Genomic DNA, 72,089 nt, shown 5'->3' on the forward strand with positions numbered 1-72,089 from the left:
GTGAAGAAACTTCAAGAAAGACTCAGTTCAGGATCAGGACACATAAATGGAAGGGCCTACATGTAGGAGTAAACAGGTAAGCTAGACATGTATACACTTGCATACCTGAGTTACCACTAAGCTAAGTGTCTAAACACAGTGGAGATCGATGTATGGCTCAATATAACTACACACACAGAGGCACTGAGCACTACTTGAGATGCCTTGGAGTTTCTCACTTGGCATCCAGCTGCTACTCCAGAAAGGCATGAGTTCTGTAGACATCTCCTGTCATATTTCCTAACTCTGTGGATTTTTCAAACACCCTGAAAAGTCTAAAATTACACTAGACACCCATGTTAAGGCTCCAGCTGCCTAGGTTAGGATAAGCTGAATTCTTCCTGAGTTGCATTGCCTTCACTGACCACAGGCTCAATTAAGTTGTTTGAACTTAGGCTTCTACTGCTACTTCAGATGCCATAGGGTATTTCTCAAGTGTTCTCAGCAGGCTGTCAGATATGTCGCAGGATTACAGGTATTTATAATAGACCTGTGCTTTATAGCAGAAGTTTAGATATTTAGCTTAGAAGTAGACACTTATGTAGAGACATCTAAATATAAGTCTTAATCTTGAACTGTGTTATTCCCATAAAATATTTAATCACTCCTAATAAGAACTACTCTCTCTTCAGTGAAACACAAGGACAGATCTTGACATTACAGTCAGGGACATCAAACCAGACTTTATTTCCCTGTATGTCAACTAAGCAACTGATTACAGAAGTATTTACTAAACAGTGGTCAGTTACTCAGGGTTTTCTGCTTGGTTGACTAAGAAATAAACCCAAGAAGCAAAAATATTGTAAATGTTTTCAGATAACTCAACTCTTAAATCTGGATTTAGTGTCACTGCAATGTTTTATGTCTATTGCATACATTCTGGAGCCAAAAATCAAACATTTAATTTCGGCTGAGACAAAAATGTAAAAGTTACTTCAGCAAGTTGTCAACATATTGAATATATTTTCAAAGCTACTAACATTTGAGTTGAACACAAAGTGTTTAGATATGTATTATACATTTAATGAATCACTAAATAAGTCTAATAAAATAATAAATACAATTAAACCTAGAATTAGGATGCCTAAATTCATAGCTGTCAGTTTAATTATTTTAAACGCCAAACTCCCTCAGTTTAAAAAACTTTTTTCTTCTGTTCTTCTCATTTTCAGTGTAAATTACTTCATTTTCTGGAACCACTTACATCACAATATTAATTCATCCTGAGTGTTATAAATAGTGTAAAACACAGGGAAATAATGATAAATGTTAACTTATTGTTTATCTTAACTGTAGAATAAGCATCCTTCAGTGTCTCACTATGGATAATAGCTAATGAGATTTTTATCATATGCTGCAACTTAATTGCATAAAGTTGTTCTCTTTGAAAGCTCATTATTTAATGCATTTACATGGAAAAATGATTGTATGTCTCAACATTAAAGTTTTCTGTAATAGTTATAATCATAATATTAAAAAAAATGACCAGACAAAAAAAAAGAAAAACAACCACCTAAACAAACTAATATTTTGCTATATTTTCTGTAGAGTTCACTTCTAATATAAAGGTATCTTACCCATTCAGATGTGGTAATATTTTGAGGATGCAACAGTATTCAAGCAACAAATTCTGGTTTGAATTCAAACAACCTTGGTTTGAATTCAGAAGGCTATGTATACAATATGTATATGTATACAGGTTTATGTAAGAAATTTAACATTATTTCCATATAATTTAATTCAATTCACTTGCTTGAGTCTCAATTCTGCACTCACATACTATGTACGAGGTTCATTTAGAGGTCATAACAGTTAATATTTCATTGTTTGTATGATAGTTGTGCATAATAAAAAAAATTTTAAAAAAAAAGAAAAGATGAGTGCTAGGATGTCTTCAGCGGTCTTCAGCTAATCTTAAACAGTAATCTCCCTACATAGTGTACACTGAAACAAAGTTAATCACCACATGCCGATATATGTGAAAAAAATCCTGGATTATTTTTTCTCCTCAAGAAGAAACACTCCAGTAATCTCCCTGAAGTTATCTGCAGTATCAACAGCCTATTTCTGATTATCAGTGTTCGTTCATACACAGCAAGTGTTCCATATTCTGTACTAATAGTTCAAAAGTGTCTAAGAAAATAAGAAGTCTCCCCCCAAATTCCAAATGTGGCCCAGAGGAGGGCCACAAACATGATCAGGGGGATGGAACACCTCTCCTGTGAAGAAAGGCTGAGACAGTTGGGGTTGTGCAACCTGGAGAAGAGAAGACTACAGGGAGACCTTATTGAGGCCTTTCAGTCCTTAAAGGGGGCTTATAAGAAAGAATGAGACCTTTTACCAGGGCCTGTAGTGACATGACAAGGGGTAATGGTTTGAAACTGAAAGAGGGTAGATTTAGCTTAGATATAAGAAAAAAAATGTTTATGATGAGAGTGGTGAGACACTGGAACAGGTTGTCCAGAGAAGTTGTGGATCAGTGGAGGTGTTCAAGGTCAGGTTGGTTGGAGCTTTGAGCCACCTTACCTAGTAAAAGATGTCCCTGCTCATTGCAGCAGGGTTAGAACTAGATGAACTTTAAAGGTTCCTTCCAAACTAAAACATTCTATGATTTTATATGCTCATGACCTGGGTACTTTAAAGGGGCGGGGGGGAGGTGTATGCCACTCAGTCACCAAGGTGAGCAGCAGCGGAGTGCTCTAACACAGTGCACAGGGAGGGATTCTTGAACTGGGGAAACTTGGGGAAGCCAAGAGAGCCACCAAGAGCCTGCAGCTCACATGACAATGGTTAAGGAGGGCTGGGTGGGCCCAGGAGCAATGGTGGCCAAGCCCCCCACACATGTATAAAAGAAACCCTTAGGGAGCAGTAGCAACCATGAACACTGCGAACAGGGGAGGCAAACAGGACGCACTGTGTAAGCAAGGGTGTGATGCAGCAGTTTGTGCAGCAGTTCATGTGGAAGAGTGCACAGGAAGGCTGCTGAAACTCAGCCATGGTATCAAACCAGCAGAAAGCCATCTTCTCTGTAAACTCTGCACCGGCCACAACTGCCACAGCACCCGAGACAGAGCTCCAATGGCAACATGTTGCCACCCAGGTGTCAGGCTGCAGGGTGTGCCCCACTCATACACAGTATCAGAGGGCAGCAGTGAGCGCACCTGTGGGAGCTGCACCCAGGTAGGGGAGCTATTCCGCTTACTGACAGAGCCCTGGGAGGAGGTGAGTAGGTGGAGGAGTATCAGGGACTCTGAGAGAGAGAGATATTACTGGAACTGAACCATACCTTCCCTGGGACAGACCCAACAGGCAGACAGGACACATGATACAGAGGGTCCCCTATCCTCTCTTCACCCAAGAGAATGCAGTGACTCAAGGGATAGGGGGCAATGGTGACATGTTCCTGCCTGGCACAGCAGGTGCATCTCCTCTGTGACTACCCCACCTTCACAGGTACCCTTGCATAATAGATATGAGGCTTTACAAGTGGAATTGAACAACAATGAGGACAACAGCTCATCTAGCTTAGAGTTGCCACCAAGGGTAAGTAAACCTATGCCCTGCATCAACACTGCTTCCATAAAGGAAAAAAGACAAGTTATTGTCATAGGAAACTCTCTTGTGAGGGGAACAGGAGGTCCAATTTGCTGACTGGACCCACTTAGGGAAGCCTGCTGCTTCCCTAGCACCTGACTTAAAGATGTGATGAAGAAACTTCTGACCCTGGTATCATCCTCAGACTATTATCGATTATTGCTTTTTCATGTAGACAGCAAAGTAGTTGTAATAAGAAATCCAATGGCAATGAAGAGAAACTTCAGGGCCTTAGGATGATTGGTTATGTGATCAGGAGCAGAAGCACTGTTCTCCTCTATCCTTCTAATTGCAGGGAACGATGAGGGAAGAAACAGGAAGAGTGAGTAGATCAATACCTGGCTCCAAGCCTGGAGTTTCTGGCAGAATTTTGGCTTTTTTGATCATGGGTCACTTTACACAACACCAGGCCTGCTGGGGACAGATGGCATACACCTGTCTCAAAGGTGGAAGAGGATCACAGAATCACAGAATCACAGAATAGTAGGTGTTGGAAGGGACTTCTGGAGATCATATTGTCCAACCCCCCGCTTGAGCAGGCACACCTAGAGCAGGGGGCACAGGAACGCATCCAGGCGGGTTTTGAATGTCTCCAGGGAAGGAGACTCCACAACCTCCCTGGGCAGCCTGTGCCACTGCTCTGGCACCCTCACAGGAAAGAAGTTTTTTCTCAAGTTTAGCTGGAACTTCCTGTGTTCCAACTTGTGCCCACTGCCCCTTGTCCTAGCATTGAACACCGCTGGAAAGAGTCTGGCCCCATCCTCTAGACACCCACCCTTCAAATACTTATAAGCATTGATAAGATCCCCCTCAGTCTTCTCTTCTCCAGGCTGAACAAACCCAAGTCTCTCAGCCTTTCCTCATAAGGGTGATGCTCCAGTCCCTTGATCTTCTTGGTATCTCTCTGCTGGAATTGCTCAAGCAGTTCCCTGCCCTTCTTAAACTGGGGGGCCCAAAACTGGACACAGTACTCCAATGTGGCCTCACTAGGGCAGAGTAGAGGGGGAGGATAACCTCCCTCGACCTGCTGGCCACACTCCTTTTAATGCACCCCAGGGTACCGTTGGCCTTCTTGGCCACAAGGGCACAGCGCTGGCTCATGGTCAACTTGTCCACCAGCACTCCCAGGTCCTTCTCAACAGAGCTGCTTTCCAGTAGGTCAGACCCCAGCCTGTACTGGTGCATGGGGTTGTTCCTCCCCAGCTGCAGGACCTTGCACTTGCTCTTGCTGAATTTCATGAGGTTCCCCTTGGCCCAGCTCTCCAGCCTGTCCAGGCCTCGCTGGATGGCAGTACAGCCTTCTGGTGTATCAGCCACTCCTCCCAGCTTGGTAAATTATGAGCTTCATTTCATTAAAGGAATATATGAATTATACGTATGAAGAAACATATGCATACAACTTAAAATGTGGCGGTATGGGATGGTTTTCCATATTAAAGGATATTTTATTGAAATAAAAATTTTTCACACCCTGCACCTAATCAATGTTACATTCACTACAAAGAATCGGGTAATGTCATACCTGAAGAACTGTCTGAACAGTCTTCAAAAGATTGAGAAATATGGTAATCAAGAAGATTTGTGAAGAAGGTTAAATGTCTCATATTTTCATAACCTTGCCACAGTTTCCCTGTGTAAGGTTAGAATGAGAATAATGGTCTGGAAATCACTGTGTATCAAACTACCACAATGCATATAGTTTTTGGCCGTTGTAGGAAAAATTGTTAGAATGTACAGATTTTTGCCAGAAATGTCAGCTTGTAAACAAAAACCAAAAGAATTAAGAATGTTTGTTGAGATTTTCTTCTGCTTTTGAAGGGGAGATGTTCAGGACCTGATGGCTGATGCCAAATATATATATTTTATGCTTCATACATCACCAGGGTTATGCTAGCTGCCCTTAGAAAAATGGGATATATTTGTGCACTTTCAACAACCCCCGTGGGAAACACTGTTTCTCAAACTGCCATTTGGTCTGCGTTCAGTACACAAGGTGTTTTACCAAAAAATGCAATACATTTTTGATGTCATAGAGGTTACTGAGGTCTACACAGATGACATTTTGATCTGGGGAAAAGACAGTAGAAGAGCATGACCAGAGACTCTAAGCAGCTTTCAAATTAAACAAAAAAAAAAACCATAAAGCAAAAGAAACAAAAATGTAAATTGTGGGAAACTTAAATAGAATAAAAGGAATAGAAATTGACAGAACAAACCTACAGATATGACAGTAAACTGCAGCTGCTGAAAAAGTCTGCTTCAAAAAACAGACAAGAAATGTAAGGACGCTTCATGTTCTGAACTATGCAAGGAAATTTGTGTCCAATCCAGTTGTCCCAGAAAGAAAAAACAAGGGTACTAAGGTATCAGGCAATCATAGTTTTTACAAGAAATCTGAAAACAAAAGAAATATAAAGAGCTTTAACAGTGACGTATGGTGAAAGTACTTCCAAAACTAATTTTTCCACTGATATATCCAAGAAAAGAAATAGTACAGTCAGAACTAGTGGTGTTTCTGTCAAAGGCTGAAAATGACATTAATCTTTCACACAAGACATCTAGCAGCATAAGCAAATTGCAGAATAAATTGAACATAGCTATTTACTTCAGATGCTAGACTGACATTAGATTTAACAACTTAATTTAATTTAATAATTGAATGTAATTAAGCTCAATACAAAACAGTGATATTGTTAATTTATTATGGCTAGCTTTACCAAGAACTAACATGTTGGGAATCATATCCTGCACAAAGTTTTCTAATGAGCTTCTGGGAACCAACCAACCAAGCTAGGTAAGTACAGGTTACACACGGGCGATCAGCTGGAACGCAGGCGCCCAGTGAAGCAGTCCTCTATTTGTCTCTGACACTGAGTGATTAGTGAACAAGAAGACATCCGAGCTTACTGCAATTGCTTGCCTCTACCGCAGAATAATTTTTATTAATTTCATTGCTTTGGAAAACAGCTGACATTCAATCTGGCTGAAAGAACTAAGATATTTCTGAGCTGACTTCAACAATCTTTCTTTTTGACAGCTGGCTTGCAATGAATGAAGCTGAGTAATCAGCCACTCATGTTTGAAATAGGAGTTGTACACCTGAAACACATCTTGAACTCGTATTTCAGATATGTTTGGAGCTATAAGTATGTTAAGATTTTGCATAATTTGAGAGACACTTCTCAAATCTTGATTGAATGCTGAACTTTGTACAATCAATTACATTGAAGAGATATTTATAACATTTTCTTGTTGATAATGGAAGCCGTTCAACTATTTTAATTTGCTTTTCTTTTTTTGAGAACATCTCTTCCTCTGGACTGTGTGCATTTCAGCATTACCTTCCTTGTGATCAGTTTACCTCAGGAGTTCAGGTTTTATTGTTCTGGGAGACTGAGTGAATAGCATTTCCTTGACAGTGTTTATATTGCTGAAGCACCCAACTTACGCTGTTACCGATTATTCTAGTCATTTCTGCAAAGCATGGTCTCTGGACTGATCCTTAGGGGCCACAAACTGCAATTATTATTATTATTTTTTTAAAAAGCCCATTTTCAATAGACATTCATTAGCTTAGAATGAGCTCTGTCTGCAGTGCAAAGTATGCTTGGTCTGCAGATTGAAAAGGTTTGAAAACTACTTATCTTTCCTATGCCAATCTTTCCACGTGATTTAGCAACAAAAGATAAATTAAACTTTATATTTCCAGAACGGTACTTTACTGCTTACACAGTCTGGGTAAGGCTGGCTTTTCTTTATTTTTTTTTAAATATAAATGTTATAAAAATATTATTAAAAAATAAAAAATAATAATAGTAAGATATCTCTTAGATTATTTTAGTTTTAAAGACACTCTAAAAAACATAGCCAGAGGAAAAAAAAATATATGACACACTATTCATATTGTTACAATCTAGTCGCTACATCTGACACAGGCTAGTCTTGGGTAAGTCATCATAAAATTAGTAACAGTTGTTTAAATTCTGTAACTGCCAACAGAAGGACCTTTTCCATCATAGGCGATACATTATGGAAACCAGTGAAATCTTCATGAGTGTTCTTGTCAGCATCCAAATTCAAAGGTATTAAATCACTTACTGTGTTGCAACAGTTGCTTCTTATGCCTGTAAAGTTGCTATCATGACTTGTTACTACATAGTCTCCTCCAATTTCATTATTTTAGTTAAAATAAATGGATTTATGAATATATTTTATTTTGTTCCCACTAGTTCTCATATTTCAGTTGGAAATAAAACATGCAAAAAATTGTAGTAGTCATTTCTACTTAAGAGCACTGTGACACAGTATCTGTCTTTTATTTATTTGCTCTAAGTGTACTGTATGGATTCTGCAAATGTTAGTAAAAAGGTGGCAAGAAAAAAGATGTCTGGGAGTTTGTTTGTCCTAACAGATTCACTCTGGACCATGTGGAATGCCAGAAGAGAGCAGAAATGATTCCTCCCCCAATGGCATCTGAGTGTGCTCAGCCAGGAGGTGGTTCTGGACTTAAAGGCAGGATAAGTACGAGTGTGGAGAGAGGTGGAAAAAGAGGGAGAGAGGGGTTGCAGATGGGAAACAATGAAAAAATAGAGGAAAGGGTTTCATTTGAAGAAATACAGACATCTGTGATATAGAACTAATCATGAAGACTCCTTTTACAGTCAAGGGAAATAAATTAATCAGAATGTCCTAAGGTAGACATCAAAATAGTTTTATGACTCACTCTATAAGCATCTGTTTCTTTCCATTGACTGAATATAGAGCTTAGGGTGACTAACTGAGATATATACAGGACACCATAGATATACACTATTAGGTGATATGACTACCAGTCTAAGAGATGCCTAGGAATAGAAGAAAGCAGATACACTGTCAAATCTGATATGACAAAATTATTTTCGCAGACACAAAGAGGAGGCAGTGTAGAGTTTGTTGCTTGAAGCACCTGCATATTTCTATTAGAGAAAAAAACTGCTTGGAAAGGTCCCACTTGAAAAGATGAGGGAAGCTGACTGTCAGCCCCTTTGTTTTCCTAATCTGTCTTACCCAAAGGATTTTGTTTCATTATTTAAATTTTACTTTTCTTTTTTAATGTCCTGGTAAAACAAAGCATTAAATATAGAAAATGCTTTAGGAAATTTCCAGGCACATTTTCAAACTGTTCAGTGTAATAGACTTGTAACAAAAGCTCTTCTTTAGCTATTATGTGTTATAGTATAATCATTATACATTTTACTTTTTTCCCCTGAGAATATTGTAGACTTACTATGCTACTACATGTTTTGTAGTCTTTGAAGAGCATCAGATGCTTCAGGTGACAGGAGGAAACTTGATAGCTTTCAGATATGTATCTATCTTTTCCCAATTTGTAAATCCACATCAAGTGTGTGCTTTTTCTGTGTATTTTGTCTGAAGTAGTTTGGCATGCAAGTCTGTAGAGCAATAGTAATAATGAATTTCCTCCCTAGTTTCGAAGTAATGATAAATAATGATACCCTACCAAACATCAAACCAGAGCACCCAATGTTTCAATAATGACCTCTTTGATGAAATAGAGAGCATGATTATTATTGCAGATGGCATGAGACAGGGATGGACAGTTAGGACGCTGAAAGACAGGATTAGAATTCCAAATTATTTCCATAAATTGGAGAAATGGACTGGAAAACAGAGGTAAAATTAAGTAAGGGCAAGTGCATTTTCATAAGCTTATACAGAATAATTATCTATTCAGATACTAGACTATTGATTACGTAGTTAGCAGAAAGAGGCAAACATTCTAAGGCCTCTATTAGGATGTATGAACAGTGATTTATAATGTAAAACATAAGGAGTAAAACTTCCAACGTTTTGAGCATTACATTTTAACAAATATATGAAGAGACAACAATCCCAAGAGAAAGTACAGGAATAATCTAGTAAATACAAGGTACAAAAAATGATGGAAAGAACAGCCATCATTTTCCCTGGAAAACTATGGAAGGACATGATAAACCATATTCACATTCATAGAAAGCTGACATGGAAAGGAAGAGAATAATCTGTTTTTCACGTGTAGGATTTAAGAAAAGCAGATAACGGTTAAAATTGCTGCAAGAAAGAGTTTGGTTAGACACAAACTTTATCATGTTAAAATTAGTGATACTCCTTTTTCACATGCAGCTGGAACAACTTAAGGTTATACAAACTGGCTTGATTAATTGTGTGGTTCTTTGACGTATGTGTACTGTATAATTAATAGACTTTTCACTGAGTGGATAAATTATTCTAGTGGCCAAAGCTTTGCCATAAACCACCATTTTCTCCTGGAAGTTTTTTTTTTCTTTTTACTGGGTGATAGATCTTTAATACTGTTAATCTTAGTAATTCAAAATGATTGACAATTTTGAGTGTTTCAGTTCTGTGTGCCAAAATTTAGACGTTTTAATGGAGCCTTAGTTTTTCATTGTGCTGTGCATGTATTTCCTAAAACTTTGAAACCATTAAGGCTTGCAAATTTGACATCTAAAACGTTACATACCAAAATCACTACTGCGACAAGTAGCAGAGTTCTCCAAAACTGCTGAGGACAGACAATCCCAAAATAGAGTTCTTCAGCCAATTTACTTTCATGTTCAGATGCTGAATTTAGTCTGAATATACCTGTGGAAGTTATGAAATTTTCCTCATTGAGGGTCTTTAAAAACACTTTGAAGAAACTTCCGTCAGCAATGATGAATGGCCTGGTGTTTGAAAGCTGGGTTTATTCTTTGGTTTGCTCTAATCAGTCTATTTATTATAAAGTTTCCTAAAACATAAGGGGAAGATGAAACAAAAGAGTCTATATATGAGATATTGGGTGTACAGAAAACTTTTTTTATATACTAAGTTGCAGAAAGATTAGCAATGATTATGGGATCTTCTTCTTTAAAGAAGGGAGTTATCCAGGGCTAGGGGAATGGGAGAAGAACCAACCCAGAAGAAAATATAAAGTGTTTGTGCTCAGACAAAGGCTTGGATGATCTGCTTTTCATGACTAGGAGAGGGAAAGTGCCAATCTGATTGAAGAAAGAGAGAACAAGAAGCTCAGACAGTCGTGCCAAATTCCTCTTTACAAACTAGGTCAACCAATTTGCTAAGAATGACAAAACAGAAATCAGAGACAGTGATCTTTACCGGATCCTAACTATCAAATATAATCTGATAGCTCAGCGTACGAGACTTCAAGCAAAAGAAATGATCAGAGACTTTTCTTCAGGAAGGAAAGGTGAATGTCCTAAATGCAATAATAGATGGTGTAGAGGTTCTGTGAAACATCTTTGTATTTTATAGTCTTATTTTTTTCTATTTTATTGAAAGGAATCATGCCTTATCATTTTCATACTCATTCCCATATGTGGTTCTCATTCCCTTTTATTTCTGTGTTTACTGTTTTCCCTCTGAACTTTTGTCTCAACTTTATATGCTTCACTTATTTTTTTCTCTCATACTCAATCTTATGATTTTGGTGTTCCACCTCTTCAGCTCTCACCTTTGCTCTTAATATTTTGTTTCCTTAGCATTTGTCTAAATATTCTTTAAAATTCTGTTTATAATATTCTTTATTATAATATTCTTTAATATTCTGTTTCTCCCATCTCCTCATCTTTTAATTGTTATACACTGTCTGATGATCAGTTCTGTGCCTTTTATGTTCTTACTTATATGATACACTCCACAGTGCTCTTTGCCCTTTATGTTTTCCACTCACCCCTGTGTTTCAACAATTCTTGTCACTCAAATGTTTGTCCTCAGTTTGTTATGTCAGCCATTGACACCTCATTTGTTGTTGCATTTCAGAATTTTGTTTCTGTTGCTACTTTATCTACTTTTCCTCAAATCTGACAGGTATTTTCCAAACCTGTTCTTCGCCTCTGAAATACACTTTTTCTTCACCCCAAAAGGCATTTTCTCTTTCATATTCTTCTTTAAGACTCATTTGTATTTAATGTTTGTAAAACCCAATCAATCCTTAATGGTAAGTTAAGATCACAGAACTTTATGTCTATATATACTTAAACAGAAACAACAGGACACTTTATGCTAAACCACCCAGTTCCCACAGGAAAGTGTGCATGTTTTACGTACTCTCAGACATTTCTGGCTTCTTTTCTTACTCTACAAACTGATGCATTGATTGAAATGAGGTTACATATTCTTTGGTAGCGGGATCATAAAAGATCACGATCTGTCCTGCGTTAACTTGCAGATGCTATTTTAGCTCCAGCCCAGATCACTATCACAGTAGGACAGAAACTAATTCAAGTGGAGACACGAGCACTTGCTAGTTAGTATAGTGCAGCTGCTTAGAACTGAGTTTCTCAAAAGCTTTAATTATAAAAACTACTAAGAGCATAAGTGACTCAGAAAATCACTGGAGCTTACTTGGTATGTCTGATTCAGAAAATTCTTGGCACAGAAAATGCCAAATCCAACCTGTGTTTTAATTTTAGAATACAATTTGGGTTTAGATCAGAAAAGCCCATCTCAAAAATCACCCACAGAGTGAATAGTACTGTGAATCCTCCACAACTACTCCCAGCCAACAAAGAAAGGAAAAAGGCTGGAGTATTTTTTTAGATTACTGAACTTTAATTTTTCACACCTCCTTCACATACAGCTGGGGTGGCTTGAAGAGTTAGTAATAGGCTTGATTAATTGCTTGGCTTTTTGATGTAGGAATTCATACTATATAATTAGAGTTTTCAATGAAGTGGGTAAATTATTTCAAATCTTATGTAGATGGGGGAATCTTTCACTTCAAAGATTTCTCACCAACAGCCCAACATCCATTTCCCTCTGGAAGCTACTTTTCATTGGGGCAGATATTTTCTATTGCAATAATATCAGGTTTTACAGTTCAAAGTAACAACTCATTTTTGATGCTTCAGTTTTATGTAGTCAACTTGAGAGACCTTAGACAGTCCTGATTTTCTGGTGTGCTAAGGCCCTATTTGTGAAAAGATTCACTAGTCAGGGCACCAAATCTTGAACAGTAAAATCACGCAGGTGAAAATAACGGGTGTCTTCCGCACTGTCAGTAAGGAACAAGGTGGATTTGGTTCTTTCACAGAAACACAGAGTAGTTGAGGTTGGAAGACGCTTCTGGAGGTCATCTGGTCCTACCCCCTTGCTCAAGCAGGGTAACCTAGAGCTGGTTGTGCAGGACCATGTCCAGATGACTTTTTAATATCTCCAAGGTGGGAGACTCCACAACCTCCCTGAGCAACCTGTGCCACTGCTCAGTCACTCTCACAGGAAAAAAAGTGTTTCCTGACATTCAGAGGGAGCTTCCTCTGTTTCATTTTGTACCCATTGCCTCTGGTCCTGCCACTAGGCATCACTGAAGGGTCTGGCTCCACCCTTTTTGCACCCTCTCTGCAGGTATTTATACGCATTGTTGAGATCCTCACTGAGTCTTTTCTCCAGGTTGAACAGTCCCAGCCCTGCCAGCCTTTCGTCATACGAGAGCTGCTCCAGACCCTTAAGCAACTTGGTGGCCCATTGCTGGACTTTTGCCAGCATGTCCATGTCTCTCCTGTACTGAGGAGCCCAGGATTGGACACAGTACTCCAGGTGTGGCCTCACCAGTGCTGAGTAGAGGGGCAGGATCACCTCCCCTGACCTGCTGGCAACATGTTGTCTAATGCAACCCAGGATAACATTAGTCTTGGTATTAAATGCACTGGAACAGGTGGTAGTTCTTGAAGGAACTATGGCCCTTGGGAAGGACCCATGCTGAGGCAGGGGAAAAGTGTGAGGAAGAAGAAGAGACAGAGACAACTGACCACAGTTCAGTTATGAACCCACCACAGCCCTCCGTTCCCCATGTTCCTTGCACCACTTTGTGGGGGCAGGGGGGAAGAGGAGTTGGGAATGACAGTGAAGTTGAGCCTGGGGAAAAGGGAGGTATGAGAAAGGTGGTGTTTTAATTTGTCTTTGTTTCTCACCACTTTAAATGGTAATAAATTAAATAATTTTCCCCAAGTGGAGTCTGTTTTGCCAACGATGGTAACTGGTATGTAATCTCCCCACCTTTATCTAAAACCATGAGCTTTTTTTGTCATATTTTTTTCTTTGACAGCGAGTGAGAGAGAAGCTTGGTGTGCTTCCGGCAACCAGACATGGCAACCCAGTACATCTCTATATCATAATTAGTCCCTATCTATTCTTAGGAAAAATTAATTTACAAAAACATGTGAATAATTACTCATTTTAAAATATTTAGCTTTCCTATATTCCATGTATTAAGGTCAGGGAAGCTAAAGATTTTATTAGGTGAATAAGTAGCAGGCAGGTGAGAGAAATTATCATTTTCAATATCGTACAAGGTAAGTTAGCCCTAAATCATGGCAATGCCATATTCCCATCTCCACGGAGTTCACAGATGATTTTTGGTACTTCTTGCTGATTATCTTTAATCATTTATGGTGAAGCCCAAGGGCAAAATGTGTCGCTGGGGGTAATTAGTGAGAAGAAAAACAAAGAGACTTCTCATGGGAAGCAATGCCTCTAGAAGAGGTTACTTCCCTGATGTTGGCAGTATGTTTGGTAGGTCAAATTCCAAACCTCCCATTTACAAAAAGTTTATCTTCCTAGGCATTATTCTGACAGGAGGATTCATGATTCAACATTAATTCATTCAGCACCTTGAATACTGTGTTCACTTTTGGGCCTCTCACTGCAAGAAAGAAATTGAGATGCTGAAATGAATCCAAAGAAGAGCAATGAAGCTGGTGAAGGGTCTAGAGCACAGGTCCCATGAGGAGCGGCTGAGTGAACTGCGATTGTTTAGTCTTGAGAAAAGGAGACTGATAGGAGACCTTATCACTCCCTACAACTCCCTGAAAGGAGGTTGTAGTGAGGTGGGTGTCTGTCTCTTCTCCCAAGCAACAAGTGATAGGATGAGAGGAAATGGCCTCAAGTTGAACCAGGGGAAATTTAGATTGGACATTAAGAAAAATTTCTTCACTGAAAGGGTTGTCAAGCATCGGAACAGTCTCCAAGGAAAGCTGTTGAGTCACCATCCATAGAGGTATTTAAAAGACAAGTAGATGAGGCACTTGAGGACATGGTTTAGTAGTGGACTTGGTAGTGTTAGGTTTACAGTTGGACTTGATGATCTTAAGGGTCTTTTCCATCCTAACTGATCCTATGAATCTATGATTCCATGTTTTTCCATGTTCAGTGACACTTTGGAGTTGAGAGGCAACGTTTTGGAAGTTCACATTGTCTAAAGTACGCAAAGGAGTGAACACTTTTTAAATCCAGCTTATAAGACGCACACTCTATAACACCACTTGTGTCAATTCTCTGAAGAAATAAAGCCCTAACAAAAAGATGGCAAGAAAGCTAGAGGTGATTTTGGCAGATCGCCAGACCCTGAAGAAGTTACTGCTTACAGAGTTATCCTTCAAAGATGGGAGAAATACACACATTTATTTTACTTTTATATCTTGTTCCAACTCTTCACAATACGTAATTTAGCTTTTACTTTGATATTATCATAGAATAGACAGAATCATAGAGTGGTTTGTGTTGGAAAGGACCTTAAAGATCATCTAATTCCAAACCCCCTGCCATGGTCAGGGACAATTTCCACTAGACCATGTTGCTCAAAGCTGCATCCAACCTTAATCTTATTGATTAAGCAGGTGCTTTGTTTGAATGAAAATGTTTCCATGGAGACTGCAGGGCAGGAAGGCATATTTCTAAGATGCCACACATCTGACACATATTATAGGATTTTTCTGGGTAGATAGCACACTTTATGCCATGCCACATTGAACAGGTTGGAGACCAGTGGTCTTACTAGCAAGCCTATGAAGAGTAAACTCTTTTTTCTAGTTACCATTAACTCTTTACTAACTAGAACGGTGGATGCGTGGGGGGGAGGGGAAATAAAAAAGAAGAAAACTAAACACATGACTCCTAGAACTTTGCATTCCAAGCAAATTTTGGGTTTACCAGTCTCAAAACATTTGATATCTCAAGCAACACCATGGTATTATTTACTTTTTCCCTTAATTTTCCAATCAGGAAGCTAGAATTCACTTCTGCTATGCGCTGAGTATTTTGGCAAGGTTGAGAATAAATTCCAACAACTTCTGTTGACATTAAGCATGACCTGCTTTAGGGGGAAGGGGTGATGTTTGCTAGTTTGTTTTGTTACTGTTGTCTTTTTCCCAGAAACATAGTTTAAAAAACAAACAAACATACCATTGGAGGGGAGAGGAGAGGAGAGGAGAGGAGAGGAGAGGAGAGGAGAGGAGAGGAGCGGAGCATTGAACATTTTTCTTATGGTATCTTTTCCTATAATTTCTATAGCATAAAGGTTTTAAGACTGGTATGAACATACTATCTGTATTACTTACCAGCATATTAAGTATAAGAAAATAATACTTAATAAGAAAATACTATTTATCTTTTTGAAACCCTTGCTTGGAAGACGATACAAAAAAGAAATCCTTTGGGATACATTTTCAAGTAATTTCTATTCATAAGCCTCTAACCATTCATGCCTTTAAAGGGGTAAATCCTAGCTCCTGCATACAGCTAAAGGAAATGATCTGTACACAGGGAGATTTAATCAGAAGAGCTACTTCTAAAACGTAGACTGGCAATGGAAATTGTCTGTCAAAGATCTTTCTTCAGGAGGGGCCTGAAACTGAAAAAGGGAGTCTTGGAATCTCCTGGTTGCATCCTCACTTCTTCAACAAAATTGTTGCAATGCTTTCATGACCTACAGTGCACCACAGAAAAATCACAATATACTCTGAATAATAGAATGTTAATAGTTTCACATTGTCTCCCAGGCCTTCCAAAGGTTAAGTAATTTTTTTCTGCAAATTTATGCTTTTATAGTAATGAAGGAGTATATGAAAGAGTAAAATAAATTCTATTGATATGTGCACAGAACACACATGATTATTCCCAAAGCCTCATCAAAGTGAAACAAGAATCTTAGAAAACTAATTTCTGAGTAGTAAAAGCATCTGACCAGTGATTTAGATTTTCAAAGATAGGATTATAACGCACACTGAGTGTATTTCAGAAAAAAACCCATCCTTAAAAAAAAACAACCCATCCTTAAAGGAAGAAAACAGTGGTGAAGGAGGTGAGTTGTTCTGCAAATGTAAAGAGTTACACTAGAGAGCTTGATAATTAAATAAGCTTTTCTGATCCTGCAGTGTGTATTCATCTGCATGTATATATACACCTCTGTATACGTATACACATATATTTGAATGATAGTGAATTGTAGCTGACAAACCTAACTGGAAGGCCTTGCATGAGCCTGTTAGCACTGAGTGTGAATGGTTATTTTGTTACTGAGCAACTGAACAGGAAAAACACAGGGCTGAACAGAGAAAACAAAGCAGATAATTGAAAGCACTAAAACATGTTTGTTGTCTGGTTGTTTTTTGTTTGCTTGCTTGCTTGCTTGCCTTTTTTTTGGTGTGTTTTTTTTTTTTTTTAATTTTTTTTTTTAAATTTTCTGGGGCACTGCCTGAAAGTCAGAATTTACAGCTACTTCTGGAAGAGAAAGCTTATGAATTACAGGAATGAAAAATACAGATTACAGAAACTCAGAGGTTTCTTTTTCCTCAACACTGTTCTCTGCAGCTTTTATAAACTTCTAAATAAAAACATTTTCTAAAAGCAAAAACTATCTGATTTTTTTTATAGTACAGATATGGTGATTTTTTTTTCCCGGTTAGAGGAATATTATTATACTGGACTTCAGCGGAAAGTCAGGTTTTTACCAGATGCAACAGAGTACTAATACTTTCAGATTTGAAATGTTGACACAAATACAGATTTGTAAAAGAGAAAACACCTCTACTTACTGTAATCCTCTGGTTTTAATCCCATCTTTTACAGTATACAGACTTCCAGCATTTATAGGTAAAGAAAATAGATCATAATTTTGTGGTAATTTATTTACTCACTTCCACGAGACAGCAGGTAGATACTACTTTCCCTCTCAGTTATTCTATAATAAAGATCCTTCAAATGTAATTTTATTTTATTGAAACATGTATTTATATCTGCATTACAGCAACAGAACATTGTGTTTTCTGAGGTTTGTAAGTATAAGTCACGCTGATGCCCTTTACTTGTCCACACATATTTAGACATAAGCAATCCTTGTTTTCTCTCTTCTTCCTTCTTCTTCGCATGCACTATATTAGACCAAGTATTGTGAGATCGGATGTATCACTGCACAGCCAGGAACGGTCATTATTTCATGCCTTTCTCCGAAGAGACATTGTTCCTCATAATGAAAAGGAATATGGGAACTGAAGACTAATAAGCCTTTAAGATAAGATATTTTTCTTAAAGATTTGAAGACAGGTAAACTTAATAAACCTAATAAAATACTGTACTTTTTTGCTTGCTCTGCTTTTATCTAATCTTATAATACAAGAGATTTTTATCATTTTGATGGGTGTAAGGCACTGTACTTAGTGACTAGAGGTGTTACACAATGGCACTTGGAATATGTTGTAATCAACAAAATAATCCTTCTGGTTTGTAGTCATGCTTTGAAGGCCTGTCACAGCACAAGGACATTTTGTCTATTCCATCTTAATACTATTTTCCCCTGGCTTTCATCTCTTCTGTAAACCACAAAACATAATGGTAAATGGCTTAACCAAATGGACATAAATGTTAGTACCGTTATTTTCCCTTTGAGGGCCAAACTATCACAGCAGGGCCACTGAATGAAGCACAGTGATGTAACAGCATCCGTAGCTGTACACAGAATAGGCGACTGTGAAAAGGATATGGGGAAAACATGATGACAGTATCAGGATAATAAAGGGAACAGAGTATGAAAGGTTGCCTGGTAATCTGTTCTGATCAGAGCTGTACCATGTTTTAACTGTCAGCAGCAAAACTTGAACTGAATAGACTTCAAAGGAAAAGGAACCCCACAAAGGACGTAAGGAATTAACCAAAGGTTGCAATTTTATTTGTTTTCTGGGGCAGTCTATGTTGAACAATATTTTTTTTTAATTAAAACAAAATGCAGCCTAAGAGAAGAAAGATTTCCATGACAGAGCAAGAAAACAAACCCATACTCATAGTGAATAGGTCTACTAATACACAGTAAACTGTGAATTTATGTTTAAATTATGAGTACCTTGGTAATTCCCTTGGAAACTAATCTAATGCTTGTGAAGTAAAAGAGCTATTGTTTGATGCTTTGTTTAACAAGAGCATTCATTAAAACTTATTCAATACTGATATTTTGGATAACTATATGTACTTGTACTATACAATGCTGGGTAGACTGCATGCAATAAAGACACTGTTTTATATTGTTTTGTAGTCAAATAATTCTTTTTGCTTAATGGGAAAGAAATATATAATGTTTTGGGTTTTTCTTTTCTCACTGGAGGGGTCACATTTTTGCTTCATTACTACTGCATTTCTTATATAATCTCTGACAAAATGTAGCTATGCATGTTTTTTAGGAAATAAGAAAAACAAAACCTAACAAATGGTTAATAATATGCAGCACTGTATAATGTTAAGGAATTGAAAAAAAGAATATTATTTTCAGCTGAAACTGCAAAGGAAATACACTTTAATTTGAGATATTACTTTCATGAGCATGCTTAAGTCATAGGCCTTTCAAAAAGCTGTCTTTGACATTTCAGCAAAAGGAAGCAAAATTATAAAGGGCAGACAAGGTCTACCAATGCCAGACTCCAAATATGTATAGAAATTGCTGTTGTGTGTACAGTCTTTAAACGGCTTTCTAATTCCAGCTGAATTCAGTAAATTCAATTTTCTTAAGATGGATTCCCCTGATGCTGCCTAAAAATGAATTTACAGAGCTGGAGTAATAAATTATTATGTTGGTCTGCTCCTTTTGTCCAACAGCTCAGTCTGAGTCCAGGGTGCAACAGCTCAGGCTATGTCCAAGGTACACTACAAGATGTTGATTAAAGGGCATTTGCAGAGGTATGAGGCAACATAAGGCAATTTTTGCCCTTTATTCAGCTGAAGAGTGCATTTAAGTTCTGGGATTCTCAATCTGCAGGAAAGTTGTCTCACTACCATAGAAAAGGGCATATTGAATTACTGTTTCTTCATGACAAAACTGCTTCACTCCATGTGTTATACACGTTGAAATAGTAATTTATCCAGAGAGCAAGCACATAAGAATTATTCTTTAGCTTGAACATTCAGACCCTCTCCTAAAAGAAAAAAAATAAGGGAAAAAAATGATGATTCCCTCTCCAAATTGTATTTGCTGATTCATAAAAAAATGTGAAAGACTATAAACAGAAATCATAGAAGCATCTTGATTTTCCAGTACTCACTTTTTCTTTCCCTCACCAAAAACCCGTATTCTCAATAGCAATACATGGTTTTGATGAGAAATGTAATAATAAAACAGGATGAAGACTTGATCCAAAGTTGTCTGCAGGTAAGTCTGTTTTCCAAATAAGTAAGAACAACATCATAGTTTTTGAGAAATTCATGTTATTTGTGTCCTGTCCAGTCCCCACCCCAGTTAACCCTAAATAACCAATGTGGATGAGATGCAAAATTTGATGTGGAAAGTTAATTATATTTTACTTCTACAGAAAAAAATGCAAATATTACTTTTATTTGGCATTTAGATATTCTTTTCTCTCTGTTTTCACCTATTTAATTGAAAAATCAGTTACTCTTTCAGCCTTACCTACCATTAGAAGATATTTGTTAAAACAAGTAGTCTTTACCTGTACTGGCTAACAACTATATTTAACAGTATGATTTTTAGGATGCCTAATAATAAGATCGTGTTTCATGGTTTGAACTAGTTTGTCATACACAGTCCTGCAATTGCAGTAATTTACTCCAGTGAAAATAGGTAACTTACTTTAAAAGTAGTGTAATTTTGGATTAAAAAATACATATTTAGTATCCATGACTCATTCTCATTACTAATCTGGAGTACTCTGTTCAGTTCTGGGCTCCCCAATTCAAGAAAGACAGGGAACTACTGGAGAAAGCCCAGCAGAGAGCTACCAAGATGATCAGGGGACAGAAGCATCTCCCTTATGAGGAAAGGCTGAGAGACTTGGGTTTGTTCAGCCTGGAGAAGAGAAGACCGAGGGGAGGATTTCATCTATACCTATAAAGATCTAAAGGGTGGGTGTCAGGATGATGGGACTAGGCTCTTTTCAGTGGTGCCCAATGACAGGACAAGGGGCAGTGGGCACAAATTGGAACACAGGAAGTTCCAGCTAAACATGAGAAAAAACTTCTTTCCTGTGAGGGTGCCAGAGCAGTGGCACAGGCTGCCCAGGGAGGTTGTGGAGTCTCCTTCCCTGGAGACATTCAAAACCCGCCTGGATGCGTTCCTGTGCCCCCTGCTCTAGGTGTCCCTGCTCAAGCAGGGGGTTTGGACACGATGATCTCCAGAGGTCCCTTCCAACCCCCACCATTCTGTGATTCTGTGTAATTCTGTGAATTCAAATTCAAATATGTTTGTCTTTTTATTGCGCTTACTATTAGATTCATGGTATAACTGAGTCCTTTTACAGGGTTAGTGTCTTACATTTCCAGTCGAACTCAAAGACTGAGCATAACCAGATATAGTCATAGTTGATATCTATGTCCAATATATCTGTTTTAAACATATAAAATCCTCTGAATATTTCAAATTAATAAGGCAGTTTTGGTGGATGAAATAAAATATTATAGTAGGCCTAATGTACATGTGCATTTGTAAATATCTGTTCTTTAGGTATAAAGTATATTTAAGACAAAACAAATCCACAGAAATAATAAAAGACAAGACATACACTGAATTACTGTTATCTCCATGTTATTCTTCCTTTTTTCTGATTTTTAATTGTCATATCTATAGTTTTAGATGGCACACTGAATAGTGTATTAATTATTATATTGTATGGGAAGCTGGTGAGTTAGGAGTCTGTGTTTTAAGCCCTCGCATGTTCCTTCTTAATTTTTTGAGTCCAAAATGGCAAGCAGTCAATATATGGTTAGTTAAATACATTTCTCAGTGCATTTGGAACTTAAAATAGAAGTCTGTCATGCAAAGCCAATTTACAGGCATTTCTTTTTTGTGTCCTTACATAGGCTTTCCATAACAAATTCTGCAACTTCTGTTACTCCTGGTGAACAATGGCAATAGCAAAAGATAATGGTATATAGGCTGAGATGTACTGAATACATAAAACTGGGTATGAATATATGGTCATTCAAGTGTAACATTCCATCTGAAATCTTAATATCCTTGTGATTTTTTTGCTCAATGTATCTTCCAGGTTGGAGCTATGAATGGTTGTAGCAGATAAACTATTGGGCTGGCTGTGAACTTTTGCTTTTAAATTCTTGGTTTTTGAAGATCAAGCAGGTCTCCTTATGCAAGGCTACCTGGTCTCTCTGGGCTTGTTACAGCTGAAGTGAATGAAAAAGATTTTGCTCCTTCTCATGACACTTACCCCTGCATCCATTGAATGCAATGATGGTAATTTCATTCATTTTGTTAGCATATGGATCCAGCTTCTCAGGTCCATAGAAAGCTAAGAGTGTCCACAGCCATGCCGTTTTGCACTACCTCATTCAGCTTCTGATCCCCGGTTCCATTTCCCCTGTGAACCCCAAAAATGGGTGTTTTTTAGTTAATTGTGAGCTATCATACCACATCACTCACAGTAACTTCCCTCCTGTGCATTTCCTTACAGCCCTTTACATAAAAGTTTATTTGATCTATCCTCTGCTCTCTGCATATAAGCCAAATTTATCTGTATGTTCTCTGTGTTTAAGAAGGCTTATGTGTACATGGTAATTAGGGTACTAAACAGGCAATTGGATTTTTCTGGCATGCAATCTTCTAGTCAGCATCTACAAGTGCTCATGGATGATTATGGTAACAAATATTCTAGACTCAATTAAAAGTAATCTATTAAAAACATTTTTCTTGGTTATAGAAGTAATAATATATTTATGTGTATTATTTGAAGAAGTGGAAGCTACTTACTGCTCATAATAGTTACATTTATTGTGGGAGTTCTGACTCTAAGTGTAGGATATGCTGCAAATAAAAAGTACAGGAAATAGCACAAGGTAGGGAACACTGAGTTTTTAACATCTACTGTTATAGTTGAAGAAAAACTGATTATAGGTCAGAACAGAGTCTATGATTCTGATCATCCAGCTATTCAGTGCAGACAACTCTTGCTATAGTCACAGTGGGAGTGTTGTATTCTCAAAGACTGCAAGATGATCCCTTTGAGTTTGCCTTTATTTCTTTACATTTCTTTTGATGAGGTGATCCCACTGGCTTTAAGTGCCTTTATAACATTCAACATATTCAAATTGCAAGCAGCAAGACACAGGAAATAAACAATCAGATGCTCCATATAGAAATTCCTCACATTCACACCAAACATTACATACATCCACCAAAAGATTACTTCTTCCTATCATTCTTAATGCTGTCCATTAACTAAACATTTTATAAAAGTAATTAGGTTTCCACAAAGACTAACAAAGCCAATCTATGTCTGTCTACCTTAAGGGCTAAGAACTAACACTTGAAGGTTCCTCATAGAAAGAAGAAGAGAATCTTTTGATTCAGGAGATTGTTCAGTAGAATACTCTCAATATTTGTAGCTACAGAGATGTGTAAGAAGAGATATTAACCTAAAAATAATCAGGTAAAAAACAGTACTTAAAAGCTATTGAGAAATCATTATCAATCAGAAATCAGTAAAACACAGTGATGCATTGGGCCTTCCCCAGAACAGACTTAAGGTGCCTGCTACCGTACCTGCTCATCTTAGCTTCCACAGAATAGCAAGGATTCCAGTGGGTTGTATTGCAGCTGATGGAGGGTTCAAAATCCAAGGGCAACATTTTTCAGTTCTTTCTGCAGTGAGTATTATCATCAGCATGATGAAGAGAGATTGCCTTGTCTCACTCTTGGATGTTTATGTTTAAATAATCTTACAGAAGATTGGAGCTGTGTATGTGAACCACCTCAAGGAGCTGCATCTTAGTTTCTCCTTTCCTGGGTAAGTCCAATGCCCAAGCATGGAATGAGGCATCCCATGGAACCTGTGGAAAAGATTCCCATGATGAGGCTTGGCAGAGGGTGTATGCCAAGATATTCTTCACAAAACAGTGGCGCATCTGAAATGTTCACTAAAAGGGTACTTGATGTTTAAGTTGCCTAATAATAACTGCAATAATTGTGCCACTGCTGGTAGCTACCTCTGTATTGTCAGCTTTATCTTAATAATAAACTTAAGATGAGTAAAGGTAAGTGATATTAATAACTGAGCTTCATTTCCTTTTATGAAGTGTGTATGTAAAAGTTTATCTTTACATAATGTCATGAGCATAAATTAATTAGTGCCTGTGAGAAGATTGGATACTGTTTTAAGTACCATTAATAATTCAAAAATGTGTCCAATAGAATTGTCATTATTCTGAAGTTTATCATACTGTTTCAGGATTGTCTACCCTGAATCTCTCCTGATTAAACTGGAATGTATATTTTACAAACAACTTAATATTTTCCTTGAAAATATAATGTTATAAATTGTTGTCAGCAAACATTCTGCCATCACAATCTATGCCATGTCATGGTAGTCTACAGGATTAAAAAGGTGTAACTGATGCAAAACTTGACATAAAAAGACAAAATTTTCTTTTTCCAGTAATGAAAAATCTCACTGATATCAGTGAGAATTACATTGAGATTATACAAGTAATGGAAAGCACATTTTGTTCCACTATTTAACTGCACGCTAGCCTCACAACTTCTCCAAAACACAGTTCATTCTCTGATATTCCTGTACTCTAGCACTGCAAGGAAATAAATTTCTTCCCTACCAGCCATCCTGTCGGCTGGTACAAAAGGACATATGCAGTGAGCTGAGCTGGGGTCTAGTGAGATTATTTTCCTTCCTCTTCTCATTGCCTCCTATTTGGTCCAAAAAACGTGCATTGCAGTTTGTGCTTTCCACACCCTCTTACACTATGTTCTGTTATTTGAACAACCTGTAAAGATTGAAAGGTACCTTAAATCAGGTAGCTACTTAATCTATGCCATTCAATCTTGAGGCAGAAATATTAACAAAAATTGTTTCAACTAATGGAAACCCCCCCTGTTAATTGTCAAAATAAGTCATAATAATAGGGATGAAACTCTGCTTCTGTGGTAAATCAGTCTTTGAATATCTGAAAGGTACAATGTACCTGTGGTTTGAGTGGTAGCCAATCCATACATAGTAGGGTAATGATAGCAGTGCATGCTGCTGTCAATTTACTGCATCAACATCCATCATATAACGTTATTAAATATACATCTATCATATGGTGCATTAGAAATAAAGTCATTGTAATAGAATTTTGTCATAAGATCAATAACTTAGAAAATAAATTACTTGGCTTCACCTTAGTGTTTACAGGTAGCAGGGCACCATTATCCTTTGACAATGTTCTATAGTGGTGATAATATCTTTTAATTTTAAGATCAAGTGCAGTATATGTCCTTTAGTTCTTATATTATTTATAGATTTTTGCATTAAATTTACTATGAGAAGGTACAATGAAACACCATATGTTTTAGTTCTTAACTTTATTGCAAACCTGACTGATCACATGCTTGCATTAAATTGTTTCATGCTCCTGGCTTCTCTCTGCTGCGATGAAAACATAATAGACAACAAATACAACAACATATACTTATTAAATGTATTCCAAGCCTGCTGCCTGTCTTCGCCTGATATGTAGAATGGATGTAGGAGCTAGTGACATGAGAAGTTCTTCTTTGGATTTAGCCAAGCTTCAGTATAACTCCTTTGGCTACTGAACTTTTCATGTTGATTTACACTGGCATAGATGAGAAAGAACTGTATATCTGTGAATATTTGTCATGGCCAGAGTTTTTAGATAAAGCCTATGCCTTTTAGACTATTTGGGGTTGTTTTTTCCCCTTACAGCTTTTTAAATTACATGAAACAATTACATATGCATATACTGAAAATGAATAACATGACTTACAGTAAACTATTGACAGTTTGATCTTTTTTTATCACAATATCTGTTACGAAATGTCAACATTAACATTAATTTATGTTGGCTGTTGATAGAAGTGAGAAAATACTCCTGAATTTCAGCTCTACTTGGGAAAAACTCCAGTGACTGGTGAGTGTTTGGTTTGCCTCTGTCCTGGGGAACAGATGATAGAAATTTTGGTAATATGACAAAACCCTACATCTCCTCACCCACACTTCTAGGTACAGTACCACCACTCTCTCATAGAAGAGATACGATAAAACCCAAACGCAGGAAGAGTCTTTCAAACTGAAAAGAAACTCTGGAACTGCATTACCCCACTTAGTAGTCTACATGATGTCTTATTCATGTTTCATTGAATGTTATTCATGTTCACCTTCCTTTACTGGAACCATAACACCTGATGCAACTTTATACTGTATTTGTCCCAGTAAATTCATACCTCGTCTTTCTTGTCTTCTACCAAAGTGATGAACTATAAATGCACAATAGAAATTTTCAGACGAGATCTTACAAGTGTTTTGTGTTGAATTGAATACTGATTTTGTTAGTCTATCTTTGAGATCATAGAATCACAGATTAATATAATTACAGAATGGTAGGTGTTGGAAGGGACCTTTGGAGATCATCTCATCCAACCCCCCTGCTTGAGCAGGGACACCTAGAACAGGGGACACAGGAACGCATCCTGGTGGGTTTTGAATGTCTCCAGGGAAGGAAACTCCATAACCTCCTTGGGCAGCCTGTGCCACTGCTCTGTCACCCTCACAGGAAAGAAGTGTTTTCTCATATTCAGGTGGAACTTCCTGTGTTCAACAAACTTTCTGAGGGTACACTCTGTACCTTCATCCAGGTCACTAATGAAGATGTTGAACAGGACTGGACCCAGCATAGACCCCTGGGGAACACCACTAGTGATAGGCCTCCATCCAGACTCTGTGTCATTGATCATGATGGTTTGAGCTCTGCCGTTCAGCCAGTTCTCTATCCACCTCACTGCTCACTCATCCAACCCACACTTCCTAAGCTTACCTGTAAGGATGTTATGGGAGACAGTGCAAAAATCCTTGCTGAAGTAAAGGTAGACAACATCCACTGATCTCCCTTCATCGACCCAGTCAGTCACGCCATCATAGAAGACTATTAGGTAGGTCAAGCATGATCGTCCCTTGGTGAATCCATGTTGGCTACTTCTGATAACCTTCTTTTCCTCTACATGCCTGGAGATGACATTCAGGATGAACTGCTCCATCACCTTTCCAGGGATGGAGGTGAGGCTGACTGGCCTATAGTTTCCCAGGTCCTCCTTCTTGCCCTATTTGAAGATTGGAGTGACATTTGCTTTCCTCCAGTCCTTGGGCACCTCTCCTGTCCTCCACAACCTTTCAAAGATGATGGAGAGTGGCTTGGCAAGAACATCTGCCAGCTCCCTCAGCATTCATGGGTGCACCCCTTCAGGGCCTATGGATTTGTGAGTTCACCTAAATGATCCTGAACTCCATCCTCCTCAACCAAGGGGAAGTCCTCCTTTCCACAGATTTCCTCTCTCTCCTCTGGGGGCTGAGATGCTTGAGGGCCAGCCTTAGCAGTAAAGACCAAGGCAAAGGCAGCCCTCAGTAACTCTGCCTTCTCTTTATCCTGCATCACCAGGGCACCCACTCATTCAGCAGCAGGCCCACAGTTTCTCCAGTCTTCCTTTAACTGCTGATGTATTTGAAGAAGCCCTTCTTGTTATCTTTGACATCCCTCAGCGGATTAAGTTCCAAGTAGCCCTTGGCCTTCCTTGTTGCATCTCTGCATACTCTGACAACGTTTCTATATTCCTCCTAAGTGGCCAGTCCCTTTCTCCACATGCTGTAAACCTCCTTCTTCCATTTAAGTTTTTCTAGAAGGTCTTCCATTTCATATCATATAGATCATAGAGAAATTCTTGTATGATGTATCGATATCTTTTTATTATGGAAACGTCTTCTACTTTATTCTACTAACCAAATTTCTGTAAAATAATCCTACATTTATCTCCAGTGAAATAACAAAATTGAGACTGATTCCCCATTAATAAAAGTCTTCCCTAGTTCATCTATATAATATAATCTACTGATGTCTTCACTTTAAGCTAGCAGTTTACCTGGATTTCAAAGCTTATGCCTATGCTAGTTTCACAAATTTAACTGATAATTTCTCAGCAGAAACCATACCAAATATTTTATAGGAACAGTTGTATGAGATCTATTATATTTTCCCTCTGAAAAAAAAAAAACTCACTTTTTAAATAAAAGATATTTTTCCTCTGCTAAATTCCTTATATAATATTTGTCTTGTTATTTTCCCCCTTATTATGCCCTCACTTAGTCTTGTATTCTTATTAAGTCTAGAAACATTAATTTGGAAAGCAAGCAAGAGAAAATGTAGTTGGAAACAAACAGATCAAAAATCAAAGGAGGTAAAACAATGAAATACGTTAAAAATAAACAAAAATAAAAATTCTTCCTTAAAGAATCTCATGACTTTTGATATGCCAGAAATCCTGAGCTAACTGAACCTATATGTCAATGTGCTGGTTTTTGCTTTGATAGAGTTAATTTTCTCCATAGTAGCTAGTATGGGGCTATGTTTTGGATCTGTCCTGGAAAGAATGTTAATACAGGGATGTTTTCATTACCCCTGAGCAGTGCTTACAGAGTCAAGGCCTTTTCTGCTTCTCACACCACACCACCAGTGAGTGGGCTGGGGGTGCACAAGAAGTTGGGAGGGGACAGCTGACCCCAGCTGACCAAAGGGATATTCCGTATCACGTGACATCATACTCAGCATACAAAGCTGGGGGAAGAAGAAGGAAGTAGGGGATGCTTGGAGTGATGGCGTTTGTCTTCCCAAGTAACTGTTACGCGTGATGGAGCCCTGCTTTCCCGGAGATGGCTGAACACCTGCCTGCCCATGGGAAGCAGTGAATGAATTCCTTGTTTTGTTTTGCTTCCGCGCGCAGCTTTCGCTTTACTTATTAAACTGTCTTTGTCTCAACCCACAAGTTTTTGCGCTTTTACTCTTCTGATTCTCTCCCCCATCCCACCAAGGGGGGGTGAATGAGTGGGTGGGTGGGGCTTATTTGCTGGTTGGGGTTAAACCATGACAGTAAAGAACACAGTTACTAGGAAATCATATGGATGAACTGTAGTTTAAACTGTATTGCGACATAAGATTTTCCATTTATATTTATGGAAGGATTTTTGAAATGAAATCCTGGTTTTATTTGTCTTTGGACACCATGAATATCTGCAAAGATATTCTCTGTACATACATATATACATATGTACAAATACACAGACACGTATATATCGCTTGAATAAAAAAAAACCCAAATTATTCTGATGGCTTACTCATGTAGGTTAACTTAGAGTAAACTTAAAGAAAAGCCAATCAAGTGATATGACTAGACATTCTTTGAACCCTGATTTCATTGTAAATGCTATCATTTTCATAAAGTGCGTATAACAACTCTATGATCAGGCAGCATTTTCTTAGAGTTTTAGAAGAGATATAAAAATGATCACTTAGATCATCTTGGTCAATGGAATGTAGAATTGTTCCTTGGTATAATACTACCCGCGGCATGGAACTTCATGGAAAATCTGAAATAATTTTAAACTAAGGCTAAAAATAGCCAGGTATGAAATAAACTATATTTGCTTTATCTTCTTACCTTTGGTAATATTTCATATACATATATTCTTAGTCTGTGTTCACTTTCTTGCTCTCAGTCCAGACTAAATTGTACTTCGTTTGCAGGAAATGAGTCTAAACAGATAAATATTCCAGGCACACTTTCCTTTTCTCTTGTTAATATAGAGAATAATTTATAGCCAAGGAAAGAAAAAGTTTACGTGTCCTTAGTTTCTCATCTTTGAACAGCTGTATGTATTTCCTTTCGTAACTTATAATAAGCTTACAAAATTAATAACTTATTCCTAGATATTGATTTTGTACCCCAAAATTAAAGCAGATTAATCACTCAGAGGTATCTATTTTTATTAATAGTAACGTTTTAAACAATTTTACTGTGACTAAAGTTGATAGAAATATAAGGAAATAAACAAAATACATAAATAAATAACCAAAAATATAGACTAAGCAAAAGTGAGTTGAATCTCTAGTATTTATTTATGTCGTTGTTACTAGGCTGATTTATGCTAATTAAGGATTTATTCACATACTGAGTAAAATTATGTGATCACTCTTTTACTGGACATTGCAACAGATAGCTCTATTTTTCCCTGGCTTTCAATGTCTATTAGTCTTATTTTATTGAACCTTGGTAAGTTTGAACTTATTCCTTGCAAGGTAACTGTAAAAATGTTTAAAATGTGTTAGTGAAGGAAAAATTGTCAAATAGTATTTCAAACAGCCTAATTTTTCACTATTTTCATGGAGAGTATTCACAGTATAGAGAGGCTTATATTGTGTGGCTGTCTCCTCCTTTTTGTGATAGCAATACTACAGACCTAAGACAGAATTACTTCCTCATTCTGTCAATAAAATTCATTAAAGTTTGTTCAGTTGTATCTAATGAAATTACTAATGTCGGCAACATGGATAGAAAATAACAGGAATGAAAGTAGAGCAGCACATTATGACCGGTAGCTGTATCATTTACTGTACTGAAATTGTTTCTATATTGACCTAAAAGAGCATTCCTGTGCTATTTATAAATTCTGGGAAAACAGTATGAGTCTTGTTAATTCAGAACAGTAAGAAATTCTCAGCCTGGTATATACTTGCCATTAAATCTAAACTGAAACCCAGTTGGACTGTTTTATTGAATGGGAAGATGTGTCTCAACCAATCAGCAATAACGCAAAGTGTTTCTGGCTTTAGAAATGGACACTACAAGCGAAAAACTGGTAAATTTGAACTGTTTCAGCTAGCTCTTGATAGCTCCCATCTCAAGAGCCAAATAATTGATTTTTTCAAGACTGCAGTACTAATTAGGAAACTACATGGCTAAATTTTGAAAATCTGTCCACTTTTTATGATACTGAAATCGGACCTGAATCTATTTTTTTGTTATCTTTTCAGGCACAGTGTCACAGGTGCACAGAAAATCACTTGTGCAGTCCCCTGCACTTTTTTCATTGTAGAGGATTCTGCTGTACCCAGTAAAGTTACATGGTGAATGTGAAAAAAAAAAAAAAAATTATCATATCTTAAAGTCAATAATCAGTTTTTAAGTAGTCTTTATGAAACTTTTATTGACAAAGTAGGTACCAGGGTGAATACTGCCAATATAAAACATGGATGAAACTGATAAAAAGTCATTTATGGTCACGAATACACTGCATAATGCAATACAGTGTGGGAGATGCCCAAACTACCTCTCAGCAAGCTTGAACCTCCACCTGAAGTGACACACTGTCAAGCAGAGAGATGCTAGCTCAGATCCCAAAATAGCATTGAAGTGTCAGCCTTATGCAGCATCACAAGAAATTATCTCTAAGGTAGGAGGAATTAGCTTGTTGCAGCTCTGCTAAAATGACCATACTGATTACAGGTCTACAGCTAATTCTTTCTCTGATAAGTTGGGAAACCTGTGCACCACTCTTGCAGCATAGACAATCACAGGATTTACCCTAGGGCCAGCACATATCAGAAAAAAAAATATACCATTGCAAAAATTCAGTGCAATTTATAATTATTAATACTATATAACATGGTAAAATAGTTAATATCACTTGGTGGCAATATATAAAGTTGTTGAAAAAATAATTACCTCATAACCTGCAGTTTTTGGTCTCTAGATAATGCTTAAACTTAGAAGGAATAAACTAATCACATAATTGCTCTCACATTATACAGTTGTTCCCACATAAAGCAGTTGGCACTCAACTAACTAATCAGGTGTGATTACAACTGCAGTATTTGTGAATACTTAAAAACAGAAATTTTGCTATAAAACTTAGGAAATGAAAGGCAATATGACTGTAGCAAAGAAAATAAGATGCAATAAACATTCATGTGTCAAATCAGCTCCCTATCCTCCGTGTGCCTTAGCATAGCTTCTAGCAGGATTTGTTCCATGATCTTCCCAAGAACAGAGGTCAGGCTGAGAGGTTGGTAGTTCCCCAGGTCCTCCTTTCTACTCTTTTTAAAGATGGGCACAATGTTTCCTTTCTTCCAGTTCCCAAGGTCTTCACCTGACTGCCATGACTTTTCAAATATCATGGAGAGTGGTTTGGCAACTCTATCAGCCAATTCCCTCAGGACTCTGGGATGCACCTTATCAGGTCCCAATCCACAATCTTATAACAAAGATTGTAGAAACTCAATTTTTTTTACCTTACTTATAAAGTCTTCTTTTTTTTTTAACCTGAAATATTTTTCATTTCTTTACTTACAAGGGCAAGTCCTGCCTGACCAACCTACTTGTCTTCTATGATGGTGTGAATACAGCAGTGGACAAGGGAAGAGCTATGGATGTCACCTCTCTGGACTTCTGTAAGGCCTTTGGCATGGTCCCCCATAGCATCTTCTCTCTAAACTGGGGAGATATGGATTGGATGGGTGGACTGTTTAGTGGATAAGGAATTTGTTGGATGGTCGCATCCAGAGGGTAGTTGTCAATGGCTCAATATCCGCATGGAGACCTCTAAAGGTCCCTTCCAACCTAAACCATTCTATGATTCTGTAAATGTGCCAGCATGTTTTGAATACCCGAACTCCAATACCTCCACTATTCTGACTGAAATTATTAATTGAATTCTAATCAAATATAGCAATAGTTACCAACTATAATTAATTCCACATAGTAAGTTGAAGAAAATGCAACTTTCATAATAGTAACACAAAGATCAAAACACTACTTATAGTTCTAATACCTATTCTGCAGTTTTTAATGTGCTACATTAGCACTCTGTGTTTCTCTCTCTTTGGCTCCTTCCATGACTTTATTCACAGAAGTTGTAGGCTACTTGTAGAATAAAATCTGTTTTAGCAAAGCATATGTGTGAATGAAAAGTGTGGAAGTTTACATCCAACTCTTCTCCCTGCAGACCCTCACAGCCCCCATCTTCAAATGCTATTTGGCCTTTAAGTTCTCTGCACAGTATTATAATGTAACTTATTTGAATTCATAGAGCCTGGTACATAAGTTAACCAAAAATTTATTTGGAGGTACCAGTATTTCTAAAGAGGTACTGTTGCCCAGAAGTACAGATCTTAACCATGACAATTTTTAAATATGTGGCACACATTTATCTAATCTAAATATTTGCATGAATTGCAGCAAACCACCACCTTCTTTCAGAAGGAACTTATAAGCACTACTACCTTTAGTCACCTGCATACCTATGACTGATAGCTGTCCAAAGGACCTGTGCTACGATTCACTCAGCATCAAAATAACATGATCTTACTAATATGTATCTAGGCATTTGGAAGCCTTCCAAAACCCAGGGAATTCAGGCAAAAATAACAAAAGAGAATAAGAAATGAAGAGGTAAAACCTCAACTATTATAGCTGTTTTGTTTTCTTTTACTGAGTATTTTGCCGAAAAAGTACTCTCAAACCCAATGAGTATGACACAGTCATGGGGAGTATGGTGGGTAATTTTAATGTGAACAGTTTCCCTTGAATACCATAGTTAGTCATGGCAATAAGAAAACACATTAGGTTTGTGCATAATATTTATATCCTTTCCCTGTCTAACTCTCACAAAAGCAAACTACCTAAAAATTACTGTGGATTTTTCTGTTATTTTTTTCAAGTGGTATTGTATAGAAAAGGAAAAAAATAGAAAACCATGAAAAGCTATGAAGGCTTAACATAAAAAATACAATATTGTACATTTACAGAAAACAAAAACAAAACAAACACCCAAAAACAAAAACAAAAACTGTATGGAATTCCACACATAATGAAGACCAGAGTCCTAGCCAGAAAAATTCTGTAAACTCTGTTAAAAAACTATGATGATTCACTAGTTTACAGAACTTAAAACCAGTGCACCATTTTTTAAAAATTAATCATAATAAAATTAATCACAATATTTAGATTATCCTCAGCAGAGATTCCATACATCTTTATTTAAATCTACACAGTATGTAGCATAATCAATGTTAACTGCAGCAACAGCAATACGAACTTGTTACTCCAATCCCTTATAAAATATTTTATCACTATTGTATGATGTAATCAACCTAAATCTTGGGTAAACAAAAGGACATTTGATGTACTGTCAGGTAAATAAAAGTGAGTGATTTACACTCTTCTGTGCCTTATCTGTAACAGGAAAGTTTACTGTCTTTATTTTTTTTTTATTTGCCTCAGTGCAACCACAGGTAAACAGACAGTATAAAACAGTATAGAAGAAGAATTACCTTTTTTCCCTCTTTCCAAAGAGAAAAAAATAGGGTGTAGGATTATTAATCTGATCTTCATTAACAAACCATACTGACTGCTAGAATTAGTTACCATTTTCCATCTGAAATCATGACTGTATATTTTTTAAGGATATTGTCTAAAATGTCCTGACTTCACACAAAATATGAAACTCTGTAGTAACAGCTTGTTTGAATTGTTTCTGTTTAATAGAATTACCCCATTTCAGGTTCTAATTACCCATTTGAAAAGATCATAGTAAAAGGTAAGGATGAAAATATCCTGCTGGAATTCAACCAGAAAGTTGATTTGGAGGCTAGGTAATGCCAAACCTCCAAGCTCCCTTTTACAGACCTTCAAACAATTTAATAATAAACTCACAGTTATGACTTTTAAAAACATTTTTAAATGTCTTTGGTGACTGTTACATTGTATGTAGTTTGTAAAGCAGTGAATTTTTTATTTACTTACAGGCTTGAGTTGCTAGAAAATATTTACTCTAATTAAGCTATTTAAAACAGGTATTCGTATTTCTTTACAGTGAAACAAAGGTCTTCTAAAGTGCTTCTGAGATAAATGTTTACTCTGGGATTGCCGTTCTCTGGAAAACTCCAACTACTATGTATGTAGAGGCACATAGTTTGCCAAAATGATTTCAAGCAAGTTCATTTTTCAAATGCATTCATGCAACTTATATTTGTGAAGCTGTCTTAGAAGACCACAGGGAAAGATTTATTGAGTGAGCAACTTCTGAGGAGAGAAGGAGGCACTTTGTTATCTAGTGAAACTTCCTGAGTAACAGTACCAGCATAGTTTCCAGAATCAGTAGATTTTCAAAGCCAGTACACATTTCTTTTTCTAAGGAACAGGCAAACAATGATCAATAGCCCCTCTCCCTCTTATTGTGTCTTTGTTAATTTGGAAGGCCCTTTACACATTTATCAAGTGGATCCCACATGTTCTAAGCAGTCCTTGATCCTCAAAGAGAGGTCTATGGTTGTAAAATCCAACCCTGTAAAATGGAACACCAGTCCAAAAATCAGAGGTTGACCTGCAGGACCTGTTCACTCCTTCTCAAGCCGTTCCACTTCAGAGGGAGGGTCAAAGAAAAAAACCACATGATCCACTATGTCCTTGACCATTTCCCCATGTGTCAGAGAGAGAAGGCAGGAAAACATCCAGCTTTCTCCTGGAAGCATAAGCATTGATTTTGAAGCTTTATTGTCTGGAAAGTCAATGCATTTTGTGTTTTGTATGAAAAGTAGAGTCAGTCCTGATGTCTGGAACCATAAAAATAGTTATTCAATTTTCAGCAAGAATAGTCTTGTTCCTTTGTTGTCTGTTACCATTCTAGACCTCATTCTTTGCTTGTGACTCTCACACCCACCTGAGGTACTTCGTAGCCTCTTGGTCAGGCCATCAGCTTCAATCTCCCTCAGAATGAAAAGGACCTAAAGTAAAGTTTGCAGTTTTGAGTGAGTCCTCTAGTGAGAAGGCTATTATGCAAAAGCCAGGTCTTTCTCTCCCCATGAAGGCGCTGTAGAAGCAAGCTTGACAGTTTCTGTATCTGCACATCAAACACAATTGGAAAGTAGGTATTGGGACTTGATCATGTATTTATTTAATGATTGATTGCACTCAGGTTGCATCCTTAGGACTCATTTCCAGCTCAGGTGGACCAGCTCTTAGCCCAGCTCTTCGCCCAGCTCTTCCTAGGTGTCACTGTTTTCTAGGCTGGAGTGCCTCATCTTGTAAATACAATTTAATTCATTTGCATTTAAATGCATGACTTCCCTTTTGGCCATATTGAACCAGATGTTGTTTGATTATGTTCAGCTTGTCAAATGATCCAGATAACTTTGTAGGGCAATACATCCTCTTTATTATTTACTACTTTCTCAATTTTCAAGCCGTCTACAAAATTCATCAGTAATGATTTTCTGAGTTCTTTTAGATCATTGATAAAAGTACTCCACAGCATGTATCCAAGAGCTGAACTGAATGAGACCTTACAGAAAAGAGCTCTCATTAGAAGAGAAATTATTAATTTGTGGGCAATTTCAAAAACAATAATACTAAAGACTTTATTTTTCTCTTGCATGTAGTATTTTTAAAAAGAAACAAATAGTTGGGTTTTCTTTGTAATGTAAAATAGTATGGATGATCTAAATTAAATTATTGAAACCTTGAAATTACTAAACAATGAATGAAAATTATGTTTCTGGAATTATTGCTATGTATTTATTGTTCTTCAGAGATTGCATTAATAAAGTTTTCCATAGTTTGTGTTTATTTTAAAGTAGAAAGCAAGGATATGTGCATGGAAAAGAGAAAAATAAGGCAGAACTTTAAAGTATGAATTTTAGTTGCTTAACAATTCAGTATCTCAGTTTTGGGTTAGCTTTGCTTTTGAATGGAAAACATATGAGATTTGAAATCATAGAATCATTTGAAATCATAGAATCATTGAATTTCATAGTTCATTTGTATTACATATACTGTCACCCTGAAAAAGACACTTAGAATTTAAAAATCTGAAGCACCACATTCCTCAATAGTAAAATACAAAAAAAATAAAAATTTTGTATTCTATTAACAAGCCAGAAGGCAGATACAAACTTGCTTCTGCTTTAGTGAGCATGATTTGATATAGAAAAACAGATACTTCCCCCTCTAAAACTGAGTTCATAGGTAGGCAGCTAACTGTGAAAAAGAATGCAACATTTAAAATATTTCCTAAAACTAATAATATTTTAGTATATTACTTATTATATTGATAATTTATGTCACAACCACATCTCTCATGTATTTCTAATAGTTACAATGAATAGAACTTAAAAGGTAAATGTACATAGAACCTGGTGAAACTCTTGTAGCACTTTTCAGAATTTTGCATTATGCATCACTTTTCATTGAGTTAAAACGCTTTCTTCCTGGGAACTTTAACTGCTTCATTCCACATGCAATTATCCACCTTCAGATGGGAAGAAAAAAGTTGTCATTTTTACCTCTTCTTAAATATTTTGGGAGAACCATATTTGTAGTTTTACTACTAAGTAAAGCATAAGGCATATTATCCCTACCTGAAAATTAGGGAGGATTAATTTTTATTGGTTTAACCTCTGTCAAACTAATTCCTACCAACTATAGTAGGTAATACAGAAGTAAGGAAAAACAAAAATCTACTTGTTTCCTATAACTATCCATCTGGTGGTAAAACTCTACTGTTTTATTTTTGCTAATTTAAAAATAGTTTGGGTGTGATGAAAGTCTCTGGATTGTCATCACTTTTTCATGGTTTTATATGTACTTGATTTCATTTAAAATAGTTAAATAGTCCTCTGAAAAAATGCACATATTTTTTTTGTCTCACTTCCTACCCAATTATGCCTAAGGCCACATTTCAGTCACCTAAATCTGGCATAGAAAATGCACACCAATGAAAGTCCTAATTTAGAGGAATTTTGTGTTTAATTTAGTTGTCTGTCCTCAATAACTCACAAGGCAAGCTATCAGCTTTTTCACTAGCACCTGCACATAACCACAAATAGTTCTACATTACCTTATGATGATGCATGCATAATCCTTGACTTTTCTTCTTACATAAACATTAAACCCTTACAAAAGCAAAATATTATGGGTAAGGATATACAGCTACTAATCAGAGTTCATCCAGTGCTTGGGGTTTTTTTTAATATTCTATCTCCCTGGGAACATCAAAATTCTGTAACAATTCATAATGATAAAATGTCATTCAACACAAGCTATATAACTTTTAACAGATGGAACAAAACAAGTTAAAACACTCTGTTGCCCTCTTAAGACAAATGTAAATTTCTCCTAAAAATTATGTTCATCAAGATGCATCATTGTTGTGGTTTAGCGGCAGCTCAGCCCCACGCAGCCGCTCGCTCACTCCCCACCGGTAGATGGGGGAGAGAATCAGAAGGGTAACGCTCGTGGGTTGGGATAAGAACAGTTTAATAATTAAAATTAAAAGAAACAACAACAGAAATGCAATGTAAAGGAGAACAACGAGAGGCGCAAAGCCCCGGGGGAGGGGGGAAGGGAGGGGAGAGGGGGAACGAACCGCCGAAACAAACCGCACGCGCCGCAGCCGCTCGCCGCCCGCCAACCCGACACTGAGCCGCCCCCGAGCCGCAACTGCCCCCCCTTCATATACTGGTCATGGTGTCACATGGTATGGAATGAACCTGCCATTGGCCAGTCGGGGTCAGCCGCCCCCACCATGGCCCTGCCCCTCCCAGCCCCCCCCAGCCACGCGGCAGAGCGCGGGAAGCTGGAAAGGCAGCCGACCCCCACAGTGAGGAGAATTAACCCCTTCTCAGCCAAAACCAGCACAATCATCATGCATGTAATGGTTCTTTTCACAAGTGTTGGTTTAGGGGCATACTTATACACTTTCAAGGGCTGGAAACAATGATTCCTTTAATTTCTTTTGTAGGCTACCTAATCAGCAGATTTATAAAACTAGAAATACAAGTTCCTTCAGTATATTTATGCTAAACTTTTGCAATTATGTTGTTACATGAATAAGCTTTCAACTCTGACAAAGTCTGTATATCAACTTAGTCATCTAATTAGAGCATGGAAACACTTCAACAAACCTTAAGGAATTTTCAATAACACCTGTTTCAAAGAAGCCTTCCCTGTCATCTGAAGTTGCATTTGAGGTTGCTTCTGTATCAGACTGCCTGAGATCTAAGACAAAGTGCTTAAAATAAAGTGAGTCAAACTCATTTCTAAAGTAATTCATTCAAGACAGCCTGTCAATATTCCTAAATTTAATCAGATAATGGTACTTTGTACAGAGATGGCTATACTTGAAAAGGTACAAGGTTCTTTTCACTTGTGGTCTCACAATTGCTCTGCAAATGCCAATTCAACACTAATGCTCACAGTATTTAGCTGGGAATTGCTAGGATGTCAGCATCTCCCTCTGTCTAGTTTGAACATTTGAACTATTTGATAGGTAATTAAGGTTTCCCTCGGTAGTCTGTAGCTTTAGCTGAACCCTAAAGTCTGTGTCAGCTGAATTTTTCCTTTTCTTTATTTTTCAGTTCAACCTCCTCTTAGTTTCTTTCTCTGTCTGTATAGCCAGTGCTCTCCCCTCTGCAAAGTACCTCACTGAGATCTGATTTAGTGCATGTGGACACTAAATACCACTGAAAAATTCCTGCTAATGATGTTTGAAAACAAAACCAGACTACGGTTCTGTCTGAAACATCCCAGGCAAGTAGCGTTCACCAATTGTGCCTGCAGAGGAAGTTTGGTTTATACACAGGAAGTCTGGGGCATTCAGAAAGTCTTGGGTTTATTGCACGTGGAAACCTATACGGTGATTGTACAAGAGATGTGGTGCATCCTAGAAATACCATTCTTAACGTTGAGAAAAATTCTGGAGGATAAAAAGCAATATCCACTTGGATATTTACTTAAAGTTTTATCACATCTGAGGCTAAAGGGTGTTATTCATCCTTGATAGTTTGAACTGTGTCCCTAGCAGATGCATGCATTTAAATGCTGGCTGTGTTGATGGCAATGACGCTAACTGAAAGCTCAAAAAAAGCACTAAACCTCAAGTGAAGAAGAGAACAAAAGGTAAGCCTTATATGCCCCAAAAGGACTGTTTAAAGAAATGTAGTTAACATCCAAAACAAATGCAATAAATAATTTATTAAAAAACAGAGAGAAGAGGTAGACTTCATTAGGGTCCAATAACCTGCACTGTATTGAGTTAAAATAGCAATTTCCTATGGATAAAAAGGAGCGTTTGTAGAACCAGAAATTTGCTTGCATTTCGGTGGCATATAAGGGATTATTGACACCTGAGCTTTTTTCATCAGTTAACTATATTCCCCCCACCCCTTTCTTTCTTATTATTTTAATCTTTGTGAAACTAAGAGATTTATGAATGTAAAAGAACAAAGATTCACCTTAAAAAGTCACTGAATGATGATTAATAAATATTAGATAGTAGTAGATATTAGCATCACCTATGACTAGAACTTCCTACGGCTCTTTCGCCATAAAAAACGGAAGACATTTTCACCATCCAAGTGTGTTTTAGAAGACAGAGTAGCATATTCTCCCTCAGACTTGTGGTCACAACTGCTTTCAACCTGTTTATGAGCTATAGTGATGGCCTGCAGTGACCATGTATTTGTCTTCCTATGTGATTCTCAAGGTCTCAGCAGAGTCCCTCCCTAAGTCCGGATCATGCTCTTGCTGTCCTTTGGAACATTACCCAAGGATCAGTCTCCAGCATGCAATTTCAACTTGCAAATTCTAGCCCCTTCCTATCCCTGCTGAGCTTTTGTGGCTACTTTTTTTTCCACCCTTTTCTTCTAATCATCCCAGACAGCTAGGTCTCCATTGCCTTGGACAGTAAATCCTCTATATGTCTCAAAAAGCTTATTTAATTACAGATTATGTCAGAAAAAAAGGGTGGCAATTCTCCATTACTCTAAATTACTATGGGAATTTTTTAAACGTAGTTTGTTATATACCTGCGTTATGTTACTCTCAAGTGTATCTATAATATCTAAAACAATATCAAAAAGGTAAAATGAATGCCTCTCCCTTGCTAAGACTATGTACCCTGTGTGAAATTTAAGACTGCAGCAATTTGGTGTGCTAGTTATAGATCCCTGAAAAGCATGGTTTATGATGAAAACTTTGACAAACCTAATAAGTGAACAAACATATCACTAGCATGAGAAAAATCAATGTTTTTCCAGTTAATGTGTTATTGTCCTTGTAAATTTACATTCTTTATCTGTATAGGGAAGTAATATAGTAAATTATAACATAATTATTACATGTTACAAATGTTAGTTATTATGAACATAACATTGACATTTTATGGCTACAGAGGTAAATTTATATGAAGGCAGTGAGGGCAGTAAAGCTTCAAAACCATTGTCTTTGATTATTTTTTATAATTAATTAGAGCAGAAAGGGTTAACCTTTCCTGGAAATTAATAACACTGGGGAAATAACAAAGAAAATATTATACTTGTCTTAGAACAATTCCATATATGAAAAAACCATTAAATTCCCAGTTTATTTAAAAATATAAGTAGCATGTGACCAGTAAAGTTGTGCACAAGCCTTCTGCTGAGGACTTAAATAATGTAATGTATTGCCAAGTCTTTGAACTAGCATCTCTGTTAAGAATAATTTGCTTTCCTCTTAAAGTCAAACATGGAAGCACGTGGTGTACTTGACGTCCCATTTTTTTTCCTTCTTAATGCTTCAGTCCATGAAGTTGCCAAATTAATCTTTTGATTCAGTTTGTAAATCTTTTTTTCCCTGTAGCAAAACTATGTCTTCTCCAGCACTGTTTGCTGAGGCAATGTCCTAAAAGAGAAATAGATTTGTACAAGAGATAAGGATGTACATTTGGAAAATTGTTTCTGTGTTTTCCCATTTGAGGTCTACCTCCTCCAAGTTAAAGCAATTGCTATACTTGTAACCTGAAATTCCTATTACTGGTTTTAATTATTTTTTCCTTTTGACTATATGGCACACTTATATAGATTCTTAAGACTGAAGGCAGCTTCTTGAAACACATTTATATTGAAGAATTTAAGTCTGCAAAAAGGCAGACAAACAGGTTTGGTTATCCTCTCCGATTAAAAGATGGTAATTATGTTAGTGGTAATTCTCATGTGAATAAGAATAGAGTGAGGCCACACTTGTGTCTGAACTAAAAATTTGGCTTCGTGGCTTCTGTGATGTGGTTAGCTATCTTCTATCCCAAATGTTGTCACTAATGGAAAACAAAAGTCTGGAAGTTGGTGGCTGGGGCTCAAGTACACCAGATCTTTTGAGTGCCACTGCTCCCTTTGTCCCTACTACCATTATTTTTTTCTTTAAAGTGAAAATATCAAAAGATACTGAAGGACTGAAGGCTCATTACCTCTCACACCAGTGCTGGTCTTGAACACTAAAGTAATACACAAGCCCAGGGTAAGACTTTACATTGAGATAATGCTGATCTGTTGGTGAGGAAGGTTTGAAGATTTGAGAACAAACACAGCTCCTGAGTCTTGCAGAACAAATATTTTACTCTAGACCTTCCCAGTAGACCTAACAGACCAATACCTTCTGGAGGCTTGCTGGGCTGAGCACTCTCCACTAAATGCTTGTGCAAAAAGTTTTCTGCCCTCTGTCACCTCAGAGGCTCCACTGTGGGTGGATTAATTCCCTGCCACAGGCATGTCCCTGGCAAACTGCAGGGTCTTTCAGGCTGCGTTTGTGTTGCCAGACGTCCACTCCCAGGTTCCCCAAAGCTGGTTGTGCTGAAAAGATTTCAGACAACGGTGTCTCCCTCTGTCTCCAAATGGCCCCTCCCAACCCAAAGTGAAGCAGTTATATGAAGACAAACAAGCAGCTTTCCTCCTTACCGCCCAGGCTCCCATCTTTTCACAACATATATTGGACTTAGAAAGTAAACTGGAAACAGGCATATTAAACACTTCTACCATCTGTCACAAAGAAGTTGCAACAGATTTGCATATCTTGCGCTGCCATAACAGTGGTAATGAATGCCTTAGCTTTTAGTAGTAAATAAGAAAAAAATATCAATGTCAATTGTGGATTGAATGGCACTTTTTTTTTCCTTTTTCACTTCTTTACAGACTCATAAGCAAATATTTGCATTTCATAGTATGCTAGGGAAAAAAAAAAACCAAAACCAAAACAACACTGAAGAAATTTACCTATGCATTATCACACTGTGTTTCAGATATCTGAGTTATCAAACTTAGACGTATTTTTTTCAGTTCAGCAGCTTGGATTTAATGGATTATCATCTCCACAGCTGAAAGAAAAACAAAGAAAAAGAGTTAAAAGTATGGCAGGAGTGCAAACCAACATAATTAATAGGACATGACTGGTTTTCACAGTAACTGCATTAAGTCATGGTCCTGTTCAAAATTTTATATTTACAGATAGGAAGTGAAACTTGTAAGGCTGTTCCTCCCAGAGAGAGAAAAACAGAAAGAAGAAAATGAATTGATATCCTGATTTCTGCACTAGAATTCATACAGATAGGTTATTTTTTTTCCATTGACTACCAGAACACATTGAAGAAGTGAAACACAGTCAGTGAGGTACCCTTTCTGTCACCACCTAAATGACTTCTGGACAGTTCACTATGTCTCCAGCCACAATCTTGTTTTTGGCATGCACTGAATCATATTAATACCTGAAAAAAATATATTGCTGAAATCAGTACTGGATTTTCCACAGCTTACCGGCACATTATGAGCTGTGCAGTATAATATGCACATGTGATTGTTCCACTGCTTTGAGTTTTCACATCTTATTTAGCAAATACAAATGTGATAATTGTTCAAGAGTGTAAAATGTCTGTCAACAGAACTGAATTTCTAAATTGAAACTTACCTCAATTGTTTGTAATAATAAGAAATGCTGCCCACCTCCTGGCATACATTTTCCAATGTCTTCATGACTTGCCTAGATCATGTTAGCATTTCTGTCATGTTACATACAAATATGTAACAATATTGTAGCTTTCAAGCCTGAGTAATTTCTTCATTAGGGGAAAAACTGTCCTCTGCTTTCAGAAGTTCTGAAAACTTAAAAAAACTAAGTTTCTACTTTTACCTTTATGTAAGGTAACACTATCCATCTGAATTCACAAAGATAGTGATTAACGCTACAGTTTGACCTCTTTCATCCAGCAATCTCCCAGTAATAAGGGTAAATGTCTGGAGTGTGAAGATTTTGCCAAACAGTTAGAGACACAAATCATCCTTATGTAAAGAAGTGCAAATAAAAACATAAATGGCATTTTCATTAAAAATTGTAACTTAAAGGTACTTTGTTAGCTTATACTTTGGGTTTTCAGAGACATTCGTAAATTATTCTTCTTTCTTGGTATCTGTTGCTAAATGCTGAAAAATGCATGAAAATCAGGAGGAAAATAAAAATATATACTCTCTTGTAGAACAGTCCAGCAATGTCAGTGAATTGATAGACATGTTACAACAAGGACAGTATCAGTTCACTATGAACTTTTCTTATGTAATAAAAAATATACCCTGCCTGCAGTAGCCATGCTTTGCGTGGACAGGACACACAGAGGTGTTGACCTTTTCAAATTATAACCTGTATTTTTGTTAAATTATCATATTTTAAGGTATCAGTTTTTAATGCCATCGGAGAGGGAAATGGAGAGAGGAATGACTTCACTTATTTATTGTCTACCACTTTAATGTCAATTTAAGTATATTTAATCTTGTTTTCTGTAAAGATCGTGTACTAGCCTCTTAGGAACTCTTCTAGATATAGTTTATGTGGCTTTTGTTTATTTAGCATTTACTGATTCAAATATTTAAAGTTAGACAGGATAAAAATATTCTAGGAGGTCTTGCTGTGTCTGTGGACAAAACAAGATCACTCTTTCCTCACACACAGCTGAGTGAGGGGTGCTATGGAATATTTGTTTTCCTCAAGATTTTATTTCCAGTGGTTTTAGGAATCTTTGTGGTCCTAAACTCATTAAAAATAAAAATCTCATATCTGGACTCCAGAATGTGCTGTCTCCTCAGCTCTCTATTCCATTCCCTTTGTAGCTTTGCTCTGAATTCAACTACATGCAATACAATGAAATAGCCATATGTAGTAGCCTTGATTTTTGTCATTTTTAGCTCATGTATAGGATGTCTATAGAAATGAAATATAACTTCCCTTCCTTCAACTACTTTCTGATCTAGGTATATTCTTATCTACTTTTAATATTAAACTGTCATGATTTTGATTATTTGCATTGTGTTGAACCTGACTGTCCCACCAAGGACAGGGAGATCATTGTGCTAGAGTGAGTGAAGAAACATAGGAAGACTGTGAAATCAAGCTTCTGCTGAAGTTATTGAGGATTATTAATTTGAGCAATCAACACAGGACTACTTAAATTCAATGCTGAGCTTCTACAAAAATCCTCTGCATGCTTTCTTTTGTGTTCCCACACTAAGGGGGGATTCCATCATTCTTTTGCAGAAAGTAAGTTGGGTTATACATTTATACCACTCCTCAGTGTAACTGCTTCATGACAAGTTTAATAGCCTTTTACCAGATTTGAGGGCCTTGAATTAATATTAAAATATTTAGCAGACAAGATCTAATGTTAAATCCATATTTTGTTTCAAAACACATAAGATATTTTTCTGTTATCAACCACTGGCTATAGCGCAGTATTTGTGAAATCATTACATTCGTATATAAAGATTTCATTGATTCAATGTTTCCCTATTATCCTCTTATAAAAAGACCATGAGAAGCTACTAATAAATGTTTTGGATTGCATTTTGTTTTGGCTTGTTTTTTTTTCCTAAAGATTTTCAAAGAAAACTTAGCCCAAGACGACAATAATTATGATACAACTTTGTATGATTTTTAGTTAGTGTGAAACCTACTTTCAGTTATTAGGTTTTAGATTAAGTGTAGCAGATTCCCAGGGTACTCTGCTAAATAGCTCCCTGAACAGCTTAAAGTTTGCTCTCCTGAAGTCCAGGGTGGCAACTCTGCTGTCTTTTTTTCTCACTACACTGAAAATTTGAAACTCAACTGTTTTATCATCACTGTGGTCAAGGCAGTGAGCTACCATCACACCTCCCATAAGCCCTTCTCTATGCACAAATAACAAGCCAGAGGAACATGAGTGGCTTTCCATTTGTGAATGCTGAAATCATAAGGGACCAGCAGTATCAGCTGAGTATTCACAAGTCCGTTGGTCCTGATGAGATTAATCCCAGAATACTGAAGGAGATAGTGAATCTTTCCTAGTTGGCTCCCTGAGTACCTGTGACAAGAAGTCATCTGTTACAAACTTCAAGAATTTCCAAGACCTGCTCATCACAGCAATATGTTATTCCCAGCTGATGTCTAGGAAGTTGAAATCTCCCATAAGGACAAGGGCTACCAATCAAGAAATTTCTCCTAATTGCCTATAGAATAACTCATCAGTGCTTACATACTGGCTGGCGATCAGTAGTAGATACCCACTATATCACCTCCTATGTTTTCTATCCCTTTACTTCTTACACAGAGGCTCTCCATCACATCACCACTAACAGTAAGCGCTGTGCAATCAAACCTCTCCCTTACATATAGTGTGACACCTCCACCCTGCCTGCCCTGCCTATCCCTCCTGAAAAGCCTGTAGCCCTCCATCCCAGCACTCTGATCATGAGACTCATTCAACCAAGTCTTACTAATACCAATGATATCGTAGCTCTGGAGGCAGACCAACACTTCCAGTTCATCCTGTTTATTTCTTATACTGCATACATTTGTGTACAAGCATTTCAGATAAGCTCCTGAGCCCTCTGCACTCCAAGGAGCACAGTTAAGTGTTTCCACTAGGATTGACACCCTCTGGTGATGCCATGCCAACCCTTGGCTTACCTACTGCAATTCTGTTGGTATCCCCTTCCCCCACTGATTCTAGTTTAAAGCTCTCTTGATCAGCCCCGCCAGCTTATACTCAAGGGTGAGTTTTCCCCATTGAGACAGGTGGATCCTGTCAGGCCCTGTCATACTTTGTCTCTCAAAGGGTCCTCCACAGTTTAAAAACAGCCATATTTGGCCAAGGCTCCAGTCCTGAAGCCAGGAATCGATATGCTGGGTTTTCCTGTTTCTTCCAGTCTCCCCTACTACTGGGAATTTTAAGGAAAATACTACTTGTGCTCCTGAATATTTCAGCTTTCTTCTCAGGGCTCTGAAGCCTCTTTTGATTGACCTCAGGCTTTTTATTGAAACATCATTTGTAACCATGTGAAATAGCAGAAATGGTTAGTAGTCTAAAGGTTGAACTAGGCTTTTCAGTCTTGTGGTCTCCCTAATTCAGGCTCCAGGGAGGCAGCAAACTTCACTGAAAAGAAGGTCTGGTCTGAAATGCATGCTTCTGTTCCGTACAGAAGGGAATCACCAAAGACCATAATTCATCATTGTTCCTTCTCAGTGCTGGTCTTAATACAGGTTTTGTTATTTGGGGTTGGCCCCTCTGATCTTAACAAGACTGCATGAACAGGTTCCTCCTCTTTCTCATTATGCTCTTCATCTATTGTACCCAGGGCTTTGTACCTGTTCTGTACAGGTATCTTAGATGGTAACCTAGAAGGTAAGTCTGTTTCATAACCTTCTTCTACCCCTCTTTTTCCCTTGTGGCACTGCCTTTCTCCTGACACAAAGAAGATCCAGGACCTACCTCTGTAGTGACCATGTTGAGCTGGCTTCTATGCATCATAGATGGTAGACTACAAATCCATTGATCATTCTCCCTCTCAAGACTCTCAAATACTCCTCAGTCTACTCACCTCCTCCTGCAGCTCAGCCACCAAACAGCAGTTCATCAGTCTGGTCGCACCTCCTGCAGTCTTGCTTGCAGGCACCTTTCCACCTCTAGGAATATTCCTTCACACATCCTACAGCCAGAAATCTGCGTGGCTGCATGCTTGAACAGGATCTCTATCTGTGCAGCTGCATTGATTCTATCTGGTGCTAGAAACTCAGGAGAAGCAGGGGACCCTGATTTTTACCAGGTGGTCATCATGCTGCCACACACCTGCTCACTGCTGCACACCTGGAAGCTGGGAAATATATATGCTCCAGCATCTATTACAATCAGCTGGGCTGATTGTTTTCACATGCTTAAATATCCCTTGCTGCTGGGAGGAGGCTCCTCTCCTTGCTGTCTTCCAATCAGTGGGTCTAGGGTCAGTTGCTTGGGGAACACCCTATGCTCAGACAAGCCTCTACTTGTCCATGTGTAATCTTCCTCACACATCCTGCTGCTGGTGCTCCTTGCACTGCTTTGGTGTCTGATACAATGATGTAGAGGAGAAGAACTGATGCCAGAACTGGAAATTATATGAACCATATGCAGTTCAGAAACAACTGTGGAAGCATCTGGTTCCCAACCAAGGGGTCTGGACAATGCAGTATTTCACAGAAATGGAATTCAAGTCAATTCACAGACTCAATGCAAGCGATAAAAGTCTACTAGGATAATCAACCCCAAGCATTTAAAACTCATGAGATTATTTAGAAGCTTGAGAATTTATACAGAATAAAATTCTATTTTTTTCTTGTTTGTTTTCTATTTTTCAGTCTAGATTTTTCTTCTCTGAGGGAGGAGGTAAAGGAATCAGGAATGCAAGAGTAAAGTGGAACCTGGAAAAAGGGGAGATGGGGGGAATGTGTTTTCAGCTTTTTTCTTAGTTTCTCACTATCCAAATCTATTTTATTTGACAATGAATTAAATTATATTTTTCCCAGGTTGAGTCTGTTTTACCCATCATGGGAGTTAATAAGTGACCACCCTCTCTTTATCTCAATAACAATCCTTTTCATCTTATTTTCTCTCTCCATCCTGTTGAGAAGGGGGAGTGAGAGAGCAGCTGGGCAGGCATCTGGCAGCTGGAAAGGTAAACATACCACAGGAAAGTAAACATTGATTTTTTTCATCCTAAATTTTCATTCAATCCTATTTAAAAATCATTAAAATAGAAATAAACAGGACTACGAGCACAGGTTGCTAGTGAGGAGAGAAGAATGGAAAGGAAAGGTGGTGGGAATGGTTGAGTTTCACAGTCTACCAACAGTAGATAGCTCAACTTAAAGTGCAGATTCCTTGTTGATCATTTACATTTCTTTAATTCTCATTACTCCCCATTTTTCCCCAGAAGAGCTATTTCTATAATGCTGCCTGCATATAATAAAACATTAGAATAGAATTATTTGTTCCGCTTAATGACATTATTACACTTCGTCATGAACAAACTCATGGTATCAGCAGAGTGCCTCGGAGGGAAAACAGGAAAAATCCCTGTGCTTTTTTTACACAAAAAAATTCTTAGTAAAACCAGTGGGCAGAGGAAGACCTCCAGGCTCAGTTTGGGAAGAGCAATCCCTTAACGAGGTAACAAGCCTCACCTTGAAGTGTTACAGAGGAAAGTGGAAGAAAAGAAGAGGGGGAGCAAAGATGCTTGAGAAACCCTGTTCTGAAGGCATGATTGCTTGATTTCTGCTCATACCACTCCATTATGCCGTGGAAAAAGAGGCCTGGCTCGGTGGGAAAGATAAGGAGATTTTTAATAAGGTTGTGCAGTTCTTATGTGGAGCTTATTGCTGCCTAGCTTATATGAGTAAGACAAGATGTAAACTCCGCTAGGGCATCTGATGAGGACACCAGTATGGTGTTTTCCTGGGTAGATATTACTGTAACATTCCCACCATGTTTGAGCCCCAAAGAAAACCTGCTGCCATTGGTAGAAATGCCGAGATGGTAGGCTTGGCTCCTTTTCTGTTAATGATAGTTTCTTGCGTCTTGTTACGTGGTGAGGTTTTATACTTTCAGATGTGAAGAAATTCTGTGAAGACAGAGACATGCCGACAAAGAAACGAGTGAGTGATTTGAAGACATTGTGAGAGACATGAAGCAGGGATCCTATGAGGAAAAAATGTTAAGCTTCCTTTTGTGTTACCTGGGCACGTATACGTACTGCAGAGAAGTTCACTTTACTGTTATTGAAACTTCAGGTATTGCATAAACTTGTGGTGGGCTGCATACATGGAAGTACAATTAAAATTTTTAGTAAAATGAAAGGGATTTTATGCAACATAATTCTGCCTGCCTGTACAAAATCATACGTATATAAATATGTAACTTAAATCTTCTCATTAATTCACTCTGTTCTGCATGCTGCAGTCTAAATTCCTACAGGTAACAGTAGCCCAGAAATTCTGGATTCAGTAAAGTCCCCTGTAGTGCATGCTACCATCTGGGCCACACTGGGATACTAGTAGTTTCGCAGAATACTTAACAGTGGGAGATTATTTACTTGAATGGTAATTGCAGAATATAAGGCAAATCTGCTGGTTAGCCTAAATTACGGGCATAGAGATTTCAGTTTTTCACCAAAAAATGGTTCACTGAAAGAGGATCTGTGACTAGGACAAGCAGTTGAATGGGGCTGAAGAAAATGGAAAAGGATCATGTCTTCACAATATGTTACGCTGTCATAAAAATTATATTAGTAATGAGCCTGACATATTGATGTTTTACAGCTGAATGCCATTTTTAACTAGAGCTGGCTAAACAGATGCCCCGTGAAATCTATCTTTTCCTTTTGAAGCTTCCTGTGTGATTCTTCTCTTCTTTACTTTTTTTTTTTCCCTCTTTTGAAAACCCTATAATTCATACTAGCAGTTCTGAAATGCTTTATTTCTATACCTCCAGAGGTAAAGCTTTTTAAATTGTTTTCTTCCGTATATTTAGAAACAATCAAAGTCCCCAAAGCAGCAAGGAATGGAAAATAAAATTTGACCGTAGTCCATAATCTTTATAAATGCCAGCATAGCCATCTAAAGAAACAGCTATTTAAATGCTATTTCTGCAATAATTTACACCATTATTTTAGAGGATTTTAGAAATTTTTTACTGTGTACAAAATAGTTTGGGTTTCTGTTTACAAGAAGATCTTTTTGCTTTTATTCTACTAGACCTTTTTGAGACAATATCTCTTTTTTAAAAGCTTATTTCAAACTATGTAAATATTACCTTAGCTAAAATATCATTCCAGTTAATCCTTGTGCTGATTTTCCCATCAGAAATCTCACAAATGTAGTGGTGGGGGCATAAAAATAGAAGATAAGATGGCATCTTCATTTGCTGTATCTGATCAATACAGAAGAATAAACTACATGAGAAATTTACTTCTCTGCTTTAGAGAAAAGATTCACTACGCTGACTACAGCTTCACAGAATTAAAACATTTCCTCATAGGCATGTTTAAAACATTGCTTACACACAAACTTGTGTGAGTTCAGATAATACAGTTTAGGTATTGCTGATAATTGTTTTTTAACATTTTTCTTTTCTAGTTAGCTAAAATTTACATTTAACTGCCTAAAATTGAGCTGAAATATGACTTCTCTGTATATAAATTACTCCGTTTTAGCATGTCATAATATTAAAACGACATCGCATACCTGATATTAGAAAAAAGACAAAAACCAAACCTGTGGCTATCTTAACACTAGCATAAGCTTTATCTTGATCTACTTTGACTAAAACAGTTAAAAGTATGTGCACTCAAGTTCAGCTATTGCATGTACATAAATTGGAACAAATCGAGTCATTTAAATCACAGTGACAGCTGTTTTGACACTGTCCCTTAAAAACGATGTAAAAGTACTGAAAATCCCCAGTGCTTGCACAAAAAAAAATGACAAGATATTGAAAAAACCCATAAATTTCTTTATCAGTAGTGCAACTTTACACAACCTGGGCTGTGCAAAAGGATCTGTGAATCATCCAGCTGCAGATAAGCAGCAAAGAGTCAGGAGTCCCAGGAGCTCCTCTGCCAGCCCCGCCTAGCCCCACCCGGACAGGGAATCTTCACCCATCTCCTCCCATTCTTGGCTTACGGACTGTATCCAGACAGGACTACCTGTGCTGGTGATGTTACCCTGCACAACTGTGAGCCACTGCCCTGAGCAGTTCAGGGCTGGGGCTCCTCTTCTGGAGGCTGCAGCTGGCCCTGCCTCCACCCTCCCAATCCCTCATCTGCCCTGATGAGGAGAGCTCTGGTCTACGTGATGCCGTCTCAAACCCTCAGGAACGTGACTTTTGCAATCACCTTCATGTAAAGAAATTCTCTCTGTGTGGTTTTTGGTTGGAGTGTTTTTAGGTTTTATGTGTGCAATAAATTGTTCTGAATCAAAAAGTTAAATATTTGAGCTTTCATTCACTTTCTCAAGATTGGCTTCTGTTTTGTGAGATTTGTATGTGACTTTTTTTCTTTTTTCCTTACAACCATAAGATGTTGCTCTGAAAGAAGGAGATAAATATGTGAATGTGAGATTCTGTTCTTTTAATTTTTTTTCTTGTTAATCTATGATAAAGACAATTATAGTTGTAGGTTCTTTTAAGCAATCATGAATGATGCATTTATGAGTAATACAAGTACATGCTAGGGAAAAAAATGACATTGATTTCACTGCAAAGTTACGGGTTTCACTGACATACACTAATTACTCTCCTGTAAAAAGAACTAGATAACATTTTCTTTAATGACACTTCTGTGTTGTAAAGTACATAATGCAATTAAATATCATGGAAAGCACAGCATACTATGTAAAATCAGATAGAAGCACAGTTATTAAATTTCATTTCACTCTGAAAATGTTTAAGGACTGATCTACATTAGTTATTGTAGATGAAAATATATTACTTTTTTCACCTCAGAAAACAGATGGGTAGAAAAATGTTCTTAAAATATTTTTGCACAAAATATATTTGCACAAGACTGTTTCTTGTGAAACTGTGAAAAAAAAATATGTTAACAGAAAACTAAATAATATTAGGAATAACACTACCATACTCAGTCTTTGGGAGGAAACCGAGCAAAAAGTTCTGCATGCATAGCAGCAAGATGTTTTCTTGATAAACCTGTCCTATTTCTGAAAGTGAATTGCAATGCTGGTAGTTGTTATCTAGTACAGGAAAGCATTATCCTTTTAATATCTATTTGTGTTAGGATTTTGGCTCTGAGTGTTTCTATTTGTTGATTTGTTTGTTGTCGCTTTTTTCCTCCCCCTCCCCTCACTGTCTCTGCACAATTAGCCATAAGTGCTTCTCTGCTATCTATGTTCTTGTTGCTCCTTGGCTATTTGCACTTGTTTTTTCTTTCCTTTCTTCCTCTTCTCATTCCTGTCCTTTTCTTCAGCTATTTCCTACATTAGATAACAAACATTAACATGGCATTTAATTAGTTAGCATTACTGTTAATGATATAAAGCTTGTAGTTACAATTTATTTCATTTTAGGTGTTTATCCTTTCCATAAGAAGGCCATAGCACAATTAAGGAACAGCATGTTTTCCTTTTTTTCTAGTTTAACATTATTGTTCTTTCAAGCTATGGTAGGTGCTGAATACTAATGAAGTAACAGCCAGTCCAGAGAAAGGCATTGGAGGGTCATTAGTCTGAACACCACACACCTGACTTGTTTTTTCAGGTGCCACATGAATCAGGCTAGTCATAAACATCTGAGGTATCCCCAAGTATCAGGTTTTTCAGCTCTCCACTCTGTGCGGGGTTTTTTCATAGCACAATTTATATGCAAAAGGTGTGTTGTATAACTTTCCAGTGGAACTTAGACAGAAATTGAGCATAAATGGAGCATAAGTTATTCATGAATAGAAATTGTTAGATTGTTGACAAAAGTGAATCTATTCTTTTTACAGTTGTTGTCATCCATATGGATGCATTTCAGCCTAAATGCAATTATATCGTACTTTCTTTCTTAAAATATTTTCCTAAGAATAAGATATCTGAATTGTTTGGTGTTAGCAGAGACTTGGAATATAAGGAAATTCAGATTAAATTAGAAATGTATTTCTCTTTCTGACAATTATTATATTCAGAATGCAGAGAGGGAAAAAATAAAGAAAAACCAGAAAATAAAAACCCCAACAAACTTGCTTTCCCAGTTTTCATTACAACTTGTTCCTCAGACAATACTTATTTTCTCACGTGTCTGAGAAATTCATAATTGATCTGTAGCAAATATGTTCAGACACTTAATTAAATATGTGATCACTGCATTACATGAGCATATTACTATGTCTGTTTATTTTTTCGTCTTATTAGAAAAGATAACTGTTGACCAATGAGGACAAGAACACAAGAAGGTCCAAATCTGATATCGGAACTGATAATCCACAAAGTCTGGAAGGAGTGTTCCAGGTTTTGTCCTGAGCCAACTTCAAACTATTGTTGTTATTACTGTTGTTATAACCTATATTATAATTATTTATTATTATTGAGCTTCTTGCAGCATTTAGAATAACTGTCCATCTAGCTGCAGAGTTTAGTGCAGACCTCATCAACTTTTATCTAAAACCTTTACAGAACCACGTGCATGTGCAAAACAAGCATATTGAATCAGACACCGCACTAGCACATTTCAATACAATCACATGGTCACCTCCATCAAACCGATGCATGCTGAGAAATCACTATTTTTTGTTAGCATGTGGCTTTAGAGTCCTGGATCCTGCGCTAAAGGTTTTAAGTTATGCACAGCCAAAAATCGAACTGTGGTCAATACAAATTCAGATTATGTTCAGAATAGTTATGCTGTTTATATCGCCTTCAATTTTCAGTAAGCGAGAGTTTCTGAAAATGAAGCATGAAATAAGATAATCTAGAAACCAGTAGAAGAATGTTTTTCATCTTCACTTTCATTCAAAAACCCCCCATTTTCTCACAATTACAGATAGGGCAAAACCTAGTAGTAAATGGGAAAAGGTGGAAAAGTACACACATGTATTTAGTGTATCTGTGTAATGACTGGATAGCAATTTTACCTTTGATTTCACCTTTAAAGTAATTTGCAGTAAGAAATAAGAAAAGGCAGAGAGGGAGATAGCATATTCTGCTGTTTGATACTATGTGGTACCCAAAGTGTGCAGAGGACTGACAGTAGCCCTACATCTCAAAGGGAGGCTGACTCTCACAGCATCTTGCCTAGCCATGATCTTCAGCCAAAGACAGAGATGTGCCCTACCTTTTCCTCAGAGTCTCATATAAGGTTTAGATTGATGGACAAGAGGATGATTTACCCACACAGGTAAGAAATTCACTTGTTTATACCATATTCAGAGGTTTGTCTTAGCATTTATACTTCAGAATAACTTTGAAGATCAAACTAATTTTCTTAAAGCCCTGGATTTTGCCCCTCATCAGTCTCCTCTTAGCTTCATAGAATTCTCTTCTAAATCTCTTGTGAAATGATTATTTCTTCATAGGAAACATATCATTTCAAATGGAATGGAGTAACCTGATACCAGAACAAAAAATGTTAATTGAGAAAAAGGCTGAGGGGAACGAAAAATTTAAAAAAAAAAAAAACGAAACAAATGCAAACAAAAGGAGTGTGAGTTGCCAAGATAAACCTGAACATACTGAAAAAAGTCATAAAATTGATATTATACTGTATTTTTCATCAAATTAAAAATCCAAGTAAGAAATAACATTGTCATTGAAAGACATTACAGGATGCTAAAGTAAATACACACATACATATGTGCATGCGCACACACAAGACATTATCCACAAAGAAATGTATGTTACCTGTGTAAGAGGAGGACAGGATGAATCTATCTGGGCTGAAGTGATTCTATTTATTGAGGAAATATTACATATTAACTTGTTCTAAAGCAGCCTCAGTTAATTTTACTGCAGTTTAAAGTAATTCCTTACATTCCAGGAGAGAGTTTGAAATACCTTTCCAAATGACTTCTTTTGACTGAGTTAAGTGTGGTTCTTGATCAGTAAAACAGCTTTGATGGCTTCAAATACAGTCTGTTTGCAAACAAAAGAAAAAGAAGGTAGAAAAAGAGACTTCATATGATTAAATTATGATGAAAATAGAACAAGTGTAATAACATTAGTGACTTTGATGGTACCACTTATGGACTTTGGAAGTAGCACGTATATAAGCTAGCTCTGCAACACAAAATCACTTTTGAAAACTGTAAGTTTTCCATCACTGACTACATGGCAAGTTTCATGTCCAATGCAAACTGCAAAGCAGGTACTTCTGTTCAACCTAATTACCCATCAAAAGTCAAACACAAACACAGACGTGGGGTTCTGGTTTGTCCCTTTATGCATGTTTCAGTATCACTTATCATCTCTACAAGGACATATATAGTAATAAATTTCTTTACTACCAACAGACCTTTCCAATAAATACAGATCCAGTGGAAGATGCGCTAGTACAGCAGCAGGCTTTCTAGGGTCATATTTATGGGAATTTAAAGAAATGAATGCATTTTTAAAAACATAATTTTCTGTTTAAATAAAATAACCTTTTTAAAAAACAAAAATTTTCCTGAGTATTGTAGTTATTAATTATGATCATATGTAAATACTACTGATATTTAGCTAAATGTACAGGAAAAATGGCTTAAAATACATTTGTATGAGCAAGGGTAGCACAGTTTCGTGCACTTTGATAAATATTTACCTGTTACAAATGTGAGTAATTTAAAGCATTTGTATAAGAACTGTCATAATGGAGTCTATGTTTCAGTAAATTATTCTATATAAATGTTTTAATTAAGAAGAAGCAAAAAAACACTGTAAGTGTATGAAAGTCAACTACAGCATCCTTAAATTATGAGACGCATACAGCACTTTGCTGTAAATCCTATGGCAGTCTTTAGGAGATTAGAAGAAGAATAAGATCAAAGAAGAAATAGAATTACTACCAGTTCTTATGTCAAAGGAAGTACCCTATGAACTACCTAATTAAAGAGCATGCTTAATATTAAAAAGCAATATAAAACAACAGCAGCTAAGAGACATTCTGAGGGTGGGTTAGGTTATCTATCACTGGCATTTAGAAAGAATGATGAGGAAAAAATATTTAGCACCATACGAAACCTATTAAATCTTTTTACAAGAGACTTTGGTTTCTCTTAAATTAAACTCTTAGGCAAGCTGTGTGAGAGTAATTATATGCGCAGATCAGTATACTTGGCATCTCCTAATATAGGATCCTGAATTCATCATTAATCCCATTTCCTTGAATCAAAATATACTGAATTTCATGATGGGACACAAAGGTCTTGAACCAACCCATCTAAGTTCAGGCATCTAACTAAAAGCTTAATTAACGAGCCCTGTCATTTTAGTTTCTCTCTTGTCACTGGCCAGAGATACGTTTGAGAGTTGGTTCGGAATACCGAAGATGTAGCCATAAGTTGCCTATCTCTTTTTACTAATGCAACAGAATTTATGATCATGGTGTTCAGCTTATTTGCACACTCACTTGCAATAAGCGCACACTTTTAGGTGGGGTAAATTTGCACTGTGATTGAATTTCAGGTTGTGAATTAGGACCAGAATCACATAACTGAGGCCAAGACTTAAATATTTCCTATCTCACAGCTTACATTTGTTTGGTTTAGTATCTAAATTCCTATAGAAAGCAATAAAAATAGTAAAGCTCAGACCACAATTGAAATCTAGATGTGAAGAGATTTAGACCTGTTACGTTAGTTCTTATTTAAATTCATCAGCAGTATGTTTGGCTAAATTAGAACTTGAAAGTGTTCAGCACAATTCAGGAATAAACATTGTCCCAAAATGCTGGCATTCAAAGTAGAAAGAAAATAACGATAGGCAGGATGAACAGGAAAGCCCAGCTTTCTATATGAGCCATGAGAAAATGCATGGTTACTTTTAAAATGAATAGACTTTCATGCTTTGAGGTATGTGCCTGAAATGAGAAAAAATTTCTGCATGGACAGATTTTTCCATTACAGGTCTCCTTGTATCTTCTTCCAAAACATCTTTGGTCAGATGGATACGCCATCTGACATGTCACACCGTGCACTAGATCAACTATTACGCTGATATGATGTGATTCTATGTGTATGTGAATTAATATATCTTACAGGTTTTTCACTTTTGCAACCTGCATCACTGAAAAAAAAAAAGAGGGTGAGGTTTTTTCCATAAAATGCACAAGCTTTAAGTATCGTTACAAATGCAGATAAGTATATAGAAAATAATAAACATAGAAGTACTTTGCTGAGTCAGTACCTCAAGGCATACTACTACTATTACCGTTGTTGGTACTCTTGTAATTATTAAAGATCTTAGAGGAAGAATTTTTAAACCTCAGGACCAAAACCACCTGAACCAAGGTTCTTATACTTCTGCAAATTTTGTCTGCTTGACAAAATCTGAAAGCTCTAAGTCAGGGAATTTGGGAAATGAGGCAGTGAGACCCACTATTAAATCCTTTGAAATATGCTGTCTTGGGAGACATCTTTGTAAGGATAAAGTGGAGGGAAATACTGAATAATAAGGATTTGTGCTGCGTAAATAGTGACAATTGGGCATGTATGCTACCATGATCTGCTGTGACACTGAGCAAAGAGATTGTGAATCCCGCAGGCTGTTAAGAACTCTTCATTAAAGCCATTACCTTTGCATGGATTTTGCATAGCATCCAGAAGTTAATTTCTTTTTCCTTAGCAAATAATTTTTAAATTAGCCACATAGCATATACCCTTGTGCATAGTTCACCTTCAGGCTTAGTTAATGCAATAAACGTGAAGTTTCCAGACCAAGCTGTTTTTGAGATAAGCAGTGGTAGGAGAGGTAGAAAAGAGCCTGTACAACTTTTCTTACACAGAGTTTCTGTGTTTAAGTAAAAGTTTCTGGGCAGCAGGAAGGAATTAGAAGGGGAAATTCTGTGCCTTATCTATCATAGAAGATTAGACTGGATGAGCACAACCTCAGACTAAAATGAGGATCTGTTTGCTAGACCAGTGAATATTATGCTTCTAGTAAGACTTAAAACTTGTATCTGAACTGGTTACCAGACCTTAAGGTAATGTGTTTAAATGCTATAAAGGGTTCTGCATTCACAGAAAAAATGAAAAAAAAAAAGTATTTCTTGGAGTAAAACTAGTATAGTGGCTTTTTTTCCATTGTACCAGCTTTTATGTAATCAAAACCAGGTAGCATATAACACAATGAAAAGATGTAAAAGACTACTCACTGAAAATTATACCTTAATTATTTCAGTCTTATGTATCTTACCACCTTTGCCAGTATCTAGGAAGCCTCTTAAATAAGTACTTCCTGGTTTTGAGGGGGAAGATCACCTAAGATGGATGATGATGATGGAGTTACTGAGGGAATTATTCTAGACTGGTTAGCTAGGAATGAGATTTAGAAAAAATAAACACATACCTTCAGTGTGTAGTTAAAAATTGTAATAGGCAATTATTTCCAATCATGAAAATAATTACGTTACCTATATACTCATTCACCTGTATGACCAGTTTGACAGCCTGTTAATAGTAACATGATTTGCCCTTTTCTGATCTGTTGTTTTCTGGGTTGGTAAGACTTGAGGAAACTGTACACAGCTCCTGGGATAAAAATAATGTCTTGTTCACTCAGCACTGAATGTTCTGGCCAATATATCAGCCTTGACAGTCTCTCAAGAACACCTGTGTGGACCTTTACCTAAAGCATGGTTAGCTGAAAGTTATAGGTAAGAAAGCTTTAGGTTTTATTTTTATTTCAAACACACTGCTGTTTTTCTAGAGGTAAGGAGTAAATCACATTTTCATAGAAAAGGAGTAATAAGGCATAAAAATAAACAATCTCCTGATCACACTACATCCAAAATAACCATATGCCTCACTGCAGAGGTTGGGATAGATGCTAGATGCTCTGCTGCCTCCCTGAAGGAGGCTGTCAGTGGATGGTGTGGCTGAGGAGGTAATGTTGGTCATGTCCCACACATGCTGTTGAGAACGGATGAGCTGAGGCAGTGACGGAGCTGTTCCATCCACTGGCACAAAGGAAACTACCAGCTCCCAGGTTCCAGTAAATTAAGAAAGTAGGAAAAATATGCCTAAAAATCTGCTTTTGAGAGGCAGTGTCTTTCCGGACCACAAGTCCAACACCTAAGTCCAAAACTGAAATCTACCTTTAAATCAGATCGCTTCTTTATGAAGGATGTATTGTATTTCAGATGTTTTTAAAGTGTGGGCACTTAATACTTAATGGTTTTAGAACTGAAGCAGGATTTGCACTGGCACTGGCTAATACGTTGGGCAAGCTCAGCAGGTGGGTTTTCTCATCTTTGCTCTCAAGTTTCACTTTATCACCAAGACAACATCAGTAAGCGTTCCTGGGTGATCAATCAATCAATATTTCCACTTCTGTCTGGCATACTGAGAGACTATGTAGAAGTCTCATTACTGTAGTCTAAAAGCTGCATCTAAAAGTTTCCTTTGACAGAATTAGTTGGTTAACATAAGGACAACTAAATAATGCAAGGGGAAACATGGCTGAAAAAACAAGTTAAAAAATCCACTCTGAAGTGACTTATTTTCTTACCCTATTTTAAATTTTAAGACACATCCTTCAGTAGACTTTTTGGATAAAAAGCTGATTTTCACTTTGTTTTTCAAACTGTAAGTACTTGGGACCTGATCTTTATGATTATTTTTTGTGTTATCATCATTATTATACTAGTATTACTATATACGGCAATTTATCTGCAAAACCATTTTGTTTCTGCAATTTCAAAAGAACTTGTAGGTAATGTCACTCTGCTACTGACTCATTGACAACTTACAGCTTTGTGCTTTGCCTTGTGACATCTCTAACAGTAAAAATATGCAGTACTCATACTAGTTTCATTCACAAGATCAGCAATCAGGTACAGTCTCCAGAGGAAGGAGATGAACTACTCAACCAGTCAAATACTGCCATCAGCACAAAGTGTAATTATAGAAAAGATGTTATGTGGCTACCATCTTTAAGTGTTTTTTCTTAAAAAGTGACAATTTTGTTCTGTTTTGCAGCTTATTCTATATAATGTACATTTGCAGAGAAGCTTCCTTCTTTACCGTCTTCACCTAATCCCACTCTCTGTCAAATGCTGTCACAAAACTTAACCTTTTGTTATGAGTAAGAGTGAATCACTTCTTCAAAGCTGAATTTAAGTTCTCAGAATCACAGCCTGGCTGAGGAGATATAGCTGTCACGCCTCCATTATACATTCAGCCTCACAGAAATTGAAATAAACAGCCTTGTAACTGTTACTCCATTTTCACGTTAGGTTTGACAATTCAGTTGTATGTGTGAAAGTCTACAGGACATTTTTGCATTCACTCCAAACAGTCCCAGCAAATCAATGAAGGGGATTCTGGACTACCTCCCATAAAACATCTTAAGTAGTCCAAAGCTTACTCTACTAGTTGTTAACTTAAACAACTGCTAATCAGACAAGACCCAGAAAGTATATAACACCAGATCCATTCATTTAGATTGTCAATATTTGGCTTTATTTTTGTATCTTAATAGGGCAATGGTCTAATTACCAGTAGATTTATTTGTATTGGTTAGTAAATGAAGTTGTTTTCCCCTTAACAGAAGAGTTGGTGGAATCACAGTTGGCATTTCCATTATCTCATTTTCTAATTCCAGTAGCAACCGAAGAAATCTTAATGAGATGGAGGTTTTTAAGCTGTTATTAATCTCTGTCTAAAGTCCTTTAATAGGATTATTAGTCTCAAAAAAACCCACCAAAACTACAAACAACCCCAAACCCCCGAACCAAACAACCAAACAACCCTCCTTCCCCAAGTAAACAATTATCAATCTAGGGCTTTCTTCCTGAATGATATGAAGCATCCCTACTCTTCTGTAAACAAAATTTGAAGGGCCTGGAGGAAATATCCCTTTAACAAAATAAATAAGCATATCCAACGTGAGCGGATATCACTTGGGAGGAAAATCTCTGTTTGCCTATGTTTTGTGTAGCCGTAGTAATGGGAATGACAATTAGCAATCACACTGCAAAAGTGTCATTTCCATCATGTGTTTTTTCAGCAATATATGCAGCGACAATAAAAATTCCAAGATGTAAAAGCTTGAGCTGTTTTGTAGAATTTGATGAAAGTCTGGTGTCGGGCTGGGCGAGCCAGAGAGATAGATGAATAAGACTGCTCTGCATTTTAAGTTTGCAAGAGAGCACACTCCCTTACTGCAATTCCTATGTTGTGATGAATAGTTCTAAATAATTTGCATAATATATATTCTGTTGCTTTTGGTGCTATTGAAAATACACAGTAGGCACTGGTTTTAAACTTGCCTGTAATGAACTTGCTACAGGGTTGAATTTGTTTGTTGCTTTTTTTATTTATTTACTGTTTCAATGAAAAAAACAGCATCAAAAGCTGATTGCTTCCAGCTATTGAATTCATAAAATATCACTTGTAGAAATAAAGTTTTCTCTTGAAAAAGGGTTAAAACTTAAAGCAACATTGTGTATGTAAAATCTGTATATACGACAGTATAAGATAAGGTGCCATCCTTTACAAAACTATTTTTAAAAACTACAAAAATGAATTATTTTTTTAAATGGACCCATCCATTAAGTTTCATAATGGAGGTTTCTACTGAGGATCTTATTCATTTGCTTGTTTCTGCTTCTGAAAGGTGCACATTTGTCTGTGTGAACTTTAAAAATTAATACATCCATACATAAGGAAAAATCAATGCTACATGTCAGCATGCATATATTATGCCTAAGCTTACTTTAGAATGAAAGATATCCTGTATGAGTTTGTGCACTATTCGAAAACTGAAGTCTTTCAAACACTTTGTAATCCAGACTGCATTACTGTATGAAATATTTATGCACTATTTAAATATCTTTTAGCTTTTTAGGGTTTTTGGTTTGGTTTGGGGTGTTTTGGGGTTTGGTGGGTTTTTTTTTTTTGGCTAACTAGGAAGGGTGACAATCTGTTTAAAAGCTGGACCTTATGGATTTTTATTTCTATTGAGTTTGTGATTACATGTGGAAAACTCACCATGTTTTCTAGTCAAAATTGACTAGACATTGTGTTTTATATAAAGTTAACAAGCTGTATTATTTTCTGTTTGATCAGTATACTATTAAACCTTGTTTTTGAATGTTAGTAACTGCATATAACCATTTGTACAAGGCTACAAATATGAATTTAGTTTGCAATAAATTTCAAGTTTTGTATGAAGGATCGTCTGTGGGAAGGTTATAACCTTTTTCTGCTAAAATCCTATGATTGGTCCTAGTAGTGTTTGTTTTAACATATCCTGAAAATTGTAGGATTAAATGTTTTCTGTTTCCTTTCAAAATTATCTTCCTTCCTTTTTTCTTCCTTCCCTCCAATTTCCTAAAAGTGATTAAATTTCAGTTAATGATGTTTCAACAGTTGTCTGAGATTCTTTGGGATCTTCTACCCAGAAAAAACAACAAACAAACCAACCAAAAAACCCAAACCCCCAAAACTCTAGCGAACAAATAGAAGAACTACCTTTTATTATTCTTTTCTACACGTATCTTTATGGAACCTCATGAAAAACCATACACTAGCCCTAATTCTAAAAGATGTTATGTAATTAAGCAAAATCACAAATAAAATTGGTGATTTCAACACTTATGCAATCGTGTCTGATATGTTTGCCCTCTAGTGGTGAAAGATGCACCATAGGTATGGGCTCAGGTGGTGTTTCAGTACAGCTGGATAATGAACATCAGCAGAAGTCAGGTCCTAAAAGGCAGTATTGCAAGCCATACCACCAGTCTGCCATGCCACATAGTCTAAATAGACAAAGGCTTTAGTTTCCTCACCGCAGATGTCACAAACATTTGAGTTTTTGCAGTTCGCAAGATTCTTCTTGAACTTGACAGAAACTTTCATTTTGCCTAGTAATTGAATTATGGGGTGGGTTTACCCTGGCTGGACACCAGGTGTCCACCAAAACTGCTATATCACACCCCCTCCTCAGCTGGACAGGGGAGAGCAAATGTAGTGAAAGGCTTATGGGTCAAGATAACAACAGGGAGAGATCACTCACCAGTTACCGTCATGGGCAATACAGACTCAACTCCAGGAAATTAATTTAATTTATTGCCAATCAAATTAGAGTAGAGTAATGAGGAACTAAACCATATCTTAAAAATACCTTCCCCCCAAGCCCTCCCTTCTTCCTAGGATCAACTTCACTCCCAATTTTCTCTACCTCCTCCCTCCAAGTGGTGCAGGGGGATGGGGAATGCGGATTCTGGTCAGTTCGTCACACATTGTCTCTGCTGCTCCTTCCTCCTCAGGGGGAGGACTCCTCACACTCTTCCCCTGCTCCAGCCTGAGGTCCTTCTCATGGGAGACAGTTCTCAATGAATTTCTCCAATGTAGGTCTTTCTCTCAGGCTACAGTTCTTCACAAACTGATCCAGGTGGGTCCCTTCCATGGGGTGCAATTCTTCAGGAACAGACTGCTCCAGCGTGGGTACCCCACAGAGTCACAAGTCCTGCCAGCAAACCTGCTCCAGTGTGGGCTCCTCTCCAGGGTTTCACAGGTCTTGCCAGGAGCCTGCTCCGGCAAAGGGTCCCCATGGGGTCATAGCCTCCTTCAGGCATCCGCCTACTCCAGTGTGGGGTCCTCCATGGGCTGCAGGTGGATATCTGCTCCACCATGGTTTTCACCACAGGCTGCAGGGGAATCTCTGCTCCTGTGCCTGGAGCACCTCCTCCCTCTTCTTCTTCAGTGGCCTTTGTGTCTGCAGAGTTGTTTCTCTGACACATTCTCAGTCCACTTTCCCCGCTGCTGCTCTCCACTTCTTTTCCTCTTCTTAACTATGTTATCCCAGAGACGCTACCACCATCATCGATGAGCTCAGCCTTGGCCAGTGGCAGGTCCATCTTGGAACAAGCTGGCATTGGCTCTGTCAGGCAATCTGGAGTGTCTACTTCCCCGATCAGTTTGGTGTCATCCATAAACTTCATCAGGCTATACTTGATGCCGTTATCCAGATCAATTATAAAGATATTGAATAACATTGTGCCCAATATTGATCCCTGGGGGACTCCACTAGTTGCCACTTGGAACTCCAAGGTTGCCACTTGGAAAAAGAGCTATTTACCACCACCCTTTGGGTGCGGCCTGTCAGCCAGTTCCCCACCTACTGCACAGACCACTTGTCTAGGCCATAACGCATTAATTTCTCCAGGAAGAGACTGTGGGGGACTGTATCAAAGGCCTTGGAGAAGTCCAGGTAAACAATGTCCACTGCCTGCCCTATGTCAACCAGGCAAGTCACTTTGTCATAGAAGGCCACCATGTTTGTCAAACACGATTTGCCTTTAGTGAAGCCACGTTAGCTTTTCCCAATCACATGCTTCATTTGACTTTTGATGGCTCCCAGGAGGATTCATTCTGTAACTTTCCCAGGGATTAGAAGTAAGGCTGATGGGCCTATAGTTACCCGGATCCTTCCTCAAGCCTTTCTTGTAGATAGGGGTAACATTTGCCTTCCCCCAGTCCTCTGGGACATCCCCTGTTCTCCATGACTTCTCGAAGATTATGGAGAGTGGCCTTGCGATGACGTCAGCCATCTCTCTCGACACCCTTGGGTGGATGTTGTCGGGGCCCATTGATCTGTGGGGGTCAAGCTCCTGTAGTAATTCCTGTACTAAATCTTCCTTCACTGATGGTGGGTTGGTGTTTGGATCAATTGGCAATTTCATTTCCAAAGCCTGGGACCCAGCAGTGCTGGTAAAGACAGAAGTGAAGAAAGTGTCGAGGACCTCTGCCTTTTCAGCATCATTGGTGATTGGCTCTCCTTTTCTGTTTAACAGTGGGCCTATGTTTCCCTTCTGTTTCTGCTTATGGTTGACATGTCTGAAGAAACTATTCTTGTTATTTTTGACATCTACAGTCTGTTTCAATTCAAGCTGGGCTTTTACTTTTCTAACTGCATCTCTGCACGCTCTGGCAATGCCCTTGCAGCTCTCGGTGGATAATCTTCCACTTCTCCATATCTGGTATACTTCCCTTTTGGATTTGAGTAGACCCAGGAGGTCATGGTTGAGCCAAGGGGGCCTCTTGCTCCGCTTACTTCCCTTTCCTTTGTAGGGAATAAATTGGTTTTGTGCTTCCTTTGTTTTTCCTTTGCATAAATCAGCTTCGTGCTTTGCTTTGTTCTTGAAGAACACCCAGCACTCACTAGCTCCTTTGTCTTCCATAGAAGCTTCCCATCAAATCCCTCCCAACTGAGCCCTGAGTGAACTGAAGTTTGCTCTTCTAAAATCCAGGACCTTTGTCTTAGAGCTGACCTTCAGCACACTCAGCAGGATCCCAAACTACAAAATATTATGATCTCTGCAGCCAAGGCTATCGCTAACAGAGATATTACAAAGCAGGCTTTCTCGGTTTGTGAATAGCAAGTCCAGCAGTACCTCATTCCTGGTTGACACATCTAGCATTTGTACCAGGAAACAGTCCTCTGTACATTCCAGGAACTTGGTGGATGACATGCGAGCTGCCATACTGTTCTTCCAGCAGATGTCCGGGTAGTTAAAGTCACCCACCAGGGCCAGGTTCTGTTGGCCAGAAGCTTGCTTTAGTGCCCCAAGTATCGCTTCGTTGGCATCATCATTGTGGTTAGGAGGTCGATAGCAGATGCCCACTGTGAGGTCCTGCTTGGAGATGACCCCTTTGACTTTAACCCAGAGGCATTCGATAGAGTAATCGCAGTCACCATAGCTGACTTCAATACATTCAAGGTTTTCTTTAATGTAGAGTGCAACTCCTCCACCTCTTCTACCCTGCCTGTCCTTATGAAAGAGCCTGTCCATTGCAATCCCCCAGTCATTTGAGTTGTCCCACCATGTTTCAGTTACTCCTATGATGTCGTACCTTTCTGAGTGGGCATGGAGCTCCAGTTCCTCCTGTTTGTTACCTAGACTGTGTGCATTTGTATACATACACTTGAGGTAATTACTCTTCTGTTTCACCTCTTGGGAGCCAGCTAAGGAACCTTTATCACCACACTGCTTGGCCTGACTTACTCCCCTGCTGGATGTGCTGGTGTGAGTGTTTTCGCAATGGATCCCACCCCCCAAGTCCTTCAGTTTAAAGCCTGCCACACCAAGTTAGCCAGCCTACTGCTGAAGATTCCCTTCACACTTTTAGACAGGTGGATTCCATCCCTCCCTAGCATGTTATCATCATTGAAGAACACCCCATTGTCATAAAAGCCAAACCCCTCACGGTGGCACCAGCCACGTAGCCAGGAGTTGATATACATTATGCACCTGTTTCTGGCTGCTCCCTTCCCTCCAGCTGGCAAAATGGAGGAGAAGATAACTTGGCCTCCAATATTTTTCACTTGCTCCCCCAGAGCTCAAAAGTCTTCCTTGATTTTACCCACGTTACAGCTCTCAGTGTTGTTCATGCCTACATGAAATAGTAGCAGTGGATAGTAGTCCATTCTCTTGATGAGTTGCGGCACCCTCTCATCCATGTCTCGAACCTTGGCTCCTAGAAGGCAGCATACCTCTCGTGTGACTCCCTGTCACGTTAGCAGATGGGTGCCTCAGTACCCTTCAACAGACAGTCACCCACCACGAGCACTTGTCGTTTCTTTTTAGGATGTCCCCTGTGTGTTGCTGGTACAGTTTTCCCTTGCTGGGGACTTTGCAGACCTTGCTCATGGGTGTCCTCAGTCATTAAGGCTTCGTATCTGTTTCTGATTGTGATGGTGGAGGGTGCAGGCTGATGTGGAATCCTGCTCCTGTGAGTCACCTGGGTCCACGGTGCCTCATTCTCGGTGGTGTCTGCCACAGGAACATGATTCTGAAACCACCTGTCTATCTTCTAGAAGCTTCTAGAAGCTTCTCACAGAAGCCAATCCTGTAGCCCCCCTGCTACCAGAACCTTGCCACGAAAACCCAATACAGATTAATATGTCAATGTTGTGGCACCTAGCTTCTACTTCTACTGCACAAAGTCTGATGACATTTTATTGGTTTGCATATGTGATAAATGCCACTGAGTACAATGATTGTTAATCAAGGTAATTATGAATGCTTACATGGTAAGCCATTAAAACAAAACATTAAAAATTACTCTTTTAGATTTCCCGGTCAAAAATATTTGACTTCAAATCCTCAAACGTAGCAATGTCATTTTTCAGTATCACTGACCTATAAAATGAGTTAGCTGGAGGGCATTAACTTGCTTAGAAATGGTACTGAATTATTAACAAAATTCCATGGTTGGCAAGCATGTTCTTGGATAGCTTTGGTGTTCTGCTAGCTTGTAGACTAAGGGAAAGGAAGGAAAAATGGAAACCCCAGGGATCAATCCTTAAAGTCTGCAACACTGAGAAATTTGGAAAAATCAGGAAGCTACAAGCCCAAGGTTTCAAAACTGCAGGACTCTGAGGTAGGAGTGTGATTATCCTCTGGAGCAAATCACCAGAGCAAGCCAACATTGGAGTCTGCGTCTCATCAGCTCAGCAGGGTGGGATGCCCTGGAGAGGAAGTGACATCTGCTGCAGCATGCCTAAGCTCCATATTTCCCAAGCAGAAGGTCTTTCTTAAGAGACATGAAAAAACACCAATATCTCATGAAGCATAGAATACTGCCAATACTATAATGATATACAGGTGAAATAATGAAAAACTAAGAAAGCAAGAACAAAATCAAACTTTTATGAAGTTTGGGAAAGGTTTATTTTCACTCAAAATCAAAACTGTTTCTTACAATACTTCCAAATATGACACTGCTCTTGGGAGCTAATCTATTCCTCCCCTCTTGTAAAGGTCCTCTCGTTGTGTTTAATAAACTGAAATGTGGTCTTCTCTTCACTGGTTTTTAATACATTTCTCATCTTTACATGAATATGTTCTGTGTCTGGCCTGCTGACCTACCGCTCACCTTCTGACACAGCAAGTGGATTTAGCAATATAACTGAAGAATATTTCAAATCTGAAATAATGCTCAGGTTACTGCCTGATCCAGACCCCACAGGATATCATGCAATACTTAGTTTCTCTTGGGTGAGCAGGGTAAGCAAAACCTTCCATCTTTTACTCTGAACAGCTCATTTAACACATTAGAAAGTATGTTCTTGCCTTGTAAAGTGCAGCCCAAAAAAAAAAAAAAAAAAAAAAAAAAAAGAAACAATTGAGGCATTACTACAACTGAAGGGTGTCTTACCTGTACTGGAGAGGTCATTGGGCTATTCATCTTGATCAGAAAAAGAGGTGGTTCCAGAAAAAGACAAAGCACTGAGAACATTTTTATCTTCTTCCCCTAACAGTAAGAAATCAAGGCAGCCACAGGTATGATCTTGCAGCTATAGCCATAGCTCAGGAGCAGTGAATGTCATCCCTGGCTGTGTCACAGACTTCCCCCGGAATCTTTTGCCACCATTTCCATCCAGACTGTTTAGATGCCTAAACCTTCACCCATGATTAAAGGAAACACTGAGAGTTTGTGCTGTGGACTTTCAGGGTCTGTTTCCTAATATAAAATGTGAGTGACCCTGCACCCCCTTTAGGCAATAGTCTGGGAGTGGGAAGGAGGTTGTGAATCAACACAGCTGGGACAGCTGACCCTAGCAGACCAAGGAGAAATTCTATAGCATACAACATCATTCTCAGCAATAAAAAGGAGGGGGAATCTTTCCAAGGTAGTTGTTGCTTGGAGACCAGCTGGGCATCGGTCTGCTGGTGAGAGGTGGTGAGTGATTGCCTTTGCATCACCTGTTGTTTGGACTGTAAAGCTTTTTTCCCCTTTGCTTATTAAACTATCTTTATCATGACCCATGAGCTTTTCTTGCTTTTGCTCTTCCAATTCTCTCCCCCATCTCACTGCGGGGAGAGCAAGTGAACAGCTGGTGGGTGCTTAGGTGCTGGCTGGGGTCAAACCATCACACCTGGTGTTTACTCAGTACCATTCAACCGCTTGCCTCAAAGACCAGCTTCTGATTCTCACAAGGATTTTCATTTTCAGGACCCAGGGAATTATCTTCATGGATATCACAAAAATATGATAGGATCATTTTTAACAGCTTTTGTTTTTTTTAATACTGTGAGATAAATATTTTACAGGGTGTCACATCAGGTATAAATCACTGTAGCACTGATTCCAAACTGGTGAACTATTTCTGTCTAGGACTATTTTTTTTAATTACTGTTGGAACATGAGCATCGATTTTACAGGATTGCTGCCTGTGTTTTCCAGAAAACATTTAAAATAAGTAAATAGCTAAAGGAGTACATGAAGAACTGATCCTTCTAAGTCTTTTAACAATATCTAGAATTGACTGTCTTACAATGCATGTCTGAAGAAATTATGTTTAAAGTATTGTTAGGAATGAGTAAATATTGCTAACTATTTCTTAGAACTATGTTCTTATTAACATTCAGATCTGATGCTTAGAAGTATGTTCTTATTAGCAGTCAGACCTGATCAACTTGTTAATAGGATTGTAGGGAAATGAAAAGTCCCAAAAGATAATGCTCAGCATGTGACGTTTAAGTGACTTATTTGTTGTTTTAACATATCCAAGATGCTTGAAAAGTAGAATCAACACAGTGGCCCTATAATATAAGTGGAAAACCTGCATATAGGTCCCACTGCTGAAAATACGTATTCATCTGAAAACATTAATTAAGCTTTTAATATGGAACAACAGATAAAAAACAGTCTGTTTTTACTGATGATGCCTTACCTATTGTCTCCTATTCAACACCATGAACTTAAGCTTGGGAAGGGTGTTCACTACAGCTATTCACATGTTGTTCTGAAAGAAGTCAGCTTCCATCAAGAAAGAACTTGAGATACAAACTACTCAAAATAAAATTTTCAGATTTTACTTTGAGATCTTTAGCATTTCTCTCTTTACATTCCTTTTCAGTGTAATTTCTATGTATCTGCATCTATACTGTTTCTGCTAGTTTAGACTGTTAAAGCTTATTCAGTCATGCCCGTATGAGCTGTTTCTTTAATGAAATATAGTGCCTTAAAAAACTTAAGGTCAGAAGGGAGTTATTAAAGTAGAATTAAAACAAGGATTTCACACACTGTTTGCAAGGCAAAGGATTCATCTACCAGACTTTTCTTTTCCTCTCTCTACGGACTTTTGCCTTTTAATCCTTCATAAAGATTATTTGATTGGAATAATATTAAAAAGTGTAAGCATTTGTTCTAACAACATGCTTATAACCATCATTGCAAAATGTATTAAAGCTGCTGTCAAGCTGGCTAACTGATGTGAAAAATCCTTCTTTGATCCAATGAGGGATGAGTTTCATCACAGTTTAGTTTTATGATGAAGGCTGAAGAAAGCATATAAAAATTAACAGGGGTCTTAGGAAGAAATAGGATAACTGGCTTCAAAAAATTTTAAGAAAAAAGAATTTTTAAATTTCCAGTAATACAAAAAAAATAATTTTAAACTTAAAGCTGGTACGTTAATGATACTCAGCTACTTATAAAAGCAGTGTATTTTAAAATAGCATCAGCAAAAGCATTTACATCATACAGTTTAAATAAGATTAAAAATAATCAGTGCTGTGATGAAAACACATGGAGCATTAGAGGAGACAAAAGCATATCTAATAAGCAATAAAACTAAAATTAGATGGGAAAGCGATCTGGGTTTACTTTTTTGTTGTGGGTTTTGGTTTTTTTTTAAGACAAAATGTGTAGGGAAGGTAGTCTAGACATGCAGCTGGGTAACAAGTTGCTGTGCCAGACTCTCCTACTGAAACAGATCAATGAACCATCTACTCCAAAATGCCACCTGAAACACTGGTAAGTACTGCAAACTGCAGAGATAGGATGACAGAGCAGAGAAAAGTTAAGAAAAAAAGTTCTTGTTCACATCACCCATTTGATGATTTTTTCCCTGACATGCAAATCTTTACATTCTCTTAACATTTTAAATGTGCATAGTATAACTGTTGGCAAGGGGACAGTGGATATGTACACAATTAGCTGATATGGGCTCATATGTTAGAAGCTTGGGTACAGTAATATATAGCTGAAGTGACACTTCTAAGTCACTCATGATATAAAGAGCAAGAATAGTAAGTGATGGACCTATAGCCACAACTTTACACAAGGCCTTAAATTTTAAGAAGTATTAAGGATTTTATACTTTTCTAGCTGTGACAGGTTAAAATCACATAAAGACCTTTTTGAGGTGCTTAACGCTTTTGAAGAGAGAACCTTCAAAAATGGTTTAGCAAAAATAGTATTCTCTTTGGAAATTTTAAAGGGCAAATCAGTCTGTCAACCGAAAAGACAAAAACAATGTCAGAAAACTTAAATTAAAGGTGCAGGATGCCAAAACAAAATTTTATTTACCTGAAGCCAGATAAACATGCAAAAATATCACATGTATTGGAAAATAAATCCTGCAATTAACATACACCGCAGATATAAGCATTACACCCTCGTAAACTGCTTATTCTATACCTCTGATCCTCCTCCTTTTTTATAAAGTGCAAGCAATAAATTGGTTCTTTGGTATCAGTATATATATAAGACAAGTCTTT

The sequence above is a fragment of the Phalacrocorax aristotelis genome, chromosome 1 (genome assembly GCF_949628215.1).
Source record: "Phalacrocorax aristotelis chromosome 1, bGulAri2.1, whole genome shotgun sequence".
NCBI lineage: Eukaryota > Metazoa > Chordata > Aves > Suliformes > Phalacrocoracidae > Phalacrocorax > Phalacrocorax aristotelis.